Source organism: Melitaea cinxia, chromosome 16 (genome assembly GCF_905220565.1).
Source record: "Melitaea cinxia chromosome 16, ilMelCinx1.1, whole genome shotgun sequence".
NCBI lineage: Eukaryota > Metazoa > Arthropoda > Insecta > Lepidoptera > Nymphalidae > Melitaea > Melitaea cinxia.
Window position 1 is genome coordinate 15985655 of NC_059409.1, and position 71911 is coordinate 16057565.

The window sequence follows — 71911 nt, forward strand, 5'->3', positions numbered from 1 at the left end:
GACTCAAGTGGGAATCGAGCCCACGACCCGCGGAGTAGAAGGGCCACTACATACCGCCAACGCTAGTCGACTATTATCAAGTTTTATATCGTTTCTGCGCTCTTAGGGAGAGATGGGGTAAGGTCAGCAACGTTGTGACGTTCCTGATGTCGCTGTCTTTCTATCTCTTTCTATTTCTAGTTTAGTGATACAATAAAGCATGAGACGATATATATATATATATATATATATAAAAACGCTCAGACAACGATTGGCTACAATTTCATTATATGTAATAGCCGTGGCCCACGATTTCCCACGCGATAATTAAAAAAAAAATAGTAAATAGCTGTCCTCGGTATATGGGCTAACCAACACATGCCTGTATATTACTATATATCTATACATATGTATAGATTAGCCGCATCTAATGTTATTGGAATAATTGGAATCTAGACCGCTTTCAATTTAATATGATAATTGAATCGCCCGTTACATAAACTATGGGGTTTATGTCATGTTGGTCAATACTATTAGTGATCTTAACATAATTTTAAGGAATTCATACACGCCTTATTATAATAAACTACGTTCCCGGTCAGACTTCGTTCTATCACAAGTAAATAGATTTATATATATATAGATTTTTTTTTAATTTTTTTTTTAAGTATTAAAACCTTCCGTAGGCCTTAAGGAACACAAAGACATAAATTTGCCGAATCGGTTGAGCTATTCTCGAGTTATGCGCTTAGCGACATTCATTTTTGTTTATATAGAAGATTATCAAAATCATATATGTAATGATATTTTTATATGAAACTATACGACCCGTGCCCATTTCGTTGGGCGTTAATTATTTTTGTGATGCAAATATATAGTAAAGGTTTCATCTCGCTCGTATTTCTCTGACTTGATTTACATATGCTATTATTTTTTTACTGAATTTTTTGTTCAATCACAATGAAATAGCCTATATCACTCCTGAATAGTGTAGCTTTCTGTTAGTGAAAGAATTTTCATGATCGGATCAATATTTGCGAAGATTACCCCCTACATACAAACAAAGTTACTTTACCTCTTCGTAATATTAGGATAGATTGAAGATCATTAAGTTACGTTACATCTAATTTATAAAATTCTCGTGTCACGGTGTTTGGAGTTAAACTCCTCCGAAACGGCTTGACCGATTTTCATGAAATTTTGTGTGCATATTAGATAGGTCTGAGAATCGAACAACATCTATTTTTCATTCCGCTAAATGTTAAATGTAGTCCACCCCTAATTTTTTTTAATTTTTAGATACATTATTTATATTTTATTTTATTATGATTTGGCGTTGAAAAATACATACAACCCTATATTTTCACCCTTCTACCACCAACCCCTATTTTTAAATAGCATTTAGCGACAAGATAACGTTTGCCGAGTCAGTTAGTTAAATTATAATATTATTGAAATGAATTTACGTCACGAAATATAAATGATTATTATTGACAAATAATTCGTGTATGATGCGTCATAATAAATGTGTCAAAATGAACATAAGTCCGTGACACAAATCTGCGTGGAATGGTAGCTTTTTTGTAGAAACAGGAGCATCATATGACCGACCCTACCTCGTCCTTCCCTTAACCTTCTGAATACCTTACTTGCCATAGGAATATAACACTTCTTAAAAGTCTATTTGGCTGCAATCTTCAAGCAAGAGATATATATGCTGTACCCTACCTCAAAAATTAATGGTTAAACTGTTACTAAGTCTGTCGTGATCGAAACTACTGTTTTCAAGCAGTATTGTGTTCCTGTTGGTGAGTAAGGTGACCAGAGCTCCTGGGGGGATTGGGGATTGGGTCGGCAACGCGCTTGCGATGCTTCTGGTGTTGCAGGTGTCTATAAGCTATGGTAATCGCTTACCATCAGGTGAGCCGTACGCATGTTTGCCGACCTAGTGACATAAAAAAAAACCTTTTAATTTTCATCATTTAATATTAAGTTGTTATTGCTTAACACTATGTTACGATTACGAGATTGTGAGGATGTTTGTTCGTTCGAGTTTCCTTTGGTTTTAGATGCCGACAAAGATAATGAATTGTTTCTAATATTTTTTATGCTCAAAGTCGAACACCTAATAAAAATATTTAAACAACAAAAAATATCCATGGCGTGAATTGAACGTTCGAACAACGGTAATAAATTTTTCATCCCCACTACAAGATAAATGTGATATACATATACACGCAGAGGACAAGACCAATATGTATATGGCTAATGCAGATATTCGTCTAGAACTCTAGCTGCTACTCCCAGTTATTAGGGGTCTCATATTATTGTTGCTAGACCATAAAAAAATATGATTTTAATTTTTTCAAAATATAAAAATAAATATTATGTTTAATGTACAGAAACAGTATAAATAATATCTGTGTTTTAGGTATATGCGGATGTATATTTATATTATGTATTTATATATATTTACATAAAAGCAATAATGGCGTTTGCTAGCAAAACGAAAAAAACCGACTTCAATTACATCGACAAGTAATACAACGTAAGTAGACGAAAAAAAATCTAGTAAATGCGCGTCACCAAAGATTACTCATAAAGTCGTAATGTGATCTAATCAAATTTAAATGAGACCACAAGACAGAAAGAAAGTATCAAAATCGGTACAGCCCATAAAAAGTTATGAGATATAATACAAAGCAGGTGAGCAAAAATATAGATTAATAAATACGCATTATTAGATATTGCTCGTAAAGTACTTGTCAGGTCTCAATTAAATTTAAATGGGACACGAAAAATACCACCATTCGATTAAAAAAAATCATCAAAATCGATCCGACCAGTAAAAAGTTCTGAGGTAACATACATAAAAAAATACAGTCGAATTGAGAACCTCCTCCATTTTAGCAAGTCGCTTACGCTTCAGCCTGTAATATCCCACTACTGGGCATAGGCCTCTTTCCCCATGTAGGAGAAGGACAGAGCTTAATCCACCACGTTGCTCCAATGCGGGTTGGCGGATATATTCCCTACTATGAGTAACGATCGCTATCAGGAGTAACGATCGCTATCAGGAAGTCGCTTAAAAAACGATATTAAGCGGGTAACATTAATAATACACAATTACACATGCACGTTGAATAGGAAAGAAGATTGTCGATTGCGCCAAGATCAACCAAAAATATGCATGTACATTTATTTTTGGGTATCTTAAAAATTCCCAGACAGTTATACTAATACTGGTAAATGTACCACATTGTTAGGTCACATCAAGGTCGCGTCCTTTGGTACAACGCTTATAATTTTTTATATGACAATGACACAGTACCACCAGTTAGTGGAGGTGTGAGTAAAACTGCGTCTCAATGGTAATAACGATGGCCTTGGAAGGAACACGCGGTTTTTTTTTTCATGGGAAATTTTTATTGTTGCCAATAAATGAGTAATGCGATCGAAATCGACTCCTACACATCTGCGTAGTAGTGTGGGTGTTTTAAGTGATAACACCGCTCATGCTAAGGTCTAAAAAATTTATAGACAAGTTAGCGTAATTTTTTTTAAATTTTTATTTGTCAAATTGACCGCGACTTCGTGGTACTTTGATTTGTCAACTAGCAGTTGCCTGCTGCATAGAAATTTCATGTCACACATATTCATATATCACATATTCAATATCTTATGCTGTCCCATACGATGTGAACAATTTTTGAAGCAGAATACATATCATTGTGATATACTTTGTTAATGATATTTTAGTATGAAATTTATCTACTAAAGTAAATCTGGCCGTGACTGTGCAGAAAAAAATATATTTATACTGATATCATAGCGAGTAAAATATTTGTTGGTTTGAAACGATAACACGGAAAAAATACTGAATTGATACACTTTTTTGACTAGCCCGTTGGCGCAGTTTGTAGTGACCCTGCTTTCTGCTCCGAGGGTTGCGGGTTCGATTTCCACCCCGAGTGTGGGTGTAATATAAATATTTATTTATATATTCATATATGTATTATTTATAAGTATTTTTATCGAAAAAAAGTAGCTATACCAGTCGGCTGTTAGCTATAACACAAGCATTAAGTTGCTTACTTTAGGAACAGACGACCGGGTGTGTATTGTGTAGATATTTATTTATTTATTTTATTTATTTTACCAGGATAATTCTACGTTATCACTTAACAATATATCTAGATTTTAATAGAAGAAAACTGAATATAAAAACGTGACATTCACGCGAGTTAACAGAAGATTAGGCACGTATAAAAGCACATAAACGCCATCACAAAAAACGAGTGTGCTTTACACCACATGAGTGAAGTAAAAGATTTAAACAAAGTGCGTGACACTACATTTAAGTTATTAGTATAATTTGTAATTGTTCTTTGATAGATTTGATCTGCGAATTGGTTGCTATGGAGCTGTTTTTTTCATATTAAACGATTGTGAGAATTATATTGTAATTGTAAATATTTAAATAATAGTTATTATTAAGAACTGGTGAAGCAATAGCTTTAAATGTTGTTTCTCTTTTCAGGTTAGTTTGTAAATAATTTAATATTGAATAATATTTTGTAAAATTAGTTTATATTATAAAATAAAAAACATCTCTTTTCAGAGCAACACATTTATTGTTTTACTGTTGACCATAATATACAAGAATAATTATAAAATAAAATATTATAAAAACCTCTTTAGTTGCCCTTACAGTAATATACGAAACGTAACTCGCTCTCTTTCTATTCACTAACTCATTTCTCAACTTCCTTCGCCTCGAACGATCACACTTTTCGTAACGCTCTCGTCACACATTCACCAGCTTACCCCCCAAGCTTAAGCTTGCGTAAAAAGTTTTAGTTCACAGAACTACATTACAAAACTAAATGTAAATTGTCACCATCATCAATTCCAACGCTAAATGAATTCACACAGAGACAAAATCATTTCAAAACGTTTAATTACCCTGCGAATCGTTTGTATAATTATGTGATTGTGTTGTTTATTTCAAAAACGAGTTTATATAAAATATATTTTAAGCAATATATTTTAATTTTCGTATTATATTATTAATATAATATGTTATGAGATAACGCTTTTTGTTATACTGTTGGTACATATATCTATTGCATATTCGCTGCCTTGTCTGATTCACACGGGTATAACAAGATCAACAAACTGTGCTAAAGTACAAAATGTTTGCATAATTTTTATTTATCATGGAACAAAATATTATAAGTGTTTTATAATTTTTCTAATAAGGGATTTACGCTTTAGCCTGTAATATCTCACTGCTGGGCATAGGCCTCTTTCCCCATGTAGGAGATTGATCAGAGCTTAATCCACCACGCTGCTGCGGGTTAGCAGGTATATTCCCCACTATGAGTAACGATCGCTATCAGGTGTACCTGATAACAACCGGGATCGAAGGCTTAACGTGATTTCTGAGGCACGGTGGTGAGACCAACAATAAGGGATTTACCGCCATAATACTTATGAAATTCCCGATATTCCGTTCGTGACAGTGAAGACTTTATTCAAATAGACTTCAAAAGTACCTTCAAATGGCCATCTCATAAATTAAAATATTTACTATTAAATTTTTTAAAATTGTTAAAAGTGAAGGTACCACCGATTTGGAATATAGATTCTGCAGAGAAAAATTGGAAATAAATTCTGCAGTTAGTGTTAAAAAAAAAAAAATTGTGATTTAATACAAAATTTATAATATCAATAGCGTTTGCGATGTCGCTGATATATCGGGATTTTCAAAAAGACAATCTGGGTAAGCCCTTGTATATTAACCATCATTACAGCCTATACAGTCCACTGCTGGACAGAGGCCTCCACAAGTTTACGCCAAAAATAACGTGAACTAATGTGTGTTGCCCATAGTCACCACGCTGGCAGGCGGGTTGGTGAGTAAATGCTATATATTAATACTGACCGTAAAAGCTTGAAAACTATGTATATTCTTTGCATTTTAAAAAAACATAATTACAAGTCATTTTTACAAAGCATGTTGGTAAGGGCGAACTTATCTCTGTAAGAGATCTCTACCAGTCTACCCATGGTGGTGAAAGATGATGTTACCGCGGGACTCAAAAGGGCAAGAGTGATAACACATTTTGAGAGATTTGACTAGCCCGTTGGCGCAGTTTTTAGTGGCCCTGCTTTCTGTGCCGCGGGTTGCGGGCTCGATTCCCGCCTGAGGCTGGGCGTAATATTTGTATTTATATATTTATATGTGTATTATTTCTATGTATATTTATAAAAGAAAATATATAGTTATAACAGTCAACTGTTACCTGTAACACAAGCATTAAGTTGCTTACCATAGGAACAGACGACCGTGTGTGTATGTTAAAAAAGAAAACAAAATTAGTGATATAAAATACATATATACTTAACTACATACACATTAACATACATTACATACATTCATACAGGATATGATATATATGAGGTTATTCTTGCTCGTCATTATAAAGCTACGCTAACTCCGAATGAATGATTTTAATGGTTTATTTTTTGTTATGTTATACTGCGAAAACTACTGAACCGATCCGAATAATACTTATACCATAAGATGCAGCGTGTTTCGGAGAAGGTTCTAGTATATGATGTGTTGGTGATTACTTATTGGGTAAAAATATGGACGGGCGTTCGTCGGACGGTTGTTAATAAGTCTATACACACTTATAGGCAAGGGCTTCATCATATATGAAAATTTGAGCTAAGTATTCCACGTTATTAGTTTTATGTAGCCGCTGGTAGTTGACTGATAATTTCTACACTTTATTAAAATTGATTAAATGATACCCATTTCTATAATTTCCCTTTAACTGACGGCGTTGCGTACTGTTTCAGACATGGCAGTAATTACAAGAACAAACCCTCAAACCGGGGCCAAATATTTGCAAAAGTACAAATATCGAAATGTTTCATTTGTTTAAATTATTTTTTTTTAAACTACATGTGTTTTAGTATTTTTATATTCCTAACTTGTGATTAAAGCACTATAGTTAAGTTACCTGTTTTTTTTTTGTAAGTAATGCTATGGTCCACATCTGTGTAGTAGACTCAATTGTACATCTGGAGTGGAGACCGCGTCTTGCCAAACGCAGTGTGGGACGTCCTCCGGCCCGTTGGACCGATCTACGTAAGATTGCCGGTGTAGGTTGGATGAGGATTGCGGAAAACCGGGATGTCTGGTGTGAACTTGGAGAGGCCTACGTCCAGCAGTGGACTGCAATAGGCTGAACTGACTAACTGACATACATACTTTACATATTGTACTTTACTTAAAACGACGATGGTCTAGTCTAAAAGTGACAAAAAAATATCACAAATAATCAAAAAAACTTTACAACTATTTCATATAATTATTTCACAAGATAGTCTGGGATATTTTCTCCGCTTCGTTATAACAATTTTCATTTCTAAAACTGATTAAAAGCAGGAAAGCTCACTTCAAAGTTCAAGTAGTTGTAATTGTATTACCGTTTTTCTTCACTAAGCGACGGCTAAAAGGGATGAATATACCGTGCGAGGGAGAGAGCGCTATATTCATTTTTTATAAATATATTTTATCAAACAAGATTTGATACAAAAATACAAATGCCCGTTCTGACTAAAAGATATAGTTTTTTCGCTCTCAATGAACAAAAAACAGAGCAAAAAACTAAACACTAAAACACAAGCATTTCCATTAAAATATATATCGTTTTATTTAAAACTATCCAAGGTTACCAAGGAAACTATTTGGAACTATCACAGACGATTTTCTAGCTCCGTCTTCTACTGTGCAAACGCGTTCTTACTATAATCAAAGAGAAGACGCGATAAGGACATCAGAATAACGTTTCATTGAAGTTGTGAACAGGATATTTCAACATAAACTTTGATAGAAAAAACTATGCCATTTCTGACTAATATTAACGAACATCCGCGAATAACTTTCACTCATACAAGTGAACTTGACATAGTATCAATATTGAACCTATGCAAATGGACTGAATCAGCTTTTTGAATGACCCACTGTTGGGAAACGACCATCTCTTTATATAGTAGAAAGGTTCCAATCATCAGTCTATAATAGTCTACTGCTGGACGTAAATTTTCCCTAGGGAACGCCACAAGACCTAATCTCCCACTTTCACCATTCAGTCACTACCAGCAATACTCTTCAAATCATCATATTCCACTTTTGATGGACAGAATAGGATGTTTCAATAAAAAATAAAAATAATAGATTGATTGGTTCAGATTAATTGCAGATTCAAAGAGGACAGATTCACGAGAGCGTACACCAGGACCAAAAATAAATATTTGTAAAAACAGAAATATCCATTTCGAGTGGGAATCAAACTCGGGAACGAAAAGCAGAGGTGTGGTAAGGCCTACACGCACCATAAAGATGTTAACTTAGTTCATTCGTACTTAGACTTAGGTTTAACTCTGTCATATGACGTAATTGACATAAACTTGATTGATGACACTGAATTATCCAATAAATCATTAAATATTGATTAAAGTCAGTATTTTAATGATATTATTGTAATTTTGTTTTCTAGGTCAATGTGAGCCTAATTTTTTTAGGGCAATTAATTTATTATCGCTTCAGCCTATCGCAGTCCACTGCTGGACATAGGCTTCCAGGAATTCGGACCAAACCTTCCGGTTTCCGAAGTTCGGACCACCGGCAGTCTTACGTCGACCAGTCCGTCGACCGTCGGTCCAAAGGTCGTTCCACACTACGATTGACAAAAATTATTATACATTAAACTACTTCATTCGCGTTTAGTATAACGTATCCTTACATCCACACTATTCTTGAAGAGACGTACTTTCTAGCGACAATACAGCATTTGTAAATATTTCTTTGATTGATACAATTATTATTGTTATTTTCATAGTTACGTGCAAAGAGTTACTTTCTTTATGATTTTAAATCATTTGTTTTTTTTTACTTTTCGAATCACTTAAGGTCTATGGACAATCAGTTTTTTATGCAACTAGGTCGGAAAACAAGCGTATGGCTCACCTAATTATAAGCAAGTATCGTAGCCAACAGACGCAAAACCAGGACCTCTAGTCACCTTAATCACCACAGGAACACAACACTGCTTGAAAGCAGTATTATTTAGCTCATCTGTAAGGTCGAGGTACTTCTTCAGTCGGGTTGCTCCAGATTCTCGTTCGCTAAGCTTTGGTAACACTATCTGTGATCCCTACATTTTAATTATAAGTTATATTATTAAAATAACTTTTAAAAACTCCCATGAGACTGTTGTCCGTATTAGCTTGTCTGGCCTCGACCTTATGGACCTAATTAAAATAATCCCTACGGGGTGACCGGCGGTGATGATGCGCCACATTCTACATTCCCGTACCCTGTCAGACCTGTCATAGTTTATTTTCCACACAGTGGAATATTCACAAAATAATTTAAATCAAATGCAAAACTTATTTACTCAACTAAATTTTAAAAACAGGTTTGAATTAACATTTTACATTTTTTTTAAGTTCATTAATAATTTATTATTAAATTAATAATACTACGAATTCTGAATATCTGATCTCGGAATGTAAGTTCTACTGAGAACATACATTTCGAGTTGTTATGTGAGTAATCTATGTTGTTTCAAAGAATTGGATAAATTAAAGAATATATTTCTTACTAGCGACCCGCCCCGGCTTCGCACGGGTGCAATGCTTTAACTAAATATACTACAGAATATCTTTATTTATTACAGAATGTCCTCATTTATAGTGTGAAGCTAGCTACCATGCTATAGCATGGTTATTAACATAATAACAACAACATTCAAATATGCGTCGTTAGATTACACGTTGTTACAGAGTGAATTGAAGAAATAAAGGTTCACTGCTCGTTCCCCGTAGGTGATAGCGTGATAATATGTAGCCTATATATTGACCCCACTTCTTAATAATATTCGTGCCAAATTTGAAGTAAATCCATGCAGTACTTTTTGAGTTTATCCCGGACATACGTACAGACAAACAGACAAACAGACAAAAATTCTAAAAACTATATTTTTGGCTTCGGTATCGATTGTAGATCACACCCCAAGTACTCTTTAAAAAAAATATTCAATGTACAGTTTTGACTTTCCTACCATTTTCTTATATGTATAGATACCGATACCGTCTTCAATTACATGAACGAAGTAGGTAGAGGGTAGTACAAACGATTAATTAGATATAGCTCAAAAAGTACTCGTCAGATCTCGACAAGCACCAGCCTTTATTAGACCAAAAAAATTATCAAAACCAGTACAACCTAGGAAAGTCTATGAGGTAACAAACATAAAAATGGACGAAGAGGTCCAAGTGAACAAAAACGATTATATAGCTAAACTGAATCATATTTTCATAGGAACAAATGGCATCTAACGGAAAAAGAATCACGTAAATCAGATTAAAAATCTCGGCGTAATCAATGTACATATAGAAAATACTAATTTGATATTGAGCAACTTCTCATTTTTGAAGTCTGTTCAAATAAATAAACTTTATCCATATTTTGTTGCTTGTGTTTTTTTGTCTTTTCATTAGTAAATCCTAAAGCAGGAGTGTAGAGTGACACAAAGCATAGCACTGTATTTTAATATATTTGGACTTATCTTAATAATATCATAGAATATTATAATAATAATTAGGATCAAGGCTGTCTCACGGAGTGTAATAAAGTCTAACAATGAGAAGCTGTTAGCAAAAAGACTTTATATTATTTGATATTATTATTATTATTATTAAGCCATTTAATATTTGATATATAAAAACGTAAATATTAATTGTTGCTTTAATTTAATTACTAATTTTTTTTTTAACAACTAGGCCGGCAAACAAGCGTACGGCTCACCTGATAGTAAGCGATTACCGTAGCTTATAGACGTCAACACCAGAAGCATCGCAAGTGCGTTGACCTTATCCTCAATAACTCCTAGGAGTTCTGGTAATCTTACTCACCAACAGGAATACAACACTGCTTGGAAACAGTATGCTGTGGTCTTCTGTAAGGTCGGAGTTAATAGTTAGCCCGACTTGGGTAGTCTGTTTCATATTTTGAGTATGAAATTTCCAGCTGTTCATTGATAAATGAGCTAATCTTTAGAGATATAAGAATATTATACAGAGTCGTAATAAATTGAGGTTGCACCATAAAAAAATTAAATACTTTAAGATATTCTACTCAAAATATGGAGAAGCCCGACTGGTGAAGTACGTCAGCCTTACAGAAGATCAACTAATAAATATCTAAAGAACACTATTCTCAGGCAGTGTTGTGTTGAGTGAGATGGTCAGAGTTCCTGGAGTGTAGGTTCGCAACGCGTTTGCGATGCTTCTGGTGTTGCAGGCGTCTATAGGCAACCGTAACTTTTTGCCATCAGATCAACTGTACGCTTGTTTGCCAAACTTGTAGAATAAAAAAAATGTAACTGTCTCTATGTTTGTCTGTTGAAGTCAAATAATTTAAATCTTCTCGACTGATTTGCGAAGAAATTAATATATTTAATTAATAAATCTGTGCTGACGGGTTCATCATTGATGTAAGTTTCCCAGATTTGAAACAAACTAATATTTGCAATTAGAATGTACAGATAACCTGTTCTGTAAGTTTAATGAGACAGGATTGATTTAGTATTATTTTTCTTACATAAAAACCACCAATGCTTGAAACGGCACGCGTCGTCAATTAATTTTATTTATACTTTCATTGTTACGTATAACATTCGATTCTCGGCTCGAACGGGTGTGTAAAATTGTGGTGTAAGAACACAGGATACATTTCTTACATTAGGAACAAACAGTTGCTTATGTATCTGGTTTTTTTCAATTCAGCCCATTGCAGCCCACTGCTGGATATAGGCCTCCCCAAGTTCAGACATTCTGGGTTTCCACAATCCTCATCCAGCCTACACCGGCAATCTTAAGTAGATCGTCGGACCAGTGGGCCGGAAGATGTTCATCACTACGTTTGACTACATGATCCACTTCAGAACACGTCTGCTCCAGTAGCCATCTGCCCTGTGAGATAGGTTACCAGCCACAGTGTGCATTTAGCAACTAGTTTTTAGTACGATTCAACTGGTTAAGGTGCTTTAGCACAGTGGTCAAAACAATACCGCGATACTCGGCGACGACGAGTCCTGGACGGCGATGGTCTCCTTCTGCGAGACAGTAATGTTCCAGAAGGAGAACGACGAGCGGATGAGAGAGGAGGCCACCGACGAGGCTTCCGTCCGCAGGCGACGAACGGGGGTGCGTAGGAGGCGCTACTTAATGCGCCTCCAGTAACGCCCCTGTGCTCGTATTGGGCCGGGAACTCGGTCCTGCTAGACATGGCGTCGTCGGGATTATTCAGAGGTGAGCCGGACAGTCCCCATGGAAGAGAAGTCTGGCCTTTTCGCCGAGGCCAGCCTGTCGCTGGAGGGATCCTGTTGCCTGCAGATCCGGAACCCTCCAATTAAAGCGGCTGAAGGCTCCCGCCGGGAACGCCGGAAACGCCGTAAGGGGTTTGGTCGGTAGTGCACCCCCAAGTGTTGAAGCCGACATACGGTCTAGCAATGCCTACCCGGGCGTCCTGGATATCACCCGTAAATGGGTTCCTCTGCGATAACAAAAAAAAAGTCGTCAAAACAATGGCTGTTGCACTGGCAATTGCGGTTTTGATCCCCGATCACGCCATTTCTATTGGCCAAATGGATGTTAGTCGATATATTGGTGTTGTGCTTGTATGTTGTGTATATTTCCGAACCCCCCAACACAGAAGTAAATCCTAATAAGGGCCGTTGAGGCATTAAAAAAATTGGCGTGGCTGAGCTTTATGCCAGCGATAAATTACAATTATCTTAAGCCATATAGAATATAATGCCTTTATTACATTCATTACGTTTAGCGTGTGTAGGGAGCATCGTAACGGCTTACGTAAAACCTAGGTCTTAAACAAGTCTAGCGTAATCTTCTAATACCATCTCGAACATATTACAATTATTATTAAATTCAATATTAAACTTTATAATGAATTTATTCAATTTTCCGTCGATAAAATATATATTAGAATATTTAGGGCATAGAACGATTACGTACTCATATGGAAATTTTCAGTATAAAATTATAGAACTTTATAAAGCCTATATATAGTCTACAACTTATCCACCACCACAAAAATAAGCAGACACAAATAACACAATAAAGCAAAATTTCACGCCTTAAAATTATTATGTTTTTCATTATCAGCGATATTTTTAAAAACTAGCTTATACCTGCGACCATCTCGATTAAAAAAGACAACTCTTCATTATGAGCCATATGGGCTTATTAATCAGAGAGCATAATTGTATTTATAGTCTTGGTTTTATTATTATATTGTTGTCATGATTTGGTAATAATAAACTGTTTTTGGTTAAGATACTGTAACACAGCTTTTCTTAAGTTGGCACGGACATTACATGGCTTCTAGATAATGTAAACTACCTACCATGATAAAATAAAACAATTTTTATTATTATTGTAAATTAAAATCAGCCTATTATTATTTTATTATTTTTATGTTTACATATGTTGTTGTCAACATTACATTTTTAATTTTAATTTTGTTCCATTTAATTTAAGAATATTCCATTAATTGTATTAAAAATATTCTGTACGAAAACAAATCGAATACAAAAATACAAAACATACAATCAATGGATCTTAATCGAATCAATACCGTATCTATTTATAACATAAAGTACACATAACGATAACTTAAATTAATAAAAAAAAATAATCGTCAACGCGCCGAACTTACGAACGAATACACGCATTATTAACTTGACATATGTAGCTCAAATTGAAATAAAATCACACGACAAGCTCCACACCAAATGCCGACGCTTTTTATATCACATAGTTTATAAATTCCTTGCCAATTCTTCATCAACTCTTCGTACACTTCCTTACCGCTTCTCATTTTTTACACCCTGTCCTATACCCTAAGGTTGTCTGGAAGAAATCGCTCTTAGCGATAAGACCGGCTTTGTGCAAGTTTCTTTGTATGTGCTTCTTTTTTAACCGACTTCCGAAAAAGGAGGAGGTTCTCAGTTCGATTGTATTTTTTTTACGTATGTTACATCAGAACTTTTGACTGGGTGGACCGATTTCGACAACAATTTCGATTTTTTAATCGAAAGGTGGTGCGTGTCATTTGGTTCCGTTTAAATTTATTTGAGATCTAACAACTACTTTTCGAGTTATATCTAATAATGCGTTTTTACTTGACTGTTTTATCATTGACCTACGTTGCATCATAGCTTTTTAATGGTTGTGCCGATTTTGATGATTTTTAATTTAATCGAAAGTCGATGTTTATCATATGGTCACATTTAAATTTCATCGAGATCTGATTACAACTTTTTGAGTAATCTTTGATAATACGTATTTACTTGACTATTTTTTCGTCTACCTACGTGTATAGCTTATCAATGTAATTGAAGTCGGTTTTTTTTTGTATGCGAGCAAATAAAATTGTTTTGTAACGTTTCCTTATCTTGTACAATCATTATCATCATTATCATCATCACAGCAGCCTTTCGCAGTCCACTGCTGGACATAGCCTCCACAAGTTCACGCCAAAACTGGCGTGAACTCATGTGTTTTGCCCATAGTCACCACGCTGGGCAGGCGGGTTGGTGACCGCAGGGCTGGCTTTGTCGCACCGAAGACGCTGAGACGGTTATCCCGCCATCGGTTGGATTTTTAAGTTCCAAGGTAGTAGTGGAACTGTGTTATCCCTTAGTCGCCTCTTACGACACCCACGGGAAGAGAGGGGGTGGCTATATTCTTTGATGCCGTAACCACACAACATCTTGTACAATAAAGAGTATTTATTATTATAGTTATTAAAATAATTATTTAAATCAGTGTATTTAGTAAAACTTTATGAGATAACTCGCATAAAAATACAGTCAAATTGAGAACCGCATTTTTTTTAATCAATTAAAATTGTACACCGGTATATACAAAACAGATGTCACCTGTGAACTTGTTACCTGAAATATCGCCGAAATATCGGAAGCTTCAAAATAACAACCATAGTAACTTCCGAAGAACCATTTTGTTCGCCAACGAAAAAAAAAAACGAACATTAATTTATATAAGCAGTAGGTAGTCGAAAATATATATTTATTCAATTAAATACGCATTTTTATGTATAATTTAAAAAATATGCCATCTTGCTCAAGTTTAAATAAAACCAGACGACCGGTAGCAACTTTCGAACAAGTAAAATCAAAATCAGTACACGTTGTAAAATTAAGTAACACGTATTAAAAATACTCTCGAATAGGAAACCTCTTCCTTTTAAAATCGGTTAAAAAGCGTCCATAGTTACCGTGAAAGCTTAAAAACTACAATACAACATTCAAATACCATTTGTACGTAATGGAAATAATTATCAAAGTGAATGACTAATTTTCACACAACGCTACACTTTTGTAAAACACATATTAACCAACCCTCCGACTTGAGTTCCGTAGTTATTATCCTTGGACGACGAAAAACTTCTCAATAATCTTAACCTCACACACTCGGTCCGCGTACGCGGTTAGTATATAAGCTGGACGCTGCCTCACCTGGCATCAGTCACTTGCACAGTGTCATACCAACAACATCAACATGAAATTCTTGGTAAGAACATTAAATAATAAAATATATTAAATTTAATAATAATATAAATAATATTCCGATAATAATAATAAAAAAATTATTTTAAAATAAATATTTTTTTTTAGAATTATTTTTGAATGAAGTCTTCCAGCTTAAAAACTGAATTATTCATTAAAATTAACCTTGCGAACAATAGCAGCGCTAATTATTATTTTTTCCTGTGTTTTTACGGAACGTGAAATAAGTAAACAATTAAAACGAGCTTTAATTTAATACGAGACTTAATGATAGGTGATTATTACTTCGGTACAAATCGATCTACTCGTACTAAATTACTAGTTACCCTATTACAGTACCATATTACGGTAATATTTGCGAAACGATGTAATCTGTCACCTGTCTAAGTCATATCGTTACAATAATTTATTTATATAAACGTAATTAGTAAATTAAACATATACTTGGCTTTTTTTAATAATTTGTTTTTAAGCAAATAAAAAAATATATTGCTATAATAAATTAAATAATATGCACACATTTGAAGAACTTAACCGATTCTATTACAATTGATTTTATATCCGCTAACTCTCAGTCGAGCAGCGTGGTGGATTAGGCTCCAATCCTTCTGCAACGTTGAGAAAGATGCCTATTTATATCAGCATTTACGACTCTATATTATTTTTAACATTCTTATTTTTATCCCTAAAAATGTAATTTCCATTGTTTTTTTCTAAAGTTTCATTTTCACTTCCCTCCCCCAATAAAGATTCTATCAAAAACAAATGTAGACACCGAGATTGGTATGGATTGGCTTTTTGACGAACTTCTTGACTACAATTACGCAAATTCCCGACTTTCCTCATAACTGAGAAAAATATTACATACATTGAATTTAAAATACAACAAGATTAAAAATCCTATTATCATAATCAAAGAAATAACACGAAATACAAATATTATATAGTAAATGTCTTTGCAAATATTTCTTGCTTAATCCATAACAATCTACAAAGGGCAGCGCTAACCAAACAATAATGGTCCGAGTCCGACAATTTCATTGTATTCGATGGATATTACGCCATCCAGGTCTGCACTTGGTTCTTAAGTATAGGTAATTTTACAATGGTTCATGCCTGACTAACTCATGACCTATGGGGTTTTGTAAATGAAAATAGACATTTAGGCTCCATAACTATACGAAGTAATTTCGATTTTTTTTTATATAATATTTTATATAATATATTAAAACTCTGTAATTAATTTATTAAAAAAATATCTTTTATAAAAAATATAACCTTAATTGTAAATTGACGATTGCAAATTATTTTTAAAATTGTTTTCTCACACTTTTGACAACAAAATTTAATATTTAATTAAACATATAAAAATATAAATTATTTAAAACTTGTATATTTATTCTAACTTAACGTAACGCGTCTTTTTTAGATGTCCAAACATCGAAAAGTTTTGTAAACTTATTATCAGAAAGGAAGCAATTATTTCAATTAAAGATATCAAACTTCTATTTCTAAATTAACGTTTAAATACTTTGAAAAATATGATAATTTTTTTTAATTCTAGATCGTAGTCGCCCTTGCCGTCGCAGCGGTCAGCGCTGAAGAGGCTAAGAAGACCGAGAAGCGTGGTCTGGCCGGCCTCGGCTACGGTGGTCTTGGCTATGGCGGCCTCGGCTACGGTGGACATGGCCTCGGCTATGCCTCTGGATATGGCGGACTTGGCTATGGAGGCTACGGAGGATATGGTGGATACGGTAAACATTTCAAACAGACATAGCAGTATCAGTGAACATCATACTGACAACAATAGTATTGCATTGAAATTACGAAACATTATTATGTTTCCTAATGTCCCATTATTTCAATGACGTTACTAATTTAAAACCGTATTAGCCATTAGTAACTTTTAATGAGTAAACTCCCAACTATGAAACATTATTTTGAACCGAGAATTATAAACTGCAAACCGTTTTCTGACTACAGAGTACGCTTTACCATAAATCCGGTTCTTTGAAATTTAAAAGCGTTTAAAAAGTACCACAATTAGCACTTAGACTTCATTAAAATTTCGAATAAAATAATCTTAATATAACTATTTCAATAGACCATCCGCAGTCCAGTACAACTTTAAATTGACCTTTCACAAGCCGAGCCTTGAGCAGTTTTTCTTAGCTTAAGTACGATTTTCTTGGAAATTTTAGCATTTTAATTTCATACTTTGCTTTAAAACGAATCCGAAAACTATGCACAAATTCATAATAATAGAAAAAAATATCTTAATATTCTACAAAGTTAGCATGAAATAATTTTAATAGTAAATACTAATCATATCAATCGTAGTCACGATATGTGTGTACGCTTATCACTCATCATCATCACTTCAGCCTATCACAGTCCACTGCTGGACATAGGCCTCCCCAAGTTTGCGCTAGACATCCCGGTTTTCTGCAATCTTCATCCAGCCTACACCGGCAATCTTACGTAGATCGTCGGTTCAGCGGGCCGGAGGACGTCCGTCACTATGTTTGCCTACATGCGATATCCACTTCAAAACACGTCTGCTCCAGTAGCATCTGCTCTGTGAGATAGGTTACCAGTCACAGTGTACGTTTGGCAACTAGTTTTTTAGTTGTTTGGACAACTGAATCCAAATACTTCTGAATTCAATTGGAAATCTAGGCTGGATTCTAAATTTGATGAAAACAAAGAGTTCTTGTTGTGAATGCCAATTAGAAGCAATTACAAATAAAACTTGTTAAATAAAGGAATCCTATCATCAACTGATTAAACTTTAAACCGTTGTATAAATTTTGAACCTCTGAATCGAAGTGAGCAAACAAAAGATACATTGCAAAATTAGCGGTGGAATAAAATAGCTTTGAAATTTGGAATTATTCCAGAAGATTCATAACAGAAGCAAACGCTCATTATCATCTAAACGTAGTAAGGAATTAACAATTTGTCACATGTCATTAACTCATCAATAACATAGTTGACAAATCCTGGAAATTTTGATTAATACAATTGATTGATTGTACAATGCTTAAACTTAATGAATGTCTTCTGGACCATATATATTCTAATGGTTATTGCCGTACTTTATATTTTCCAGTAGACTCGATAATTACTTATGATACGCCACTTTTTGAATATATATTTTATACATAGACTCACTAAAACTCTGCTCTTCGTTGTCCTCTTTCGAAAGTTTGTGTTCGAAAATTCTTACGTAATAAATAAAAAATAGTCAAGTAATGACAAGTCTGTCGTTGATTTTGATTTGTCAATTGATATAAATCAATTTTTAAACAAAGATCGAATGATTACTGAAACAATGCACTAAATTCACACGTTTATAGATATAATTAGCAGGTATACGTACATTTAGGTACCTTGTCGATTTCTGCCAGTGTCACAGGGCATTTAAATCAAACGTGGGAACGACAAAATCCTTGGCACACAAGACATTAATGCTATTATTATTTCCTTATTGTTAGTGAACTTTTCATTAAATTTAAACTAAATATAATAATTAACTGAGTTAGTTGTCTTGTGTGCGTTTTTCTTCATTTACAAAAAATACGCGATCATATAATCTGTTTTTACTGCTACTAAAATTTATACTTATATCCAAAACAATAATAATAAGGCATTTTGTAGCACAAAATGCCTTATTATTTACTTCTCAAGTTCAGTTAAGTATAGAGCAATTTTGCTCTACAATAATTCAATGTTATTCCTGTTCAAACATCAGAATTATTAATTTAAATTTTTTAATCAACAATAAATCAAATATAATAGGCGTTGTTTTTTTTTTAATTTCTACGTTTAATATGTCTGAGGAAATATTCAGTGAATGGATGATATTTTTTGCATCTTACAAGCAACAATAGACAGTCACGCGATACGGTTTTTTAGAGGAATTATTAGACGACCTTCGCAACGGACATTCTTTTTATTAGTACCTACGCCTGTCCGAACGCTACTTACTGCCCTTTCGACTCATTGAGCTAGAATATGACTCATAATAAATTTAACACGAAAATTGTCAGGCTTTAGTTATTATTATATCATATATATAATACCAATTACATATTTGGTGCAATAATTACATTGTTAGTCATAATATTTTAAGAAATTCGATGGTTGAGTAATTCAGGTAAATTGAAACTACCACTGCCATGTTTTAAAGTCCCATCTTTGCTTCTTGATTTATTGCTCGATACTAGAACAAAATAACCTGACAAATCTAACTCTATGAAGAAATTCGGTTTCATCACTTACAAAATAGAGTGCTTAATAGAAGCTCATTAATCATGTTGTAACACTTTTAACAATTGGTATCACTTTCAGCTGCCGCACCCGTAGCTGTCAGCAAAGTGTCCTACACCACCGCTCACGGCGGTTATGGCGGCTATGGCGGATATGGCGGATATGGTGGATATGGTGGATATGGCGGATACGGTCTTGGTAGTGGTTACTCTGGTCTTGGTAAGTTACCACACGTAACAGTACTTTTTATAAATAACAACGAGAATGGATAAACCGATTCTAGCCGATTTTGTTTAAGTTTCTAATAATTTGTAAAAGGTTCTTGTGGGATTAAGAATGAACAAAGGTAACGAATATTTTAACTTCATACAGTTGAGGACAGGATAGAAGAACGTCAGCCGCTCAGCTAGTAAAAGTAAAAAAATCACATTTGTGGAAACAAGTCACTAACTATAGCAACGTCGGAATACAACTATTAACTCAGTTTTATAATTTATAATTGATTTATTAATTGAACACACTAATTGCTTTATTTCAATGTCCGTTTGTACCAGTTTTGAAACTCCCTAATGAGTTTAAAGATATTTTTTAATGAACTAATAAAATTAACAAGACATGATGAAATTAAAGTAATATTTTTATATCAGATTCTACAAAAAAAGGAAAAAATAGTCAGATTTTTTATAACGTTATTAGGACTTAAAGGTGTTAGTCTAATTTTTTTAGAGGACTCAAAAGCCAAAATTATAGCAACAAAAGAATAATAGAATATTTCTAATTTTAACCCACGTTTGTGTACAGGCGGATATGGCGGCTACGCTGGCCACGGTGGCTACTACAGCTCCCCCATCATCAGCGGCTACGGTGGCTACTCTGGTTTAGGCTACGGCCATGGTCTCGGCTACGGTGGACTTGGCTACGGACACCACTAAGCCCAAACTCCCTGTTCTTATGCAAAATGTGTTCAATAACATGTAATACTCGACATTAAGGACTAAGGTTAAATTTGTACATTTTTTTAAATATAAATATATGGAGCGTACTATGACATTGGAATAATAACTCGAAACACCGCTCTCGGACGATGTATTTATGTGATATTTTTATAAAGTTTTTTTTTTGCTAATTGTAAATATTTAATAAAACTTATATATTATATATTTCACGTTTTATTTGAACGAAAATGGTTTTAATTTAATCCTTTGTAGCAAGCACCTTTGTGTAGATAAGCGTATAAATTTTATGAAGCTTAATAAATACATAATATGATAGATTTATATTAACATAATCCATCATCATCATCATTTCAGCCTGTCACAGTCCACTGCTGGACATAGGCCTCCACAAGTTGGCGCCAAAAATGGCATGACGCTGTCATTGTCACATAATTAATTATTAAATCAGTAATAAATATGACCAATTTTAATAGGACATACTATCAATTCATTCATTTATTGTATATACTCGAAAAGTTGGATAAAAATAAACAATTGAAGAATTATGCAATTACCAATTCCAGACTCATACAATAAAACACATATATGATGAACTTAACCTTTATAATTATAAAGTCGGTGTAAAATATCAACAAAAAAAAAAGAAGTTAATAAGAAAACATGCACTGATGTACTTGGAGGGTTATATAGTTTTAAATAAATAACTAAATAAATAAATAAATATCTACACAATACACACACGGTCGTCTGTTCCTAAAGTAAGCAACTTAATGCTTGTGTTATAGGTAACAGCCGACTGGTATATAGCTACATATATTTTTTTTTCGATAAACATACTTATAAATAATACATATATAAATATATAAATAAATATTTATATTACACCCAGACTCGGGGTGGAAATCGAACCCGCAACCCTCGGAGCAGAAAGCAGGGTCACTACAAACTGCGCCAACGGGCTAGTCAATATAGTTTTAAAGAATTTAATGTTTTGATATTTTTAATATACACTAATCTCTTACACTTTATATTAAATTATTGTCTCCCGTGTACACTAGAACAGTTATCCCATTTATTGGTGTGTATAATTTGAAAAACCCTTAATCATATTTTCATTTAAAAAGTTTGTCAACCTTCCAAATGTATGTTCACAAAAATAATAATGCAAGAAAATCACGGTCGAACGAAGGTACAATGTATAAGAATAATATTCAAGTGTACAACGCAGATAAAACCTATTATATTTAGCGAGGAAAGCAATAAATAACAGACAATGTAATATATCATCTCGCAGTAAATGTACCTTCGGGAAAATCCAACGTTTTATATCCGACCGCTCGGTAAATACAGATGGGATCGACAACAGGCGCACTGATTTTATTTAACAATGTATTGAAATAATATCCAATGCTTTTAGTATTAACGTGTCGTATTACAACTGTGTTATATTAGTAGGCATCCATTGCCTTGCTTGCTTCTTTGTTTCAGTCAATCGTAGTCCACTGCTGGACATATGCCTGCCCAAGTTTGAGTCAAATGTCCTGGTTCTCCGAAGTCCTTATCCAACCTCCACCAGCGATCTTATTTAGTACTTCTTAATTCTTCGTTTAATCTTCGATCCAGCGGGCCGGGAAACGTCCCACACTGCGTTTGCCAACACGCGGTCTCCACTCCAGAGCACACTTGCTCCAGCGGCCATCGGTCCTCCGAAAATAAAAATGGACGGAACTAAATTTCTTATGTTATTATTCCATTACTCCGCTTGTAATTTTTCAAGTGAAAAATATGAACTTTTATATTTATTTGAGCAGGAAATGAAGCGAACGTACCCTGCGTTAGGATTTTAGAGAAAAAAAACGCAATTTAAGGCGATGATTTAGGTATTTTTAACCGACTTCCAAAAAAGGAGGAGGTTCTCAAGTCGACTGTATTTTTTTTTTTATGTATGCTACATCAGAACTTTTGACCGGGTGGACCGATTTCGACAAATTTTATTTTAATCGAAAGGTGGTGTGTGTCAATTGGTCCCATTTAAATTTATTTGAGATCTAACAACTACTTTTCGAGTTATATCTAATAATGCGTTTTTTAACCGACTTCAAAAAAAGGAGGAGGTTACTCAATTCGACCGTATATATATTTTTTTTTTTTTTTTTATGTATGTTCGGAGATAACTTCTTCGTTTATGAACCGATTTTGATAATTCTTTTTTTTTTGGAAAGGAGATATTCATAGTTTGGTACCATGATAAGGAAACCAGGATCTGATGATGGGATCCCAGAGAAATCGAGGGAAACTTTCAAAAATTGTAAGGGTGACTAGTAAATTTAATCATGTTTTCATTAAGTACTATAAAGCACTACTATTTAATAAAGGTCTGGAGTCGATCTGATGATGGAGAAGAAAGATAGTCGAGGGAACTCTTCAACAATTTATAGCAATTACCTGCTTTTTGGACTTAATTCGTTTCTATTGATGAGAACTTTGCACCTGTATGAGTTATAAGTGCCATTATAGTCTGATGATGGAGACAAAAGATAGTCGAGGGAACTCTTTAACGATTTATATCAATTACCTGCTGTTTGAACTTAATTCGTTTCTATTGATGAGAACTTTGCATATATATGAGTTATAAGTACCATTTTAGTCTGATGATGGAGACGAAAGATAGTCGAGGGAACTCTTCAACGACTTATAGCAATTACCTGCTGTTTGAACTTAATTCGTTTCTATTGATGAGAACTTTGCATATGTATGAGTTATAAGTGCCATTTCAGTCTGATGATGGAGACGAAAGATAGTCGAGGGAACTTTTCAACGATTTATAGCAATTACCTGCTGTGTGATCATCTGTGTCGCAGGACCAGGTTTGATGATGGAGCCCATAAACACTCGAGGGAATTTCTCAACAATTTACAGCAGTTACCTTTTGCTGTTTGACGACCGCTTTGATATAATGGTGCATGTGCCGTGTCGGCGGCGCCTAAACACCGACGGTCGCGGGTTCTATTCCCGCTCGGAGTGGATATTTATGTTTATACAAATATTTATTTTCGGTCTAGTTGTTAATCCTTGTGGTTCTCCCAACCTAGCCTCAGAGAACACGCTAGGCTGTCAGTCCCGGTTATTTTTACGTACACCTGATAGCGAACTTTACTCATAGTATGTCGACGCGTTAGCGCAGCGGTCACAGCACCGGCTGTTGCGCTGGCGTTAGTGGGTTCAATCTCCGCGCACGACAGATATTTGTATTGGCCATATAGATGTTTGGCATTGTCTGGGTGTTTGTGCTTGTGTATTGTGTATGTTTCCGGTCCCCCGACACAAGAGAAAAAGCATCCTTGTTAGGTCTACCCATCACTAAAAATTGTAAAATAAAATAATTTTTAACAAAAAAAAACCGACTTCAAACTGGAAACTAAAAAGTGAAAAATAAATTTACTTAGTACAAAGTAATTCGTATTTTGATTTAGTTAATCAAAAATGATTAAATAAATATTTTATAATTTTGAAGTCGGTGCCAAGTAAATACAATAAAAATACAACCTGGCTACAATAACAGATACAAACAACACATACACAACAAACAAGTACAAAAAATATTATTAGATATGTCAAAACAATAACAGAATAATAACAGTATTCAACCTAATAGTCAATGAAACAAATTATGAAAGAAAACTGAATACAGCTTATGAGTAGATACTAGAGTAGTTATTGTTTTACTTGGCACCGACTTCAATATTATAAAATATTTATTTAATCATTTCTGATTAACTAAATCAAAATACGAATTACTTTGTACTAAGTAAATTTATTTTTCACTTTTTAGTTTCCAGTTTGAAGTCGGTTTTTTTTTTGTTAAAAATTATTTTATACTTGACGCTTTTTTCGTCGACCTACGTTGTATTATACCGCATAACTCTCTACTGGATGTACCGATTTTGATAGTTCTTTTTTTGTTGGAAAGAGGATATACCTAGTTTGGTACCATGATAAGGAAACCAGGGTTTGATGATGGGATCTCAGAGAAATCGCGGGAAACTTTCGAAAATCCGCAATAACTTTTTACTGGGTGTACCGATTTTGATATTTTTAATTTAATCGAAAGTTGATGTTTATCAAATGGTCACATATAAATTTTATCGAGATCTGATAACTACTTTTTGAGTAATCTTTGATAACGCGTAGTTGCTTGACTATTTATTTTCGTCGATCTACGTTGTATTACTTGTCGATGTAATTGAAGTCGGTTTTTTTTTCGTTTACGAGCAAACACAATTATAAAAAAAATATATTAGGACAGGTTAATTTATTAACGAAAGAAGAATTTTTACGTATAATAATATAAACTTTTTTAAGCGTTAATTACTTTCACTTTGTTCTTTCTTATTATAAATAATATACATCATAGGGTAGTGTTATTTAAAATATTTATTTAGTATTGACGAAATCACTAAAAATACAAATTGATTAAAAAAAAAACATTAATTAAAAAATTAAAAATGTATTGAAGGTTAAGAAAGTCATTTATATTATTCCTTAGAGCTTGGCGCGTGTCAGATAAGCCCTATTTAAATTTAATAGAGATCTGACAAGTACTTTTTAAGTTATATCTACGCTTCAGCCTGTAATATCCCTCTACTGGGCATAGGCCTCTTTCGATGGGGAAGGGTAGGAAAAGGATCTGAGCTTAATCCACCACGCTATGGGTAACGATCGCTGTTAGGTATACATGATAACAACCGGGACCGACGGCTTAACGTGCCCTCCGAGGGACAGTGGGGAGACCCACAAGGACTGCACAAACACCCAGATCACGCCAACATCTGCCAATACAAATGTTTGTCATGTACGGGGATCGAAATCGCATCTGCCAGCCACAAACCAGTGCTGTGACCGTTGCGCCAACGCGTCGTCACGCGTAACGTATAAGTTATTCCTAATTACGTTTATCTGCTTGACTATTTTTTTGTCTACCTACGTTGTATTATTGGTCGATGTAATTGTAGTTGGTTTTTTTTTTCGTTAGCGAGCAAACACAATTACTATTTCTTCTTTATTACGAAAAGCATATCGTTAAGAAGATATATTTGCTTTCGTTATTACAACACGAGGTATCTTAAAGTTTGTTTCGTCTCGCGCGCTATCGCGCTAATGTACGTAGTCCCAGAACATTTCAACGCTCCCGAAGGCGCTATTCCCGCTATGAATTATCACAAAATGCCCTATACACAGTCTTTGAACACTCTATTATCTTCCTAAAGTCGTAAATGAGCAATAATTTGAGGAACCTTGAATGGAAATAATGCCCTTCTTATCGTATCTACGTCTTGTGTTCGGTGACTAAGTTACTGTAGATGTTTCAAGTCTCAAGCTTGTTAGTATGATGTACGAGTTTGTGCGTAAGTTGGGGTCAATTACGTTTTTATACATTAAAATACAGGTTAATAATTTTTTACACATCATTATCATCATCATCACTACAGCCTATACAATCCACTGCTGGACACAGGCCTTCACAAGTTTACGCCAAAAATAACGTGAACTCATGTGTTTTGCCCATAGTCACCACGTTGGGCAGGCGGGTTGGTGACCGCAGTACCGGCTTTGTCGCACCGAAGACGCTGCTGCCCGTCTTCGGCCTGTGTATTTCAAAGCCAGCAGTTGGATGGCTATCCCGCCACCGGTCGGCTCTTCAAGTTCCAAGGTGGTAGCGGAACTGTGTTATCCCTTAGTCGCCTCTTACGACACCCACGGGAAGATAGGGGGTGGTTATATTCTTTAATACCGTAACCACACAGCGTAGCGGTCAAAATTACAACCTAAGTATAATTTTTAAGACCATAAAAAAATATTTTGACCAAAGTTTATTCTTACTTGAGAGGGGGTGGCTATATTCTTTAGTACCGTAGCCACAGAGTACATTTTTTTGCACACAGACGAAAAAAACCGACTTGAATTTACATCGTTAGACATAAATCAAGACAGTGATAATTTAAAAAAAATACTCGTTAGATTTTGTCGAAATTCAAATGCGACCACAAAGCAAGCACCAGATTTCGATTTAAAAATAAAACATCAAAATCTACAAAACAATATGACCTTAGATTGATTGTACGGTCCTGTAAAACAATGAGTTCCACTGTTGATAAGTACTGATAGGTTAACCCACACATAGAGTGTCTATAATACATCTTTCCGTGTACGTGTGCGACTGAAGGAGTTGAAAAGTTTAGCTTTTGCAATGCTTGCTAATTATTTTAACAGATAAATCATTCTGTGTTTATGAGATTTTCTCAAAACCTATTGATCTAATCAGGTCAAGGTACTCGGTTTCGGTAGGTCAGCGTGGTGACTATGGGCAACACACGTGAGTTGGCGTCATTTTTGGCGCGAACTTGTGGAGGCCTATGTCCAGCAGTGGACTGCGAAGTGATGATGATGATGATGATGATGATTCAGTTTATGACGGCATATATTTTTTTTGTATAGAAATATTTTTTTGGACTATGAGTAACTTGAACTTATCCACATTGGAGTAAATGAAAGAGATTTTGTAAAATTTATCATCATTATTTTTTTAAGTGTAGAAGAGTCATCTGTTTCGCATGCCATCGCATGGAACAGCCGACGGGCACAGGTAATTACAAATATATTTTTTTTTTTTACAAAAAAAGTTTGTGTGTGTACTTATGTAGGCACGTAAGAAGGTATACTTTATTGTCTAGCTAATTTCACGTTGTTAACTTCTTCTTCGTTGATCAGCCAAATTCAGTGTCGGGTTTTTCGTGATGGCGTGCGCGCGCATCGTAAAAATTTACTCCCATAATTTTTCCTTAATGCACCAAACGAAGTATATCTTCGAAAATTCTATACGCTATATGCAACTTGATTGATACAGAAATATATACATTTAAACAAATGTTCACATAAATATTACACAAAAGCTGAAGCATCAAGAATGGTCATTGCAAGCTGCACGGACAAGCGATCTAAACATATCTGATAAGGCAGAATCGTCTTTTTCTCGAACTCACCTTAACGACACGCTATGTGAGAACATTACGGTTCAATGACACTCATACCATACATGAATTATTGAGAATGGAAAATGACGTGGAGATATTCAGGAACCGAATGGTAAATGGAGCGTAGCCGGCTAACTGCGGAAAAGAAGCTTAGAGTTTTATAATATTATGTATAGGTATTGTTTCATCAACTATCATTCGATATATTTTTATTTAGGAGAAATAAATAAAAGTTAAAATTTTAAATAAAAAATATTGTCGAATTTCGAAAAATGTTGTTAATTTGTTGGTTTGTTTCACCACGCTGCTCCACTGCAGGTTGGCAGATGTATTTCCTACTATGAGTAACGCTCGCTATCAGGTGTATATGATAACAAACAGAACCGACAGCTTTACTTGCCCGGAATAGTGGGGAGACCCACAAGAACAGAAAATCAGACTTGAAAGAAATATTTGTACTAATACAAATATCCACCCCGAACGGGAATAGAACCCGCTAACCGTTGGTGTTTATGCTCGTACATGGCATGCTCACTACTACAACAGAGCGGTCAGAGTTCAATTACATAATTTAATAACACTGTCAATATTTGATCTCATTCGTAAGTCATTCTAAGTTTACGACATGGTCTTATATATAGGTCAGGAAACTAAGCCCAATTTCAATGGTGAGAGATTAGTACGATAGTGTAATAGCTTTTCGTTCGAGTTAACGCCGCTGTACGTCACTACTATCGCTATGTGCGGTCATGTGGTGCGGTGGTGACGCTTCATTGTTATTGGTTATATTGAGTGACGTTTCATTCTAATTAGTTATATTTCAAAACATAAATGCGTGACGTGTGATAGAAAAAGATACAGAATGCTATTCTGTCTTCGTTGCTCTAAGCGATCGTCATGCCTCTGGCTGCTGTAAACCATTAAGCTGACATACCCCCACCACTGTAGTTGCCCGACCTATGAATAAGACCTTGGTTTACAACATTTTTTTTTAAATACATAGACAAGCGCTTGACTGCGATCTCACCTGATGGCAAGTGAAGATGCAGCCTAAGGTGGTGCGCGCTTGCCTAGAAGATGCCTATTCACTCTTGATTTAACATACGCTCAAAACAACAAGTGCACATTCAACTATAAACATATTTGTATCAATATGTAAGACAATCGATATTCGGATGCAATTGTTCTAATCTTCTTATGAGTAACATTCTGAATAGCTCATTCTTGCAAAAAAAAAACACATTCATACAAACATACTCATAAAGACAAATCGATATACGAATCGCAGTAGGTACGCCTAATGCTATTTAGATAATGTAAATACATACAAACGATGACTAATATATATATAAATATTTTGAACTCTGAAACCGTGCCATGTGGACTTGCCATTGCAGCTAGCAATTAATTGCTTATGGTTCTATGATGTTAGACTTGCACTTCAGTCGGGCTGAAGCTAATGAAGTAGCATTAACGAAAACGATTTAATGAGGAACTGATGTTACGTTGAAATCGATAATAATATTATAAATCATACATTAAAAACAGTTATAGTTGAGTTAATATGACTTGAAAAGTACGCAGTCATAATGAAATTAAGAAAGTAAAATTGTTTTGAGCTATAGCGCCTGTCAGTAAAATAGTAAAAACGTCTACATACAATATTGCTCTCAAAATTATAGTAGGCGCGTTTTTTTTTTTTTTTTTAAATTAATAATATTTCGTAACGATAAATGTATTTGTACTGCGCATTTAAACTAAGTATTTTAATATATACATACTCATACATACATACATACATATATATATATATATATATATATATATGTATATATATATATATATATATATATATATATATATGACTTGCTTGAATTGAACATATCTAATTGTTTTAAAAATACATATAGTAAAATATTAATATTCTACCTTCAAAAAGTGCAGCGGTGGACTTAGAACTAGTATCTACTGAATTACTCTTACTTAAAATAAACCAAAATTAAACGAAAGAGAGTAGACTCCTGACTGATGAATTTACTCCGTGATATATTTGAGGAAATTTAATGGATCTTTGCTTCGTTTAATTAAAATCTTTAGACCTTACGGGGGCTTCGTATAAGAGCTGCGTTGAAAAATGACAGTCAAGGTATTTCTTGTTCAAAATATGTCCCGACAATTGCTTTCGGACAATAAAGACTTAATGAATTGAAAAAAAAACATAGGACCGCAATAAAAACAACAACAAATCGTTTTCCAGATAGAGGGCGGAGGACTCGCAGCACTCTGCGATACTCACTGTAATGCAAGATCAACAATTAATCTCATTGAATAATATCTTATATCATGTTGTGAAATAAAATGTATTTTTTTTTTTGTCAGAACAAGTTGTTCAAATTAGATTTAATACCGACTTAATCCTGTTCGCCGTCATAGTTAATTTACATATCATTGATAACATGCTTGCAAATAATATGCATAGTTTATTGTCCTTTATTATCACATCACAATTTCACGAATATTTTAAAAACGTCTTGACTGCTCTCAATTTAATTTTTTTAATATCAGCTTCCAGTTGGAAATATAGGATACAATTCAATAGTCTATTTAACTGTACTAGTGATCGTCCAGAGGTCCAAAATTCGATAATTAAAAATTTAAATTATAGAAAACCAAAAAATTATGAAAATAAAAAACCTTTGTTTACTTTTTCATTTTGGCTAGAGACTGACAATCAACAACAGTGTATAATATGCGTGTGTGAGTCAAATACATGGTAGTGTGTGTGATGTTTTTTTTTTTATTGATTTAATATATTTTTATGAATAATTAAAAAAATATATTATCATTCAGCACTCCTTCTCTATATAAACTATAAGTGTACGAAATTTCATACTCCTCCGTCCGCGCAATTTTCGTAAAAAGGGGTACAAAGTTTTTGCTTAACGTATTAATCTAATATATAAAATTCTCGTGTCGCGGTGTTTGTAGTTAAACTCCTCCGAAACGGATTGACCGATTTACATTAAATTTTGTGTGCCATCGGGTCTTGTAGTGGTGTAATCGTATATAAGATAGTATTCTAATACAATAAAGACAGTCTAATATCGAACGTCATTCGTTTCACTTGCCCCTCGTACCTCCGACACTACATGGCGACCCTGCCAGGATACCTCCGACACTACAGTCTGAGAATTGAACAATATCTATTTTTCATCCCTCTAAATGTTAAGGGTAGTCCATCCCTAAATTTTTTTTAATTTTTAGATAAATTATTTATTCGTTTAGCGGCAAAACAACGTTTGCCGAGTCAGCTAGTATACACACACACACACACACATATATATATATATATATATATATATATATATTATATATTATATATATACTATGCGCGAGTCATACCCTGATTATAAGAGCTTAGAGTTTTTGTAATAAAATGACATTATCTAGTCGGTAAATTGCTTTGTAGTCTACAAAATCCTTAAAACTGTTACTCATAAGTCCTATGAAGAGGCGTAAAATGTTATAAATTGCTTTTGCTCCTGTTTAATGGATTGGTATGACTAGTATTTTTTTTCTTTTCGGTTGATGAAGTTGGCGAATAAGTCGTAGGTAAATTATTGACAGATTTGACAAAGATAATTAACGGAGTGTTCACCAGTAGTGGAGTAAAGATATTCGGACGAAGTAGTTGGGAATGGTTACAGCTAACTGTCGCGTAGTGTTATAAAGAAAGATATTTGTTGAAAAACAAATTTTTGGACAATTGCCTATATATGTGTGATGTTCCTATGGAGCGTAGTCCTTATGGACTAAAACTCCTTAAATAAAGAGAAAAAAAATTGCCTATATGCTCGAGTGAAGACTGAATGCTAACTAATGACGGCGCAATATATCGAAAATATCATCTAAAACATTTCATAGCATTTGCAGACTTTGTCTAACCGAGATTGAGCTATATTGATGTAAGGTAATTTCTGACTTTATTACACCTCGTTACATATTACCTTATTCAATAAATACGTGATGTGCAATGCGCTAAAACGAATGCCTATGTTTTGCCTTATACCTAACTTTATTTTTCGAATTCTCGCAAACAAACATTGTTAACATTTTTAAACGTAATTATTGGTTACATGATTATTATTGCGATGTAAACATACGCATTGAAGTCATTTAGCAATTGAAATGAAAAGTAAACAAATATGACATCAAACAATTTCATTTACAAAAAAAAAGATTATATAAGACTTGTGCCAGTAATTGTGCAAACAATTCATTATGATATGAGTACATTAACACTTTTACTAATTAATTATCTCTTATGGTGTCGCTATCGTCGTATATAAGCTACAGTTAACGACACTCGATCAAGCTAATGTGAATGTCGGTTCATACTTCAAAAGGGGCCAGCTAACGTGGCTCTAAGCAGAATAATAATATTAAATAGGCTGATATCTGATACCATCAGTAGCATTGACACGAAAAGATGTATCAGCCACATGACCAAAATTCCTAGGAAGAGATTCAACGTCTTCGAAAACTTTACTCCGTAAGCATCTGAACTCTCCGTATTTCATTACTTGGAAAAGAAACTTAGGTTCAGAAAAGGTCCTTTATTTATGTTAAACTAAAAAGTCTGTAAAAATAAAAATCAAAAACAGCTTTATTCAAATAGGCTCCAAGAGCACTCTCGAATCGTCATTTTACAAATTAAAACTTTAAAAATAAATTATTAGTTTTGTAAAAGTGAAGCTACCACCGATTCGGAATGTAGATTCTGTAGAGAAGAATCGGCAAGAAACTCCGCAGTTACGCTTTTGAAAATAATATATAAACTGTGTTTTAGGACAAATTAGAAACATGTTGCATGAAATACAGCGTCACTAAGTCCACAAATCTTTATCAACTATGTAATCCGGCACCGTATAATACGATTTATATATCTTTTTTTTTAAATAAAAATTCTAAATTTGTGTTGAGACAATTACAAAATTGTTTGTGGGATTTTATTATACGTGTGAATATTTTAACCCAGAAAGGAGACGTTTACTTTGCGCAGTTGTAAACTTGGAATTATATACAACTTTATTCATATATGTATATAAACACACGTATTACATACATATTTAAAAGTTCACGTTGGAGGAAAATGATATAACAAAAAAAAATCACCGAAATTTATGAAATAGAAAGAAAAAAAGAAACTTATTCGGGACATCACACAAATAGAAGACAGTTTTTACACAAATAATAAATAATAAGTAAATACAATTAATTAGCAAAAAACTAAGTAAATAAAAGTATAAAAACAATAATATAACAAAAAAAAAAATATTATAATCAAATTTAAAAAAAAAGTCGAATAATTAACATTGATATTACAACATTAAAATTAATACGAAAGATTAATAATAAAACAATTAATTATAAGATTATGAATAAATTCAACATAAAAATCGAATCCATAAAAAAATTAAGATTAAATTTGATACCATATAATTGATACAATGAAATCAAAGGAATTTATATTACAATAAAAATTTTGAATAAAATAGAATAACGAACTTTAATTAATTCAACAATATAAAATTAATACAATAAAAACCAAAACTGATACAATACAATACATAATAAGTTAATGTCAATAAAATAAAATCGCAATATAAAATAATATTAGTATTATACAAAAAAAAGAGATTTTTTATTTATTAATTATTAAAACCTTAAACACCAATAAGCTCAGTCACTGACTTATTAAACAGTTTAGGGTAGTTCGAGAAAATGTCTATAGCATTACTATTAGTGACTTCTATGAATTGTGAAACGTGCTATAACACTTTGCACCTTAATTTTAAAAGTAGGTTTTATATGTCGTTGCGGTAATTTAGCGATAGCAAAATTTAATCTAGACGTAAGTTAGGAGTAGCTAAAATTACATTGAAGAGTTTGTAGAAAAACTTGATGTCATGCAGCTTCCTATTATGTCGATATTGAAGTTATTAAAAAAAAGAATGAACGAGAAATGTGAAAGTTAGTTAATTACTTTTCTACAAATACCGTTTGCAGCTAAGTGGGCACAGCACTAGTGGGCACAGCAAAAAGATATATCACTCAGATATATTTTATTTGTTCTAAAGTTAAATCACGTTCACGTCACGTGGGCTTCTTGCACTGACTTTAAGAAAGCAGGGTAGCAGGAGTCAGTCTGCCGCCTTATCAGTAGCACAGCGGTCATGGATCGTATCAAGTTTCACGTCAACGGCATCCAACAATCGGGTATGTGCCATTAGATGTTAAGTACTGGATTTACCGTGCGAATTATTATGTTATATTTGTGTGTATTACTATTCTTTTTATATTGGTGCTTTATTATGTGTGAACACAATATTTTTTTATTTTTTTGATATAAGTATAAAAAAGTAAATTATTATTAAATATGATAACACATGAAAAAAATGTCTTTGATAAATATAATAAATAATAATAATAATAATATTCTTTATTGCACACCATTAAAAGATACAAACAAAAGTAGTACAATTAGAGGAAGATGTACAAAGGCGGTCTTATCGCTAAAAGAGCGATTTCTTCCAGACAACCTCTGGGTAAGGACAGGGCATAATAAAGAAGTTACAACGTGTACAAATAATCGTTATAGAAATTAGAAATACATACGATATAATAATAAATTAAAAATAAAAAACTTTAAATAAAAATTATGTGGTGTCATGGGACACCAGGTAGGAATGAAGTTCCTTCGGATAGTGTAGAAGCAACACGTTGTTTAATTTATATATTTTCTAGTTCTTGATTTTTTTCTATCTCAATCTACAAAACTTGTTTCAGAAAGAATTTTTTTTATACTTTTTAAATATATTATCATAATTAAATTATTAAATTATTTTATTTTATTTTTAATTTATTTTTTAAAATATATTATTATTTTTCAACATAATTATTATATTAATTTTTTAACCAACTTCAAAAAAAGAAAGATGTTACTCAATTCGACCGTATTTATCTAATATATAAAATTCTCGTGTCGCGGTATTCGTAGTTAAACTCCTCCGAAACGGCTAGACCGATTCTCATGAAATTTTGTGTGCATATTGGGTAGGTCTGAGAATCGAACAACATCTATTTTTCACCCCCCTAAATGTTAAGGATAGTCCACCCCTAATTTTTTTTTAATTTTTTGATAAATTATTTATTTTTATTATTATTTTATGATTTGGCGTTGAAAAATACATACAACCCTAAATTTTCACCCTTCTACCACCAACCCCTATTTTTAAATAGCGTTTAGCGGTAAGACAACGTTTGCCGAGTCAGCTAGTATAATATATATGAAACTCTCGAAAATCCGCATAACTTTTTACTGGGTGTACCGATTTTGATGATTTTTCATTTAATTGAAGGCCGATGTTTATCATGTGGTCACATGGGCGTACCCAGGTTCTGGGCCAGGGGGGGGCAAATCAAATTTTACTTGTATAAGCACCTAGTCAAATAAATAAACATAAGCTAAAATAGGTAATTATTTATTTAAATTCTTTAATTATATAGCTATTTTAACAGTAACTTTCGAGGGTCTTCAGCAAATCGGTTTATGACGTCTTCCGTGAAAGAATCGCCCATAACGTTAACAAACTTTCTATGTACACTGAGCATACAAAGCCCATTTAATCTGTCTTCGATCATAGTCGATCTCAGCCACGTTTTTACACGTCTGAGTGTGCTGAATGACCTTTCAATTGTAGCAGTAGAATAAGGCATTGCCAGTAAAATTTCTAAGGCTGTCTTCACCTTCGGGTAAAAAGATTAGAAAGAAAGGTAAAAGATTTTGCTACTTGTATTAACTCTGTTGTTTCAATAGTTTCAAAGTCCTGCTTCTGCTTATTTATCCAAAAAGTGCGCCATAGTTCGGCTTCAGATGTGATCCCTTCTAATTCATATAATTCGGATACTTCCTCCATACATTTTTGTAATTTTGAAGCTGTAATTTTAATTATGCAGGGTGCAACAATGAAAGAGTAAAAGCTGGTGAATGGTCTTTGCCAAAACTCGCCTCTATTGAAGATGATAACGAATCCAAATAAGGCACGTATAACGAGCGACGAAAGTATTGGCTAAGGGAAGCAGCTGGTTGATTTGCCCTATTTTGTTGACGGCTTGCTGTTCTAGGTAAACGCAGCTCAAGGTTCAAAGCTGTAGTAATTTCTTCAATAGTAGATAGTTAGTAGGGAGGTTAACGAAATCCAGGGGGGGGCAGCTGCCTCTTGCCTCTTTGCCCCCTCCCCCCCTGGGTACGCCCATGTGGTCACCTTTAAATTTCATCGAGATCTGATTACAACTTTTGGAGTTATCTTTGATAATGCGTATTTACTTGACTATTTTTTTGTCTACCTTAGTTGTATTACCTGTCGATATAATTGAAGTCGGTTTTCATTCGTGTGCCTGCAAACACAATTATTAAATATATACCTTTACTCATCAAGTTATCATTCTTTTGAAATATACAATCTCAACAAACAACTATTTAAAATATTTTTATAGAAACATAAATGAAATTAAAAATATGTTTTCAACTTTCAAAATCTATTGGTCTCCAATTCTAAATTATAGTATCGATTACTGCAAGTACAATTAGGAGGGCAGAGTTGTGTATACAATATTAATTATTAACTATGTACATTATCTATATTTATAAACTAATACTTACTTATTTAATTTTGCGCTAATTAATTTTTAACTATTATCACTGGCAGTTCCATTTAAGTCACTTGTTAGTTCACTTGCCATTGTAACTATATTTATTATCGTATTGAAGATTTAAAAACTTTACGAAAACAATTGTGTTTACTTATTTAGTATTTAATATATTTTTTTAATTTTAATATGTCAATTATAAATATTATATTTCAAATATTTTTTTTATATGGCAAATATGTGGTGATTATATTTTTAGAGGTGAATTAGTACAAGTGAATGAACAAAATGAACGATAAAATAGGCCGTGTCATTTACCTATATTTTAAATTTTCACGAACTACAATTTGTTAATAGGTTATAAAACAATGTTACCGTAAAGCGATTTGTTATTAAGTTAATTATAAAAGCGAAATTAAATTTAAATTACAAAATTATAATTAATGAGACGTGACAATTGTTCGATGTGAGAAACAAGAGTGACTTAAAATTAAAGAAGCATCGTTCAGTTGGGGTTATCGGGTTGTGTTGCATTCCTCTTGTTGGGTCGTTTTCACACAGCGCGATGCCCAGGTGGGTAAGTTTCACAACAAGCTTCGGCTAACGATTTGAGTCGTGGGAATGTTTCGGAGTTAGCTCCGGTCAGCAAATCCTGGCGTAGAGCGTTTCGTAACAAGTTGTTAAATATTGTTTGTTTTTTTTTTTAATTTTGAACAAAAAAAAAATGCTTACAAAATATTACAAATGTCAATCTTTTATAGTAGTGTTTATTGTGAAAGATTTATTTTATATTATTAATATTTCTGAATATCAATTTCACTCTGAAGATTTTTAACGCTATCCCATTTAATATAAAATAACTTTTCTATTTTGTTTTCTTATTTACAATTCACAGCTTAAAATGAAGGGATTAAGTGGTAAAATAAAGGAATTAAGGGTCAAAGTAAAAGGGAAAAAAATTAAAACAAACTATTTCTGTCATCGCATTCGTATTCCTGTAATATCCCACTGTTGTTCATAGGCCTCTTTCTCCATGTAGGAGAAGGATTGGAGCACAATCCACCATGCTTCTCCATTGGCGGTTGGCTGATAGGTCTGTCATATTTAGGGTAAAATACTGACTAAATTTATTCCATTATTATTATTTCTTGTAATTTTTTGACTGACGTGACTACACAGTGTTCTATTCTTGACATTTTGAGGTAGGGTACAGCCTATATCTTGTTAGAACTCTGGAGCAGTCAGTCACCGAAGAAGTACCTTGAGAAGTTCCTTACAGAAGATGAAAGCTAAATAATACTACTCTCAAACAGTGTTGTATTCCTGTGGTGGGTAAGGTGGCCAGAGCTCCAGGAGCCCTACCTCTGGCCATCGGGGGCTAGAATCGGCAATGCGCTTGCGGTTCTTCTGATGCTGCAGGAGATAGGCTATTGTAAACGCTTCCCCTGATGGTGAGCTCTAAGCTTGTTTGCCAATCTAGACGAATAAAAAAAAAGTTTATCGCGAAGACAGCAATAATATTAGTAAAATATTTGTCACTTCAGAATATGTATCAGATAGAGAAACTCCTAAAAATATATAGCCATCGCGTCTCGGAGAGCACGTACAGCTGCCGGTTCCGGTTGTTATCATAGACAACTGATAGTGATCATTACTAATAGTACCACCAACACCAACAGTACCAACATGCGATATGACTGTGTGGTGGATCAAGCTTCGACCATTTTCCTACAAGGGGAAAGATGTCCATCCTCAGCAGTGGGATGTTGCAGGCTGAATCGATCAGTCACATTTAGAGGTAGTAATTATGGAGTCTAAAAAAGATTGATGCCCTTTCATGTAAATTAGACGTGCTTATTCGTACATTTTTCGCGGATAATATACCTATTAAAATAAGGATCGCTATCATGCTTTCGTAATAATGACCGATACCGACAAGACATGGTGACCTTAAAAGAAACAAACATTTGCTTAAATAAAAAATTAAATTCCACAGATAAGGCTCTTATTTTTTATTATTGTTCAAATAACTAACTCTACAGCAATATGCATTGATAACATTACAGATGGTACTCCGTCCTACTCAACTGAAATAAATAAATTACATTTAGATCACTATGGCTAATTAGTCGGATTCAATTATAATATAGAAAAGCGGGTTGGTAAGAGTAAAGTAGTCGTTTACGCGAATTTCACTCATTACAATGAAACATCTTTTTCGGACTGACTCCTACCGTGATAATGGTTGCTGTAAAGTATCTGAAACGTCGGATGTCCAAAAAACCTAATAAACCGCGACAAAATCCGAAAAAATTGTTTCACGTGCCTATTTCTATTCACTGCCTGCAGAAAACTGTTTGCAAAAATAATTTTCCATCAGCTCCTATTTCTATTGAAGTGAATAATAAACAATTTGTTTTACTATAGGACGCTCAACAACTGGTGCTGGTGTCAAATGTAATCGCGAGATGTTTTAGGGGTATCCTGTTATTTATTCAAGGCATTTGATTATCATGATATATCATTCACGAAACTCAATCGAAAAACTTCTAAGTTCTTATTTTAATCATAGAACTTGGAGAGTTGAAGTAAATGATATTCCATCGTCTGGGTCTTTTGTACAGATGGGAGTTCCACAAGACTCAATTCTGGGTCCATTCACGTTTTTCAGATACATAAGAGACCTTGATATTTAGTAAAGAAGAATCATGAAAATCTATTGTAAGCTGATGATACTTCATTCATCATCATCATAGGCCTCTACGTCTATTCCAGACGATTTAAGCGGTGTCTGAAGAGCATTTCTTCTGATGGCTGTACAAGCCGATACGGGAGCGGCAGATTCTACCACACACCGAACAAGGAAAAGATGTGCTAGTGTCACTGATGTCGCTGTTCTGGTGTTTTTTGTTTCTCCTGTCCGATAAGAGTCCAAACCAGGCTTCATCGTGATGTTGTTGACCATCCTTCACGCTCTTACGCCATTGGTCTCTGTTCTCGGCTAACTTTTCCCAGCTGTTGTGATTTATGTTAAAAGCGACCATATCGCGCTTGGCGCAGTCTTTAAAACGGAGCAAAGGCCTCCCAACATCCCTCCTTGCGTTCGCAACTGCGCCAAGCATGATCTGCCGCGGAAGTCGAGAGGGGTCCATCCGGTGTACATGCCCCAACCAACGCAGCCGACGCTGTTTTAGCATGGCAGTTAGACTGGGCATCCGCGCAATTTGTAGAACCCTCTCGTTGGTCGCTCTGTCTTTCCAACTTATACCCAGGATGTTCCGTAGGCAGCGCATATAAAAAGTGTTAATCTGACGTTCTTGCTTCGCATAGGACGTCCACGCCTCCGCTCCGTACAAGAGCGTGCTCAAAACACAGGCCTGAAATACTATCATCTTGGTCCTGTTGGTAAGATGTTTGTTGTTCCACACTCTTGTACTGAGCCGCCCGAACGTAGTCGCCGCTTTTCCGATGCGAGTATTGATCTCTGCTTCTAGAGAGAGACTGTTCGAGACAGTCGATCCCAGGTAGCAGAACCTATCAACCACTTGTAAAGCAGTGCTATCCAGCATTATTGCAGGTATTTCTGCACTGCCTTGCGCTAGAACCACAGTTTTTTGGGGGTTTATGGACATGGAAAACAAAGTGCATGCTTTGGAAAATTTGTCCATGATTGTTTGAAGCTCGAGAACTGAGTTTGCCACAAAAGCTGCATCATCGGCAAATAACAAAGAGTCAACGAAAAGATCATGACGCTTTCGTTTAGCTTGAAGCAGTGAGATGTTGAATAGCTTTCCATCTACTCTTGTATGAAGGTGGATACCCTGTTGGCTGTCGCCGAAAGCAGTTCTTAGGATAATCGAAAAGAATATACCAAACAGGGTAGGAGCCAACACGCAGCCCTGACGGACACCCCTACGCATTTCGAACTGATCAGACGTTTGGCCATCAAAAACTACAGCGCCCTTCATATCTTCGTGAAAGGATTGAACAAGGCTCAAGAGTTTCGGTGGACACCCAATGCATTTCAGTGCAGTATAAAGACCCTCCCTGCTGACGGTATCGAAGGCCTTATTTAAGTCAACAAACGCCACGTACAATGGCGTTTTCTGCTCTCTGCACTTCTCCTGTAATTGGCGAAGGGAGAAAATCATATCGACTGTGGAACGCCGGGGGCGAAAACCACACTGTGCCTCAGGATATACGCGATTTGCAAGTTTTTGGAGCTTTCCTAATATTACACGTCCAAATAGCTTGCCGACTGAGCTCAAAAGGGAAATACCACGGTAGGAGTTGCAATCGCCGCGATCCCCTTTCCCTTTGTATAGTGTGATGATGTTGGCATCACGCATATCCCGAGGCACGCACCCCGCCTCCCAGCACTTACACAGCAGACTGTGCAGAATAGGTGACACGCACTTAAGTTTAAGTATTTCTGCTTGGGTTCCATCACTACCAGGACTCTTACCGCGCTTAAGCTGCTTTACAGCAATGTGGTATTCCCTTATAGTAGGTAGGTCGTCTAATTGACTCCAAGTATCCAGTTTAGGCATGCTCTGAATAGCCTCCGGTTCGATGCTGACTGGAGTTGCATAGAGAGTGGTGAAGTGTTCTACCCAACGTTCCATTTGACGATGACGATCTGTTATAACAGAGCCATCAGCTTCTTTAAGGGGAGCTGTCTTTTTGGAAACTGGGCCGATGGCCTGTTTTATACCAGAGTATACACCGCTGAAGTTTCCTGAGTCTGCACACGCTTGGATGTTGTGGCAAATATTGGTCCAATAGACATTCGCAAAGTGGCGTGTGCTGCGTTGAAGAGCTGCTTTAGAAATTGTAAGCTCTTCGCGCGTCTTTGGATTAGGATTCAGACGGTGAGCAAGAGCAGCGTCGCGTTTAGAGTCAAGCAAGGGTGAAAGTTGCTCTATATTTTCAGTGAACCAGTCTTGAGATTTAGCTCTCTGATAGCCGAAAGCTTTGGCAGCTGTTTCCGTGAGAAGAGCTCTGACATTACTCCATTCGTCTTCGACGGTCGCATTTACATCCCAAGTTTCAGTCTCCTTACGTACCAAATCCTCAAAATCACGAATCAAATCGTCATGCCTAGTTTTAGGAAGGTCTAATTTCTTCTTACCAGGTGGTTTGGACGAATGAATCTTTTTGTGGATCAGGGCTACACGTGTTACTACTAGGGAATGATCAGTGTCACATTCCGCGCTGTGGAATGTACGCGTGTGAATGGTTTCGCGGAGGTCTTTTCTTCTGGTGAGGACTAGGTCTAGCTGGTGCCAGTGACCAGAGCGAGGGTGCTTCCAGGACACCCTACGCATAGGCTTACCCTTGAAGAAAGTATTGGTCACACACAGCAATTGGCTCGAGCAGAACTCAAGTAAACGTTGTCCGTTCTCGTTGAGTTTTCCAATGCCGTGGGGGCCCACACAATCGGGCCAAGCAGAGCTGTCCTGGCCGACCCGGGCGTTAAAGTCACCCAAGATGTAAAGTCTGTCACTAGAACTTACGCCACGTACCGTCTCAGTGAGTTGGTCGTAAAATTGGTCTTTGGCTTCGTCAGGTGAAACTAGTGTTGGGGCATATGCGGAAATAAAAGTAACAAAGCCGCAGTTGCTTCGCATCCTCAGCACCATAATGCGCTCCGAAATTCCTCGAGGAGTTTCGATTGCGGAAAGGAGATCATTGCGGATTGCGAAACCAACGCCATGCTCACGTGCGGCAGCAGAGTCCTTTCCCTTCCAGAAAAATGTATATGAGGCCTCGCGTATTGAGCCTTCGTCCGGTAATCTGGTCTCTTGCAGTGCGGAAACCGCTATGTTAAGTCTTTTGAGCTCGACATCGATTAAGGCAGTTTTGCGCAGGTCGTCAGCGCCATTTGAGCTTCCATTGGTGTCTGGGAAGCCTGTCCTCATCGTACGGACATTCCATGTCGATAAACGCATGAAAAGTGGGTTTTTGGTGTGTATTTTTAATTGCTGCTTAGATCCAGGTGTGGTTTGTAACGACGTGAACTTTCTAGATTTACTAGTGCTTCCTACACCCTAAAGAAGCAAATCCACGACGAGGCGGATCGGTACCTAATTGGCCGGGGGCTGCCCGGTTTAAGCGGGCGGTAACCGATCAATGGGTCTTCGATGAACCCTCCCACTGACGAGAGTGACCCCTGGCGCCCGCACTTGACGCCTATTATATGCGGACTTATAACCGGTCACTGCCACTCCCCGTGTTGTTTTCCACGCAGCAGCACTGTCGTGGGCAGAGTGACCTCTCCGCAGACACTGCGTCGCCTGGGACACAGATTAAGGAAAACGCAGGGTTGCCCAAGACCCACGCCCACCCTCTCGACCTAGCTGACTTAATCCGCAGGAACGGCAAGCCGATACGTGCGGAGCCAGTTCGGTTGCAGGAATCAGCTGCGAGAACGCCTAACGGAGACTCCTTCCGGGTTTAATAACGGAATTTTCCATTTCCTGGATGGTGAATAACTACGCAAACTAGAAGGTCTAGTTTGAGTTCCCTTAGTCGCCTTTTACGACTCCCTGGGAAGAAATGGGGTGGTACGATTCTTTTGAGCCGGAAACCACACGGCAGATATCCACACGGCACTGCCGTGTGGATACTTCATTATCATTATTTAAAATAACTGAGCCCCGCGGCTTAACCCACGTTGATTTGAGGAAAAAAATAGCCTTCTTTCTTTTTAAGGCATACGTGACTTTCCTTTTTAAACAGTTAAAATTTTTTAGTTGTGGATGTCGGTAGAGCAAGCAGTAATTGTGAGGTTTTTTTTTTTTCTAAAAAGGGAGAAAAACATCTTAACCTTAGCATATTAATATATATGATTGCGTAGACAAGAAAAAAAAACATGATGATGTAAACTGCCTTAGAGTTAATAACTTGCATAAATCAGTAGTGATAAAAAACTTATCAAATTTTCAGCTTTCAATGTAAGACAAGATGTGCCACCAGAACCCAGTGCTGATAAACTGAACTTCGTTAACTCAACCGTTTTACTTAGAATCACTTTTGATTATGATGTAACTCTTCTAAGTATATACATGTAGTTTTATTTTTATTTTATTTTTTTATATTTGTATTTTAGTTGGGTCTGAGGTCAGTTCAACGACCAGTCTTCTCGACTACCTACGGAATACGCTCGAACTGCGAGGCACGAAATACATGTGCTTAGAAGCTGGCTGCGGAGCGTGCATCGTTTCAGCTACCAAGGCCCACGGCGAAGTTCCTCAAGGTGTTAATTCGGTAAGTTAGGTCACTTCTAGCATCAAGTTTACCATACAATCTGTGTCCTTACTGCTAAATCACCAGTCTCTTCCAGGTAATGATATATGAAATAAATAGAAATAAACAATAGTACTCCTCTCCTAGTTTCTGTAAATACGAATTCAGTTCTATAAAACATTTGAAACTGGTAACATTAATTTTTACAGTGCATGGTATCAGTAACATCATGTCAAGATTGGGACATTACGACTATAGAGAAGGTTGGAAATCGTTTGGAAGGCTACCACCCTGTGCAGAAGACACTGGCTGAAAACAACGGGACTCAATGTGGGTACTGCTCTCCAGGATGGGTTATGGCTATGTATAGGTCAGGAACTTTCATAGAATGTAAATACAATTATTGTCTTTGTTATACCTCTATATATACACAGATCTCTCTCTCTCTCTCTCTCTCTCTCTCTCTGTGTGTGTGTGTGTGTGTGTTTGTGTGTGTATGTGTATGTGTGTGTTTGTGTGCGAGTGTGTGTGTGCATTATGGTCATTGACCAAACTAATTCTGGAGGCTATAGAAAATAAACAGAATAAAATTAACTGAATACTGCAATGAATGAATTATTTGACATTCTCATTTACGAGTATTATGACGAAACGTTAGAATAATTATGCAAATTTATTTTAATTTTTGCTAGCTATAATTTTGAAAACACGAGTATATATTATCAATCATCAATCAATCATATCAGCCTATTGCAGTCCACTGCTGGAAATAGGCCTTCACAAGTTCGTGCCAAAAATGGCGCGAACTCATGTGTGTTGCCCCTAGTCACCATGCTCGGCAGGCGGATTGGTGACCGCACGCCTGGCTTTGTCGCACCGAAGACGCTGCTGCCCGTCTTCGGCCTGTGTTTTTCAAAGCCAGCAGTTTGATGGTTATCCCGCCATCAGTCGGCATATATATTACTTATTAACCGTGCTGTAAATTAATAAGTAATAACATAAACGTTACAATCATAGTTAAGATTGTCAACGTGTCAACGATGTTATATATTTATTTATTTTTGACTAGCCCGGTGGCACAGTTTGTAGTGGCCCTGCTTTCTTTTCTGCGGGTCGCGGGTTCGATTCCTGCCTAAGTTTGGGTGTAATATAATATTTGTATTTATATATGTATAATTTCTATGTATGTTTATCATAAAAAAGTATAACAGGTCGGCTGTTATCTATAACACAAGCATTAAGTTGCTTACCATAGGAACAGACGACGGTGTGTGTATGTTATAAGATATTTATTTATAATATTTTTATTAATTTCTATTTAATTTGTCAGTTTTTTTTAGTTTATATAAAAATCGCAATAAAATTTGCGTTAAATGCACTTTTGTATAGTCGTTCGAAAAAAAATTTATTTAAAGAGATTAATTTTGATATGTAGAAACTACTCTGAAGAACCAGCTAGAAACACAACAGTACATCTTTTAAGAGTTCTCAATTCATAACCAAAGTTACGACTTACATACAATTTTTTTTTTAGTCTTCTAAAAAGTAAAAAGATGACAATGCTTGAAATCGAACAGTCATTTGGTAGTAATATATGCAGATGCACTGGATATAGACCTATCTTACAAGCCTTCAAGAAATACGCCACAGACGCGACAAATCCACAGGAACTTCCAGATATTGAAGATTTAAAAATATGTGACAAAACTGGTGAAATTTGCGAGAAACAAAAATGTGAACACAGCGATTGGTGTCTTGTTTCTAAAAACGAAGTGCACAATGAAGTAAAATGTATCACATTATGCGACAATAAATTATGGTATAGAGTCCATACTTTAGCTGATATATTTAATATATGGCACACAAGAGGCGTCGAATCTTACATGTTGGTTGCTGGGAATACAGGAAAAGGTAAAAATATAACATTTAAATGTAGTAGTTGGACCGAATAAGGCTTTATTGTCATCACTACAAATACAAATAATTTTAAATATACTGTAATTATCGGGATTATCATGTTGAAATTTGTGATTATTGGTTGACGTTGCAAACGTCATGGTCAGCACATTTGTCTGTGAGTCCTGTGTAAGTAGAAGTGTCGATAGCGATCATTGAATCAATATATACAGTTACAAATGATTAACAAAACGATTAAAAGAAAACAAAACATAAACAAGTTCACATTCAGCTTTCTTATTATTAGCAATCTCTACCAGATAGACTTTCGTCAAAATAATTGACTATACATAATATTGATAATATAATATGTAAGTAAGAATTTAGAGCTCTAAAAGTTCTTTTTGAAGTTTCACACAAAAATTCTTGAGAACCGGCTTAGATTGCTTAATAAACAAATTGTAGCGATGAAACAATTGATAAAAAGTTTGCAAAGTTAACTCTTTGCTTTTTATGACAGAATAATTTAGCTGTAATACATTCATGTGAACTCAGTTTAATACACTTTTAAATACATAATATGAAACGAATTTATAATAAACTAGCTGTGACCGCGACTTCGTCCCCGTGGGATTTAACAAAAATGTACTTTCAGTTTGAAGTGTCATAAAATAAATAAATTTCTAAAATAAAAGTAGCCTAAGTTACTCCTTATTACATCAGCTGTCTGCCAGTGAAAGTCCCGTCGTAATTGCTCCAGTCATTTCAGAGATTAGCTGGAACAAACAGACAGACAAAAATTGTGAAAAATGTTATTTTGGTATATGTACCGAGTATACATCCATACGCATTTAGTAAAAAGCGGTTATTTTAATATTGCAAACAGACACTCCAATTTTATTTATTTGTATAGATGACTAAATTGAGAATAAATATTTTCGTAGGTTGTGATATGATTTTAATTTATGTATAAACAATTTTTCCAGGTGCTTTTCCAGTATTAGAATACCCTAAAGTACTTATAGATATATCTGGAGTGCCAGAACTCAAAGGGTTTATAATAGATCAGAACTTAATCATAGGAGGTGGAAACACGCTCACTGAGGTCATGAGTATTTTCACTGCCATGTCGACGTACGATTCTTTTGATTATTTGAATGTTCTAAATGATCACTTGAAGTTAGTGGCTCACATACCAGTGAGGAACGTGAGTTTTTTTCTATAACACCTTTTGTTTTAGTTCGAGCTTATAAAAAGTATTAGTTCTTGATTTCATTTTCGGTTTGACGTATTTCCTAATAAACAATCCTAATTATGATTCTGAAATAGATTTTGCTTCGCTCGCTTCCATCTGTAATATTCCACTGCTGGGCACAGGCCTCTTACCCCGTGCTGGAGAAGGACCAGAGTTTAATCACAGTAACTTCAAGATCAGGATTTACTAAAAATTGTTGCCAAACCACTCAAAAGAACTACGAATCATAATGTACAATTTTTTCAGTTGGGGACGATTGCTGGAAATTTGGTGATGAAAAATCAACATCATGGATTCGCATCTGACATTTTTCTTCTTCTTGAAACTGTTGGGGCGCAAGTAACTATACGTAAGTATACAAAGGTTTTTAAAACTGCTTGAAAGCAGTATTATTTAGCTATGATCTTCTGTAATGTCGAGGTACTTCCCCAATCGGGCTGAAACAGATTTTAAAAAGGATATTTCGAACTGTACCCTAACTCAGGTAAAAGTTTAAAAAAGGTTTAGCTCCTACCTGAGATTGACGGTTGTTGTCAATTGGTTTTGTATTATGAACGGACATTGTCATCGTGTTAAAGTTCCTCTTAGTACCTCAATAATTGTCAATTTTCAAAACATTATTGCAAATAATCCTGGACATCCCAGTTCTAGACAGTTGAAGGCTTTCTCGTAGTCCTATAGCACCAAAATCAGCAGCTCTTTGGTCTTCTGTTAAGTCTGCCAAACAATATGACTGTGTTATAAAGAAATTTTATATTTACAGCACTAACCTGTTGTTTTATTTATTTGTTTCTTTTTTTCAACCAAATTTAAATTCATTGAAAATATGTTTTTGTTTTTCAGTTCAAGCTCCTGGAAACAGTCTAGTACTGACAATGCAGGAGTTCCTCGATGAAAATATGACAGGAAAAATTATTTTAAATTTCCTTTTACCTCCACTTAACAAATACCACAGAATAGTTACGTTAAGGTGCGTTAAAACATTAATTTCAAATGTATAATATCTTAATATTATGATAAAAACTAACGATATTTTAATTTCTGATTTTAATCTTAACGAAACGGGACAGGCTCGATGCTTTCGTTTCCCGCGCCGCGTGCCTCACTGTCGCTGAAATCATTATAATATAGATAGTAAATAGTATAATAATACCCATGCAAAGTATGGGCCGTTAGTTTAAAATATAAGAAAATGTTAAATTTTCGGTTCTTTTTATCTGTCTGTTGCATAGTGGTTAACTCGTTTTATTTATGAACACTTTTATGAAAGGGGCTTACAATAAGGAAAACACTCATCAAACGGATGTTGCATTAAAAAATAGGCATTTTTATCAATCATATAAGATGTTGAAACACCAATTGATATGATTCATCACTACAGCCTCTACAGTCCACTACTGGACATAGGCCTCCGCAAGTTCACGCCAAAAATAGCGTGAACCCATCTGTTTTGCCCATAGTCACCACGCTTGGCAAGCGGGTTGGTGACCGCAGGGCTGGCTTTGTCGCACCGAAGACGCTGCTGCCCGTCTTCGGCCTGTGTATTTCAAAGCCAGCAGTTGGATGGTTATCCCGCCATCGGTCGGCTTTTTAAGTTCCAAGGTGGTAGCGGAACTGTGTTATATCCCTTAGTCGCCTCTTACGACACCCATATGATATGATTACGGCTTATATTTCACTGTATACGGTTAACACTTTTAAAACAGGGCAAGGTGCGTTTGGTCAACTAGATAACATTAAAAGAGAAAACTTATAAAATTATAATATTAAGTCCCAATTGATAGGGTCAAAGTTGTCGGAATTTTTTCGAAGAATCAGTATTAACGACACCCTGGACAAAAATGTACCAACCTTTTTGTCTTCAATGGAGGTTATGAAACGTAGAAACAATTATTTTAGACTTTATTTTGTTCTTGTTTGGGTTTCAGATAATGCCAAGATCCCAAAACGCCCATGCTATTGTAAATGCTGGTTTTAATTATAAAATAAACGAAGAGGGCGTAGTGGTGACTAGTACAATAGTATACGGAGGTCTGTCTCCCGTATTTACCAGAGCTTGGAAAACTGAAACATATCTTAATGGCAAACATTTATTTGAAAATGAAACGCTACAAGGCGCATTAAAAGTATTAAATAAAGAGCTCGTTGTTACGGAAGAGCTGCCGGAACCTCCTGTTGAGTATAGGAGACAAATGGCTTTGTCATTATTTTATAAGGTAAGACTGTAAACTTGGGTTGAAATTGGGTTATTCTTAAAGGAATGTTAACTGTCACTAAGATTGGTGGGTTCTGAAGGGCTTTGTTAAAAAAAATTATATGTTTACCGGCTGTTTCCACGACTTCGATCGCGTGAAATTCAGCAAAAAAGTTAATGTTCAGTTCGCAAAGTTGTAAAATAAAAATATTTCTAAAATAAAAGTAACCTAAGTTACTCCTTACTACATCAGCTATATGCTAGTGAAAGCCCCGTAGACATTGGTCTAGCTGTTCCAGAGATTAGCCGGAACAAACAGACAGACAGACAATTTTATTTATTTGTATAGATTATTTGTTTATGGTTTTTTGTTACATTGACTGTCACTAACAAAAGATCGGAATGGATGGATTTTAAGGAAATAGTATAACAGTATAGTAATGTAGTTTCAGCTAAATTTGTAAATTGCGAAATATAGAAAAAAATCTAAAAGAAATAAGCTTTTTAGTTGATATTTAATTTTAAATAACTATATTTTATTCCACTAAATACCCTCTATTAAATCAAAATTAAACAAGGCGAACAGTTCATAGACTCGAGAAACTTCAATTGATTCCAGGGTCTTCTTTCACTGTGTCCCCGGGACAAACTAAATCGTCGCTATCAGTCCGGAGCTGTAAAGATACATGAAACTCGACCGGTGTCGGACGGCAAACAGATATTTACAACTAATCCAACTACGTGGCCTGTAAACAAACCTTTCCCGAAACTTGATGCTTTAGTAAGTACTATATATATCCTTACTATACGAGCTATATACTCGTGAAGAGAGTATAGTGATGTTCTTTAAGATATAAGAAAATTGTGGTACTGTAAACGTACCGTTGCTGTAGATGCGTTTAAATAGAAGCTAAAAAGTTAACAGTCGTGTAACTGTTTCAGATTCAATGTGCTGGAGAAGCCAAATATACAGAAGACTTACCTTCTTTACCGGGCGAAGTATTTGCGGCATTTGTACTCTCAACTGTTGGCCGCGGTACAATAGACAGTATCGACCCGAGTGTTGCTTTAGTAAGATTTGGAAATTCTTATTTCAAACATAGACCATGATAAATTTGAATTACCAAACATTTGCTTTAATTTCAGAAAGAACCAGGAGTTATTGCTTTCTATTCAGCCTCTGACATACCCGGCACAAATACTTATACCCCACCAGTGGGTATCTTTTATGTTGTCGATGAAGAATTACTCTGCAATGGAGACGTTAAATACTATAATCAACCTATTGGTATTATTGTTGCTGAGTCACAAAAGTTAGCTGAAAAAGCAGCTGCTTTAGTCAAAGTAAAATACAGTAACGTCAGAACACCAGAAATCGATATAAGAAATACAATAAAAGATTCAACTAAAGTCACCTTGCTGAAAGCTTTCGAAGCTACTAAGATAGGAACTGACGTCTCTAAAATAATAAAAGGCGAAAATACAATTTATGGACAGTATAATTTTTGTGTGGAAACATTGGTATGTGTCACACAACCAACTGAACAAGGATTATTAGTGTATGCTGCTAGTCAATACATAGACTTAGTACACAGAACCGTTTCCAAGCTTTTAAACATTGATCAGAGCAGGTATAATTCAAAACCACTTTTACGTGACTTTCATAAAGAGCTTGAATGTGAAAACAAGCGTTCAATAACAGCTGGATTCGATCTGTAAACTGAAAACATTTTTCTTCTAAGATTATTATATTTTTCTGCTTAAGGATAGATGTATTCGTCAGACGTATTGGAGGTGGATACGGATACAAAATATCCCGAGCTTCGCAAATATGTGGTGCGTGTAGTCTTGTGGCCTTCAAACTCAATAGACCTTGTCGATTTATTCAGTCCCTCAATCACAACATGAGAGCTATAGGAAAACGAACGCCTTCTGCTTCGAACTTTGAGGTAATTTTTCAGAAAACTAAAATAAACATCACATAATTTGTAAAATACTATTACTTATTTTTGTTAATAATTAATACATTTTTTGTGCATTGTGACCCTTTCACAAGAACCACTTCATTCCTTATTTTTATATCTAGAAAAAAATGTGTAATCTATTCCTTATGACAAACTACACATTGTATTTTTGGGAATTAATTTTGAAATATTTATTGAGGACAGTAAATTACTTTAGTAGGTAATTTTGAACGGCTAATAATCTAAAACAAAAAACTGAATTTTTTTGTAAATAATTGATTTTTTTTATAGATAGGCGTCGATAGAAATGGAAAAATACAGTATTTAAATCATAGCTTATATAACGATAATGGATATGTTATTAATGAGCCTCTTATGATGTTCGGAGTTGAATTGTATTCAAATGTTTATAACAATGAAGCTTGGAATCATAAGTCTTTTAATACTGTCACTGATACCCCTTCTAATACTTGGGTTCGTTCACCTGGTAAGTTTTGGATAAACTGAATGCGTGACGTCTCACAGACGTCTATTAAATATTAACTATCTCCCTGACAAAATTAGCTTTTAGCACAAAAAATTAAGGACTTTCATACAAACTTGCTCAAGCCCTTAGACCGACTAAATCTGATCCTGTCACGAAATCCGTTCTCAGCAGTTACTAATTGTAAACTACCTATGTGACAATTCTCAAGTTTGTAGCATAAAAATTAAGGATATTCGAGAGCTCTTAGACCACCTTAATGTAGCTCTGTCACCAAATTCTTTCATAGTGGACTCTGCCAAATTTCAAGCTTATTATAAGCAAACACAAAAAACATAGTATATTATTAAAAAAAATCGAGAGCCCTTAGACCTCTTTTGCATAGCTCTCGCGCAAAATCCGATCTTGGTGGTCTACTAACTATGAATTTGGACATCTATGTCAAATTTTAAGTTCATATTATAAAACAATTATTATTATTGTTGTTGTAAAAACTTGTCAGATCCCTTAGACCTCTTTGTTGCGGCCATTATCTCGAAATTGTTTACTTTTTTCGAATTAAAATGTTTGTTTGTTTGAACTCCCTAATCTCAGCAACTACTTGGTCTAATTGCAAAATTATATTTGTGTTTTATAGTCCACTAGCGACCCGCTCCGGCTTCGCACGGGTATAAAATATAATTATAGCCTATGTCATTCACTGAAAAAATGATTAAAATCGATCCAGTAGTTTTGATTTATTCATTATTACCCGTGGCCCGCACGCGCACTCGCGGCACTTTAGAGTAAAAGCCGACCGGAACCACCGCAAACGCTACGTCCTGCAATTTTTAAAACTGTAATATCATGGAAAATATTTATTTAAATCATATGCTGTAAAGAGCCATATAGATTCATATTAAATCAACAATGTATTTAAGGTATTTAATAAGATAAGGATTAATGCTGTATTGGTTAAAATCGCTTTGAAAATAAACCATTATTTGTCGTAAAAAGTAAATGAAAAAAATGTTATTGTGGGATATCCATAAGAGATAGACATATACCATAGCGAAGTTTTCTGTAGACCTTTTCAATGTGTACAATACTTAGTACATTGTTTTGATAAATCTCGTACGGTTCAGGCTGCGTTTGCAATGTAAGTGGAAAAAATGTAATTATTTACGACATCACATTAGAAACCTCAAAAATAACAGTATTTTTCCACTATTTAATGGATGTTATTATACATATAAACCTTCCTATTTAATTATTCTATCTATTAAAAAAACCGCATCAAAATCCGTTGCGTAGTTTTAAAGATTTAATCATACATAGGGACATAGGGACATAGGGACATAGGGACATAGGGACATAGGGACATAGGGGACAAAGATAGGGGATAGGGACAGAGAAAGCGACTTTGTTTTATACTATGTAGTGATTTATCGAAAGCCGGCTATATAATGTTTTAGTACGTTTTTTTGAAATCGCCGGAAAGTTTATATATTTTTAAAACATATATTACTTAAAATTTATATATGATCTACATAGAAATGCACAGCAATGCCATGGACAGTGGCTGATTTAAAATTACAAATTGTTTTTAAATAATATATAAACAATTCTCCAGGTACTTTGGAACATATAGCAATGGCTGAGTCGTTAATGGAACGAATTGCATATGAAATGAACTTGGACCCGCTCGAGGTTCGTCTAACTAATCTAGACCTCGCTAAACATGGTTCTGTTAAAGAAATGTTAGATACGTTGATAGCTGAGTCACAATACACAGAGAGAAAAGCTGCTGTAGAAAAATTTAACACCGATAATAGATGGAAGAAACGAGGGTTGCGATTCTCATTCCTTAGATGGGATCCAGTAGGTAGCATGTACTTTACTTTTTTACGATATCACTTTGTCAGTTTATAGAGATGATGGCACTGTTGCTATCACTCATGGAGGAATTGAAATGGGTCAAGGAATCAATACAAAAGCCATCCAGATATGTGCATATTTTCTAAAAATACCAGTAGAAAAAATTCAAATAAAACCTAATGACACAATGAACACGCCGAATACCTACCCCTCCGGTGCTAGCATAACTACACAAAACGTCGGAATTGGAGTTCGAAAATGCTGTGAAGAATTACTGAGAAGATTGGAACCGGTCAGAAGTCAAATGGTTAATCCAACGTGGGAGCAACTAACGAAAAAAGCATTCGAAATGGATATAGATTTACAAGTTCATAGCTTCGTTAATACTGCTGATGTACAAATGTACAATATATATGGTGTAACATTGGCTGAAGTTGAAATAGACGTTCTGACAGGAGAGTGGGAAATTATAAGAGTTGATTTAATAGAAGACGTTGGACAAAGTGTCAACCCTGAACTGGATGTTGGTCAAGTATGTTTAGCTACATATTTCAAAAACGTTACAGCTACTGTTAAATTTGTATTATAATTTTAATTTAATAATACCTTTTAGTAAATTTATGACTAATGTTTAATTTTCATTATCGTTTAATTTTCATTATTATTATGCCGTCGTAGTTATAATACGAATACTCATTTAAGGCTTCATCATTAAATTCCATTCAAGGTGGAAGGTGCGTTCATCATGGGAGTGGGTTACTGGACTACGGAACGGTTGGTCTATGAAAGAAGTACTGGAGAACTGCGGACTAATCGTACTTGGGATTATTGGGTTCCGCAAGCAAGAGACATTCCACAGGATTTCAGAATATACTTCAGAAAGCTATCCTACAGCACTGAAGTAATCCTTGGTGCTAAAGGCAAGTAGGAATTTATGTTTACATACATACTAAACATTTGAAACAAAACTGCTATTTTGGGCAAGAATTGTAAAGTCAAATGTTTTCGAAGATTTATTTATATGGGGGACAACAAGAAATATCTTGCTCGAATTTTATTGCAGCTAGACTGGGGAAGTATTGTCAAGCAGTGCTATGTTACTGTGGCGAGTAAGGTAGCCAGAGTTCCTGGGGAGGGTAAAGGGTTTAGCGTCGGCAACGCAATGCAGTCCACTTAGTGGACTCCATATTCTGCGGTATTCGCTTATTATGGCGGACTGTACGCTGATTTTCTACCTTCTGAGTAAAAAATAAATAATAATTTTGGATTTAAATATCGTCAATACTTTTGGCTGTAAATCTAATTCAGGTTAGAAGCTCTAATCGTGTTGCATTTACTTCGTCGTAAGTACGACTCATTGGTGCAGCGGACAAAAAACTGGCTGGTTGTACTAAAGCCCATCGGTGTCATGTTTGACTTAGCATGACGTTACGGAATTATTTTTGCATGCTACCTCAAGAATTGAATCATCATCATCATCATCATTACACACCACCTATACAGTCCACTGCTGGACATAGGCCTCCACAAGTTTACGCCAAAAATAACGTGAACTCATGTGTTTTGCCCATAGGCACCACGCTGGACACTATAATTGAATATTTTGAGCTAATGCAATTTTAATCTTTTATTCTTGTATATCGTTTATTGTCCACATCTCATATTGATACAAATCCAACTAGTATATATCTTTTGATCTTTGTTATTTTCTACAGCAAGCGGTGAACCAGCAACGTGTATGGGCATAGTAGTAGCTTTCGCAATGCGAGCAGCTATAGCAGCTGCAAGGTCTGAATCTGGTTTTCCTTCTACTGAATGGTTCCAGATAGGTAACTAAATATTACACATTTATATTTTACTGGCAAATTTTCAACATAAGACAGATCATGAGACCACGGGCAATGCGTGGGATGAGATCTGATTTAGTTCAGGTTTCAAATGCTTATGTCAGCATATTATGACGACAATTTGTGCGTGATGTGATATTAAGTACATTTCTTTGACTTCAACTCTTTTTATTTATGTTTTAATTATTATATGTATAATATAAGAGTTGATGACTTCTTCAATATTTAAGTCTAGAATAAAAGTAATTCTTGAAAGACTTTAAATGTCACTTGTTTTAATGTCTCTAGAATTGTAAAAAATTTCTAGTCAACAAAAGCCGTTTATTAGTAACTTAAGTACAGTTTTTAGTTTTTCTCATTATATGATGATTGATTATTTTCAGATGGTCCATACACCGTGGATAAAATTGCCTTTTACTGCAAGAATAAGCTGGAAGATTTTAAATTCTATTAAATACCACAGCGTAAAAAAGAACTTCAAAGACTGTGTAAATACATAATTCAATCAAGTAAAAGAATATAAGGATGAGAGAAGTGAGAAGAACAGAAAAAGATGAAAAAGTCTTTAGAAAATAATATCCAATCCAAACTTGATGCATTATCTTAATAACACGAGCGTTATCAATAAATACTATTTTTATTTTGTATTTTATCTTTCTTTAATTCTATCAAATCTTAGATTATGTTTTTCATTTATTTTGTTAGATATAGAGTTTGATCAAGAATATCAAGAAATGGAATCGTATATAATATAGATAGAGCCAGATATTTTTCTATATATATATATTTTTTTGTTTAATAAATCCATATTTTTTTTATTTTAAAATCTATTTTTTTTTTAATAAATGTTATTATAGGTTGCTTGAAACTAATGTATTATTTTCAAATTTTATCTTGAGACTTTTACACGTTATACTTTTAAGAAAACAAGGACAAACTAATTTTTTTTGTGCAATTAACAGTGTGAATAACACTAACGAGGATACGAGCGGCATTAAAATAAACCTTTAAAATAAACTACTGCTATGTAAATGAACATTTTTTTAAGAGTTTGAATGAGTATAGTGAGCTATCATTAAGTTTGGTTTTATTTAGGAAGCCTACAAATGTATAACATTCCAATTTTTTTTTTATAAAAAATTAATACAATAATAATCTTTCATTATACATTTGAATTAAAGGCAAAAGGGAATATAAAGGAAGAGAAGCAAAAATTATGTTAGCTCACAAATGAAAAAAAAACCGACTTCAATGACATCGACAAGTAATACAACGTAAAATTACTTATCAGGCATCTATTACATTTAAATGAGCTCCAAACATGCATCGCCTTTCGAGTAAAAAAAAAAATCGAAATCGGTCCAAAAAAAATCGAATTGAGAACCTCCTCTATTTCGGAAGTTGGTTAAAAAAACACCACGTCATAATTGAGAAAAAAAGAAAATATAGAGGATAGCAAACGTCATCACCGATTTTATTGTAAATCTATTGATGAGGAATATCAATTGTACATTATTTTGATATATCTCGAAGGGCATCTACAGCTTAGAAGTGTAAATTTCGCAGGCAAAAATAATAAAAAAAATTAACAACAATGATCGAAAAAGCGGTTTCTAGCGTGTAGTAGAACATTTTTGATAACTACATTAATAATCAGTAATTACTTGCATTTGAATTGATTCTATTTTATTTATTTTTTGCATAATTACTGTTTTATACTGTTTATAGCCGTTCCCCTTACATTCGTAACGTATTCACAACATCGTCATGTCTCGTGGTTGCTTGAAACTTTTGTGCAATGAAGATAAAATTTTGACGCCATCAAATGTTCTAATAAGATAGCCATGTATGCTAGAATTTCAGAAGCAGTTGGCTAATTCCACATAATTGTCCCTTGTAATTCACGCACATACGTGCGCTCGTTGCTCGTAAACCAGACGAATAGGACGTTATTGTTCGTAAAATTATAACGAAATACAATGAAGCATCAAACAACGCAGACTTCAGACCAGGTACGTCTTAATAACGAAATAACAAACGCCTTTAGCTCATAGTCTCCTAGTAGGAAAGAGACCAGATTAACTGGTTACTGATAGAAAAATATTTTAGATTGTTATCTAGAATATAATTGGTATCTGAAAGATATAAATTTCTAATATGGTAATACTGTTTAATTACTTATCAAAAACAATAAATTTGTCTGCCAGATTTTTTCAATTTTTAACTTGTGAAATCAAAAATTTTTGTTTGTCAGATAAAGCGGCCTCAAGAACAATTTCACTTTTCAATTTCAGTTACTTTTGAGATAAACTGCATCAACCACTAAAGGTTGTTCAGAATCATGCACAATACAAACATATTTTTTGTATAATTATATATATACAAGATACAAGATAACTCACTACCTCAAAGAACGCTTCGCATTTCTTTGCGACACCCATGATCGGTCTCTTCAATCTAACTCAAATCTGGTTCTTAAGATTCAACATCACACTTCTTCGTTCTACGCCAACTCCTTCTCCGTAACAACTGTTAAGCTCTGGAATTCTCTTCCTCTCCCTATAAGACAAGTTCAATCACTCTTTAGCTTCAAAAAGTATCTTAAGGCTCACTATTTGTCGCTAAATTCGTCATGATTGTCTTTTTTATGTGTGTATATGTGAGTGTATGTAAGTATGCATGCATATGTATGTATGTTTGTATGTATGTATTTAGGTACAATTTTGTACTCTATTTTAATTTATGCTAATTTCTATAACAATTATTTGTACACTTCCTAACCGCTTTTCTATGCCCTGTCCTATACCCAAATGTTGTCTGGAAGAAATCGCTCTTTTAGCTATAAGACCGCCTTTGTACATTTTCTTCTAATTATAACTACTTTTGTTTGTATGTTTTAATGGTGTGCAATAAAGATTATTATTATTTTTATATAACTAGGTCGGTAAACAAGCGTACGGCTCACCTGATAATAACCGAATACCATAGCTTTTAGTCGTCTGCAACACCAGAAGCATCGCAAATGCGTTGCCGACCCTACCCCCAATTCCCCCATAAGCTCTGGTCACCTTACTCGCCAACAGAAACACAACACTGCTTAAAAACAATTTTATATAGCTGTGATCTTCTGTAAGATCGAGGTACCCAGTCGGGCTGCTCCAGATTGAGCAGGAACTTTCCTACTGTGCCCTACCTCAGTTTAAATAATAATAACATATACGCTCGGCCCATAATAAACTATCCATTCATACAATAAATATCTGTAATATGACAAATAGAATACGTGTGACACTTAGCAATAATAATAATAGCTTCTCCTACATGAAAAAAAAGGTCTGTGCCCAGTAGTGTGATGTTACAGGCTGAACTAATTAATAATAATGCATGTTTACGTAGTATTACTTGCTAATATCAACTGAAGTCGGTTTTTCTTTCAGTTTGCGAGCAAACCCAACTTTTTTTACCTTTCAAATATATTATCTAAAGACTGCGGTAATCCGAATAGGATGTCACCTCCAAACTGAGTTTATTACGTGACAGTGTAGCTTCTGTAAACATTTTAGCTTATATACGAGTTTTATACGAATACTAATTCCTGTTTATCCACGTTTTTCGGGAGGCAGTAACTTTTAAATGTGTACTCAGGCGTGAAACGCTGCGAAACATAAGCGGTCCGTGAGCGTTGACGAAACATTTGTTTTTAATGGATAATAACAATGAATTGTTGATGTGTCAAGCGATGGACTTGTCAAATATTAAAAATTATTTTATGACTTGTGTAAGGCGGAGAATTTTTTTTACGACATAAATATATATACATTTTTACGATAAGAATTTTACGTCGATGTAACTAGAATTACATAAATTTTATTAATATTTTAATTATAAAAGGACCATAATTTATGTAAGGTAATACCTTTAAAGAGGTTTTTTGGGTGTGCAAATATATTCCTTAATGTTCTATGGACCCTACGAAAAAAAGGAGAAGGTTCTCAATTCGACTCTATTTTTCTTTATGTATGGTTACATCAGAACTTTTTACAGGGTGCCCGATTTATCAATCAATCAATCAATCAATCGATGATTTTTTTTTAATTGAAGGTGGTGCACGTGGTTCCATTTAAATTTAATTGAGATTTGACAACTACTTTTTGAGTTATATCTAATATGGCGTATTTATTTAACTGTTAACATTTTCATATAAGGTCCCCGGAATGAAAAGAATGTTAGCAGTAAAATCTATGAAAAAAAAATGACCTCGTTACGTTGTTGTTAACGTTATCTCGACAGATGGCGTTCAGACGTTTTCTAATAACGCCATCCGGCTCCTAATAGATGGCGTTATTGGATTCATTTATTTACCATTTGATATGGTAAATATATTTTTCTTAGACTTGTAAGCCTTTTTGTGTCTATTTAGACAGTCAATCTGTAGGAGTAAAGTCCAATCGTGCGTCGGAGCTGACACACACACTTTTTTCCATCACCCTACGTTGTATTACACCACATACGATATATATATACTACCGATTTTGATCTATATGATTATATTCTTTATTATTCCTCATATATTTTTTTATACAGAATGTCAATGCTCTTTTGATTACAGGTTATCACAACATGCATTATCACGTCAAGTAACACAAAGTATTAGTTAATGAGTAAATTTGTCAATAGGCAATCATTAATAAAAATGTGCTGTGTGGCTACGGCACTAAAGAATTTAGCCACCCCCTCTCTTCCCGTGGGTGTCGTAAGAGGCGACTAAGGAATAACAAGGTTCCACAACCATCTTGGAACTTAAGAAGCCGACCGATGGCGGGATAACCATCCAACTGCTGGCTTTGAAATACACAGGCCGAAGACGGGCAGCAGCGTCTTTGGTGCGACAAAGCCAGTACTGCGGTCACCAACCCGCCTGCCCAGCGTGGTGACTATGGGCAAAACACATAAGTTCACGTTATTTTTGACGTAAACTTGTGGAGGCCTATGTCCAGCAGTGGACTGTATAGGCTGTAATGATAATGATGAATAAAAATTCAAAATTACAACATAATAATAATAATATAAATAAATAAATATCTACACAATACACACACGGTCGTCTGTTCCTAAAGTAAGCAACTTAATGCTTGTGTTATTGGTAACAGCCGACTGGTATATAGCTACATATTTTTTTTTTCGATAAACATACTTATAAATAATACATATATAAATATATAAATAAATATTTATATTACACCCAGACTCGGGGTGGGAATCGAACCCACAACCCTCGGAGCAGAAAGCAGGGTCACTACAAACTGCGCCAACGGGCTAGTCATCGTTAATATGTATCAAGTTTGATGTGCTAATCTAGTAACAATTTAGAAATACCTGATAAAATACAATGTCAAAGGCACACAAATTTAGGATGAACCAATAAAAAAGAAAAAAAGATTTGCGTTGGCCATATAGATGTTTGTCGATGTCTGGACATTGGTGCTTGTGTATTGTGTGCTTCTGGACCCCGACACAGATGAAAATCCTACTGGGGGCCATTGAATCTGAAGCGTTTATTTAAGCGTAGGTGCATATGATTTTAAATTTTATTAAAGAATGTTTGCATTGACGTTTAAAAAAAATTGCTACGTATATTTTAAGGGCAAGTATACAACACGAATAAGAAATACGTAGGTATAGTTATAGCTGTGTGGTTACGGCAGTTAGAATATAGCCACCCCCTCTCCCGTGGGTATCGTAAGAGGCGACTAAGGGATAATAATAATAATACAGTTCTACTACCACCTTGGAACTTACAAAGCCGGCTGATGGCGCGATAACCATCCAACTGCTGGCTTTGAAATACTTTGGTCGAAGACGCGCAGCAGCGTCCTCGGTGCGACAAAGCCAGCCCTGCGGTCACCAACCCGCCTGCCCAGCATGGTGACTATGGGCAACACACATGAGTTCACACAATTTTCGGCGCAAACTTGTGGAGGCCTTTGTCCAGCAGCGAGGCTATAGTGATGATGATGATGAAGAGTGATGATTATTAGAAGTTAGGAAACATTATAAAAAGAAAAGGCATGAAAAGGAGTTTTAAGAGTAGAATTACTATGCGATCGAAGAGACCGGTCGTGAGGATTCGATAGTAACTCGAAGCGGTCTTTTAAATAGCAAGGCGACTTTGGATTAAACAGCAAACAGTAGAAAAGTGATAGGATGTGTCTACTCCGGCGAATTTGAATTGAGAGCCACCTGAACTTTTTGCGAAACTCAGAAATGTGGTAATATTTTCTGAGTCCAAATATGAAGCGAATTGAAAGGTTTTGAATACGCTCGAGTTTATTTAATAAACTTATTATTTAATAAACTCGAGCGTAATACGGTTAGAAAGAAACTCATTCGCAATTTTCTTTTAAAATAACCCCAAATAATCGAATTATAAGTCTAAAACAAGTTTCAATAGAAGTGTTTCGTGTTTGTATTCAAATGAAATGTTTAATTACCAATACAGATTAAAATATAAATAAAAGTCCTTATTGAAATGAATAAATATTTTTTATTGAAAGTTTAACTTCGACTGGCAAAAACCAAAGAGTACTCACTCCAATTTCTAGATATTTCCACCAATTTATGAAAAAAAAAATCTAAACAAAAACAAATTGAATAAAGAATAAATTCAAATAAACATGAATAACGAATACCCCGTTTTCTGTTCGTTAAATAAATTTAAATTATTTTTCTAAATATTATTCCAAAGGCGTCGAGGTCTTTGTGCCTGAAAAAAGACCTTCATGAAATTGTTCATAATGCTTATAAATTAAAAACGTTTAGAAGTAGAAAAATAAAATCTATATATTAAGACGTGAAGAAAAAAACTTTGCACTCCTTTTTCCCAAATAAAAATAAAATTAAATAAGCATCTCGACGGGAGATTCGAGTTTCAAGATCAGGAATTACGCGAATAACAGTTTATTACAGTACTAGCGACCCGCCCCGACTTCGCACGGGTACAATGCTGATACTACCCACAACAAAATATACGTAAGAAACCTCTAAAATTATCAGTGTTTCTCTACTATGTTATGCATGTATTATAAATATAAACCTTCCTCTTGAATCTATTAAAAAAACGCATCAAAATCCGTTGCGTAGTTTTAAACATCTAAGCATACAACTTTGTTTTATAGTATGTTGAAATAAACACAGACATTATAATAAAATTTAAATATTAACCTTATTTATACGTATAGATTATAAATACATTACGGAATAATTCTCTGTTCGAATTTAGCTGCAGTGTCGTCGCTGAGATAAGACTAATCCGGAACTTGAGCCGCAGCTTCACGCTCTGAAATTACTGAAGCAGTCTTATAAGTAGGATTTGTTTTTAACTATAAAATAGGCGAGGCTTATTCAGACACTGTTCTTTGTGATCCTTATTCAACATTGATACAGTCATTTTTAGTTGCATAATATAAAATGCATCCTCTTTCAAGGTTACTAAGCGATAAAGCCTTGAAAGCTTGTTCCCAAGATATACACGCGCTCGAAGTTTCCGGACCATTTTAAGTGAAATTTAAATAATATTTCACGTCTACACTTCGCTGTAAGCGTATTATTATCACCAGCCTTGAAAGAATATGTAAAGTGAAGCTCATTGAATTTATCTGCATATCTGGGGTGAGATTGCACGCGCCCGCAAATATGGCGCAGCTGTGCTTAGAGTGAAGATGTGTGGTGAAAATGAATTTAAACAGTGGATACATCTACCATCATTAACAACACTGTGGGTTGGGTTCTGCTTTTCTTTTTCTAATTTATAAATTTTGTAACTATGAAATTGGTTTGTATGATTTTATTTTTGTGTTACCCACACATTAGGAAATTCTAAACATTTTGTAATATCATATCAAAAATCGACCGTTCCAGCGGGGATCGAACCTGCATCTCCGACTGACCGTGACGGTGCTCTAGCCAATTAAGTTAAGGAACGATGTACCCGCTAGATCGAAACTTTTGATATGATGATTTTATATTCGGTCTAAGCGACCGTGGCGCCGTCTATAGTGAGTTCTGTACAGAAATCCGTAACTATTCAATTCGAATAATATAAATAAAAAAAATTAATAATAATAGTAAGGTTCGATCCCCGCTGGAACGATTGATTTTTGATATGATATTACAAAATGTTTAAAAAATTGGTCTTGACATCTATACAAATAAATAAAATTGGAGTGTCTGTTTGTAATATTAAAATAACCGATTTTTAAAATTTTTGTCTGTCTTTCTGTTTGTTCCATCTAATCTCTGAAACGGCTGGACTGATTTTGACGAGACTTTTACTGGCAGATAGCTGATGTAATAAGGAGTAGCTTAGGCTACTTTCATTTTAGAAATTTATTTATTTTATAACTGCGAACTGAAAAATAACTTTTTTGCTAAATTCCACGCGGACGAAGTCGCGGGCACGGCTAGTTTTTAAATAAAACTGGTGCTTGTTGTGTGGTCCCATTTAAATTTGGTCGAAATTGGTTTTTAATTAAATTTGGTTGAAATAAGCAATCATTCACATATATTACATAGTGTTGCCCAAATTCAGTCTTGGTCTTGCAGTCTTGGTCTTGTTCTTGCGTTTTTGCAAGACCAAGACCAAGAACAAGACCGCGTATTTTTAGCAAGACCAAGACCAAGACTGACCGTGCAAGACTTGAGCAAGAACAAGACATAGCCTGCAAGACTCTTGCGTCTTGCAGCTAGGACTTAGCGCTATTTCACTGAGTAGTTAGGTGTAATAGTTCGGTGTATAGGTAGGTACGCTTAGGAATTCTATGAGACGCAAAAAACTGTATCAAAGAATATGAAAAACTGGACCTATGCGCATTACGACTAATACCATAAACATAGCGAATAAAAAAATATCTATTAAAATCAAACTGAGTGCATGCATAGTTATGTTTTAACCATCGGCACTTTGATAATGCGGCATCAAAGGTTTTGTACTTACTTCTCAAAGAAATTTGCCGCTTTTCGGAAGTACATGGTTATGATACACGCGCCGGCGGCTTCTTTTGAAATCTAAAACAATCGTTGCCGCCACGCCGAAATCATAACATTTGACACTATTTGATTGCCGCCATAGGGCGTAGGTATACTCATGCAAAATAATTTCGAATTTTAAGAGTACCTACAGGTGTTCCAAAGAATAAATAAGTTTCAGAGTGCTTAGAATGAAAATGAATACATTATACTGATCACGCAAGTAGTATTATGATTAGGATAAAATGGTAAGGATAGGTAGTAGATGTCATATTAATTCATTCTAGTAAGTATATATTATAATATTGATTACTTATATGGTTTTAAACTAATTACTTAGGTACTATTATTGTACATTTAGTCATTATATTTCTTAAGTTTTTACAAGAAAAAATAGCAAAAAGTGTTTAAATATCACCCGTTTAATAAATATTGTAGCCACTTTTAAATATACTTGAAACGTGTAAAAAAATTCTACAAAACTAATAAAATAATATAAAAAGCGTAGGTACTTACCTACTAATAAAATAAAAAGCCTGCGATAAGAGTTTTGTATTACTTACCAGCCCGAATATCTCTGAGAGAGATGATGAGAGTAAGTATTTACTAGCTGTGCCCGCGACTTCGTCCACGAGGAATAGTAACTTTGGAGGTATAGTGACGTTCAGGACTTATTTATTTATTTTAAAACTTCTGTCATCAAACATACAAACGAACTCTTCAGCTTTATAATATTAGTATAGATGTACGCCAAAACATTCACTTATATGTAAAAAATAGTGATTGGCACTAATTCTTTACATATATTTTATTCACGCGTCGCGTCTGTACAAGTAGGTAATATTTAGTGTGTGTTTGTACGCCGCACGCGGCATTGTTTGATTTGCGGCGGCATCCTTTTCATAGAGCCGGCACGTGGCGAGGCGGCGCGGTAGAAAGCAAGGAAACGTACTATAAATAAAGGAATTATTTTAATTCCAGTCATTTCCAATTGAGCTGTGCTTCGAGTCTAACTTAATAATTGTTTTTACTAATTCTCGTTGTTTTCTAAAAACGTATCACGTGTACAATTTAATATGAGTGACGAAGATTCAAATTATTCTAGTCCGAGTAACGAGAGTTTGAGTCACAGATCTAAAAGACCCAAAAGCAAATTTGAGGAGTTTTTCGAAATAATTCATGCATCCCAAACTGCCTTCTGTAAATTGTGCCAACATAAAAAGATTGAAATAAAAATGAAAAACAGAAACACTTCAGGCTTAAGGAAACATCTAATATCTTTCCACAAAAAGGAATCAGAAATATTTCTTCCTGTTAAACCAAAATTAAGTGGAGATATCACAAGCTTTTTAGTAACCGCTGGAAGAAGTGGACAGGTAAGAATATTTTTTTAACAGTTAAAAGAATTTTAACTCTGCGTAGCTATTCATGCGATACTTTCAAAAACGCCATTAACTTACGTAAGTATTTTTGAGTTAGTGGTGTTTTCATCTAGGGGTGCGACATATTAAGTATGTAATTATCGTCTTAAATATTTTTTATAAACACCCATATTTTCATTTAATCGGCCAGTAACAACTAAGTACTTTATTTTGGTAAATTACAGTACAGTGCAACCTTAATATAACAAATATCAATTTAACGATTTTCTCGATTTAACAACAACAAACCTCCTCCTCTTATACGCTCAAACCTAGTATGTTTTAAATAATAACACAAGATTTATTGTTTTGTTTCAGTCGGAAAACAGCAGTGACAACATCACGACAGCTACAGTTGATTGGGTGGTGAAAAAATATTTTCCCTTCTCATTTTTCGATGACGAAGCTACACAAGTATATTTTCGATGTATTTGCCCTAATATGGTGTTTCCTAAAAGGTCTACACTTAGAAGGAAAGTCAAAGAGCGATTTGAAGAGCTCCAATTGAATCTCAAGGAACGACTTCAACAATTATCATCTAAAATGTCTTTTACCATTGATGGGTGGACGTCAATTGCTGGTAGGAGTTACTACGGGGTTACTCTTCATTATATAGACAACGAATGGAAGTATCAATCTGTAGTTCTTGATTTTATACCATCACGCGGTCGACATACTGGGGAAGATATTGCAACGATTTTCCATGAATGTTTATTGGAATATGGCATAATTGATAAAATACAAGGTATCACGGTCGACAACGCAACTGCAAATACCAAATTTATGTATGAACTGGGCAAACAGCTGCCGCCACACTTTGATTCAGACAATCAACATTTCCGGTGCTTTGCTCACATTTTAAACCTTGGTGTACAAGATTTATTAAAGACCTTAGCATTACACTGTGAGTCTGACACTAACGCGCAAGATCAGCAGTACGAAGACTATGCAGACGAAACTGAGGATGAGGAAGATGAAGAATCTGCACCAAATATTGCTGACTCGCGTACATCTGTAACAAAGTTACGCAGTATTTCCAGTAAAATAAAAAGAAGTGAGATAGTGAAGAAGAAGTTTCAGTCTGCTTGTGAAGCAGCTGGCGTGCCATCAAATCTAAATGCCATTCTTGACTGTCCAAAGAGATGGAATTCCACACATGATATGATTGGATTTGGTTTAAAAGTGAGAGCGGGCATTGACATATTGTGCAGTTCTGTCACCGAATTAAATGATTTTCAAATCACAGCTAATGAATGGCAGGTACTCGAAAAATTACATAAATTTCTAATAAACTTTAAACTTTTAAGTACAAAACTTGGCGGAGACAAATATGTTACATTACCGCTAGTCATTGTATCATTCAATCTCTTGCTAGATAAAATTGAATCCATGGTAAAACAGTTAGATGAGAAACCTAATCGATCTGAAGTGGATGAAAGGCTCATTCTAGCTTTCCAAGCAGCTCGAGACAAAATGCTTAAACATTACAAGAAGAGCAACTGGATTTATTGTACTTCTTTAATTTTAGACCCAAGGCATAAGGCTCAGACTTTTGACCTGACAATGTGGGGGAAGCAACTTAAAACAGAAAGTCTGCGCAAGTTCAATGAACTTTATGAAGAATATCCAAAGTCTACACTCACTGAACAAATCTCTGGAATTACCAGAAAAAGAAAATAAAGTATGTGATGAAGATGAAGACGTAATAGACTTTGATAAACTCTATGAATGTCCCTCGACGTCATCTGGATCTTGTCTTCAAGGCTTAGTGATAGACGAGTTGGAGGAGTACCTGAGAAAACCAAGAACTGCCAGCTCGGAAGACATTTTAGATTGGTGGAGGACGCATGAGACAGAGTATCCGATTTTATCGAAAATGGCCCGTGATTTTCTCTCAATACCTGCAACTTCAGTACCTGCTGAGAGGTTATTTTCTAAAGCATCATTAGTAATTAGAAAACATAGAAATAGGTTAAGTGATGAGTCAGCCAGATGGTTACTTTGTATTAATTCTTGGTCAAAAAAATTGATATAAAGTATCATAACCTAATGATAAAGCTGTTGATTTGTGTTGTATTTTATTTTTTATTCAAATAAATGATAAATCGTAAAACTCTTTTATTAAATTTCTTATAAGTTGAGGGTTCAATCTCTTTCTAGACAGATAAGTATTGTTCTTTAAAATACAGTCAAGTTATTGTAATTAATTTGTTTTTTTACATGTTTTAGCAAATGTAAGCTTATAAATCATAAATGTTTATTAAGAAACAGTTACTTCCATGGAAAACGACATATAGGTCAGTTGATTTTTCGAATTTCTTATCAAATCTTCAGTTATTTATTAATCTGCTTGATCTTTACTATGGCTATGTTAATTCAAGCTCACAATGTTCCAATTCTAATACGTTTTTCTAAGATTTAAAGTAAACTTTAATAAATAGTAATAGACTAATAGGTAATTGCAAGACTTGCAAGACTCTTGCTGCAAGACCAAGACCAAGACCAAGACTGGGAGCGCAAGACCAAGACCAAGACCAAGACCAGGTGTATTGGCGCAAGACCAAGACCAAGACTGGCTAAGTCTCGTCTTGTTCTTGCATTTGGGCAACACTAATATTACATATAGACATAGATAAGAATAATAATAATAATAGAAATTAGAATGCAATTATGTGTATACTTCTGCATAATCAGTATTTAGTAAGGAAAAAAAAAAACCGTCGGCGTCGGACTACGTCCTAGTTTACTAGACATTCACAGGACTGTTGATCTGTAGTATAATAAGTAGAAAAGTCGAATAATGCATGCATGATAAACAAAGGCACGGGCATTTTGAGCCCGTGGATCAAAATTTATAAATAAATAAAAAAAGTAAGCATTTATCAAGGCGATTTTTTTCGTTTAATTGAAAATATAATTAGGGTATTTAGTGATGCGTGTTTTATTCACTGAGCAAACTTAATTCTAATATGCTTTGCTAGTAATGTCGATATTGAAAGCTGAGTTCTGTAGCTATTAGAGACATTCAATTCTCGGTGTCGGCTCACTTCCGATAGAAATTGGATCGTCCATTGCGGTGCTGTGTAGCGTCTTGATACACTTGATGTACCAATTGCTTTGCTAATACAAATTTATGGTATCCTAGTTGATATTAACGATAGTCTTCATTTAAAATTTGTATATTTTGAATAAAGAAATAATTATATTATTGTTATATTATTAGATAGTAGTATTCACTTTTTTGCCTTTTTGATGACCCTACTCTGTTTTGTTTTAAAACCTCCTCTACCCCAAGGTTGTCTGGAAGAAATCGCTTACCTAGCGATAAGACCGCCTTTGGCATATTATTATTTTGTAAGTTTTTATTTCTTTAAGATACCTATGTACTTTAACTTTTATGCACAATAAAGTATATTTCTTCTTCTTCTTCTTCTATATTTGCTCATTAAAGAAAAACAAACTAGCTTAAGTTTACATCGACAAGTGAAACACGTGGGTAGTCGAAAAAAATTGTCACTTAAATCGGAATTATTGATATAAGAATTACAGATATCGATAAATTTAATTGGAAACACAAAACAACACCAGGTTTAGATAAAAAAAAAGATTAACAAAATCAGTATACCCATTAAAGAAATATAAGGTAACACAAAAAATCAGTTGGAAAGAGAACCATCTTTTTTTTAACATACATACAGTCGACTGTCCTTAAAATATACGTATTTCTTATTAGAGTTGTAGACTTGCCCTTAAAATAATATACGTAACTAAATAAAATTGAAATGTATCACCAAAATATCTACACTGCACCAAATTGGGAATTTTTTTTTAATTTTTTTTATAACGTCAGGACAAACTTTCTTTAATAAGAATTTAAAATCAAATGTATCTTTGCTTCAATAAACGCTTCAGACTTAACGGCCCCCAGTAGGATTTTCATCTGTGTCGCGGGTCCAGAACACGCATAATACACAAGCACAAACGCCCAGACCACGACAAACATCTATATGGCTAATACAAATACAATGCTTGCCATGTCCAACGTAGTTCATGTAGCACAACATACAGTGCTGTGACAACTGCGCCATCGTGTCGTCTGTCAAATAGATATTTCTACGAAATAATTGTGAAACGAAAAAAAAATCGACTTCAATTACATCGACAAGTAATACAACGTAGGTAAACGAATAAATAGTCAAGCAAATACGTGTTATCAAAGATTACTCAAAAACTTGTAATCAGATTTCGATGAAATTTAAATGTGACATGGTAAACATCAGCTTTTGATTAAAATAAAAATCACAAAATCGGTATACCCAGTAAAAAGTTATGCGGTATAATACAACGTAGGTCGACAAAAAAATAGTCAATTAAAAACGCATTATTAGATATAACTCAAAAAGTAGTTGTTAGATATCAAATAAATTTAAATGGGAACAAATGACAAGCACTACTTTTCGATTTAATTTTTTTTATCGAAATCGGTCCACTCAGTCAGAAGTTCTGAAGTAACATACATTAAAAAAATTACAGTCGAATTGAAAACCTCCCCCTTTTTTGGAATTCGGTTAAAAATAACGGTAAATACTTTAGTTATATAATATTTGGGAATAAACATTTAAAATATGTAAAGTTCTCTTAAAATGCCTTAGAAAGCTTAATAAAATAAAACATTTACTCGCTATTAATATTAAGTATTCAATGATACTTTCAATGTTAATTAGTCAATAACAATAAAATTAAATTTCTCGTTTAACCGGTAAATAAGCGTTGAGTACTCCAACGGGATACTTGTAACGTCTTATCTCACAATATTATAGAGTAACAAAAGTAAATTTTACCTATTTAAATTTTGTTGTCAATTCTAAGGTAATGAAGAGTCACTTCAAACTCGCTTATTTATAATTATTTTATTATGTATTTAATAAGTACATACACAGAATTACAGGCTTAAAGTCGCTCAGCGGGCGATGGAGAGGGCAATGCTCGGTATTTCCCTACGTGACAGGTCAGAAATGAGGAGATCCGTAGGAGTACCAAGGTAACCGACATTGCTCACACAGCTGAAGTGGCAATGGACAGGACACATAGCTAGACGAACCGATGGCCGATGGGGCGGAAAGATTCTCGAGTAGCGACCGCGTATCGGGCGCCGCAGCGTTGGCAGGCCCCCCACGAGGTGGACCGACGATCTGGTCAGGGTTGCGGGAAGCTGCTGGATGCGTGATGCGCTGAACCGATCGTCGTGGAAAGCTTTAGGGGAGGCTTACGCCCAGCAGTGGGCGTCCGTGAGCTGATGATGATGATACACAGAATACATATAACATTCTACTAATTATGTTAATTTCACTGAAGCAAGTAAGTATACTTAAAATAATTGTATATCAAATTCAAAAATAAATGTCCTACTTAGGTAATTACCAAGAATTCATACAATCATTGATTATTATCATATACATATATTGTATCACGTAAAAAGTTATACATCATTGGCTAGCTAATTTCACGTTGCTAACTTCTTCGTTGAGTAGCTAACTTCAGGTTGTCAGTTTTTTGTAACTATTATATTCTTATTTATTAATAATATTTTTTTTCGATATATACATATAAATATATGTATAATATGAATATATACACCCAGACTCGAGGCGAGAATAGGAGCCACAATGCCAGGAGCAGAAATCAGGGTCACTGCAAACTGCGCCAGCGGGCTAATCATAATTTATCAGTCATTCAATATAAAATACGTTGTATTAAATTGGTAACTAGCGACCCGCCCCGGCTTCGCACGGTTGCAAAAACTACCAGTCTTCCTCTACTATATAATGCATGTATTATACATATAAACCTTCCTCTGCAATCACTCTATCTATTAAAAAAAACTGCATCAAAATCCGTTGCGTAGTTTCAAAGATTTAAGCATACATAGGGATATAGGGACTGAGAAAGCGATTTTGTTTTATACTATGTAGTGATAGTGAAGTATCAAATAGACAGAAAATAATAAAATTTTACTACAAGTATGCTCGTAATAATAAAAACAAAAGTGTACAATTGTGAGGAATTAAGCAAATGTCTT

At 34.7% G+C, this 71911-nt stretch overlaps 2 protein-coding genes across 2 annotated transcripts; both read left to right on the forward strand.

Moving 5' to 3' along the window:
* Positions 1-15631: 15631 nt before the first annotated feature.
* Positions 15632-21103, forward strand: LOC123661025 (keratin-associated protein 19-2-like). The gene is made up of 4 exons (XM_045596040.1): positions 15632-15675; positions 17236-17425; positions 20025-20162; positions 20745-21103. Exons 1-4 carry the CDS (start codon positions 15664-15666, stop codon positions 20873-20875), a joined length of 471 nt encoding a protein of 156 aa, XP_045451996.1. The 5' UTR covers positions 15632-15663; the 3' UTR covers positions 20876-21103.
* A 13063-nt stretch (positions 21104-34166) lies between these two features.
* LOC123661053 (xanthine dehydrogenase-like) lies at positions 34167-55841 on the forward strand. The gene is given in 16 exon segments (XM_045596065.1): positions 34167-34209; positions 43754-43911; positions 44100-44260; positions 45425-45801; positions 46773-46993; positions 48970-49257; positions 49855-50016; positions 50178-50306; positions 50382-50866; positions 51001-51184; positions 51491-51686; positions 53296-53561; positions 53563-54072; positions 54268-54460; positions 55256-55369; positions 55771-55841. Coding segments are annotated over 16 exon segments (3558 nt in total).
* Positions 55842-71911: the final 16070 nt, after the last annotated feature.

Bases quoted from the DNA above. Each gene is read 5' to 3' on its own strand.
- LOC123661025 (XM_045596040.1), top strand. The intron at 17,426-20,024 runs GTAAACATTTCA...TATCACTTTCAG, and splicing joins CGGAGGATATGGTGGATACG to CTGCCGCACCCGTAGCTGTC. The intron at 20,163-20,744 runs GTAAGTTACCAC...GTTTGTGTACAG, and splicing joins TAGTGGTTACTCTGGTCTTG to GCGGATATGGCGGCTACGCT.